At 27.5% G+C, this 64854-nt stretch overlaps 2 protein-coding genes across 2 annotated transcripts; one reads left to right on the forward strand and one right to left on the reverse strand.

Moving 5' to 3' along the window:
- Nucleotides 1–1479: 1479 nt before the first annotated feature.
- Nucleotides 1480–7552, forward strand: LOC136081971 (uncharacterized). Its single transcript, XM_065800441.1, has 5 exons — nt 1480–1594; nt 6403–6433; nt 6549–6692; nt 7026–7265; nt 7369–7552. The coding sequence occupies exons 1-5, from the start codon at nt 1592–1594 to the stop codon at nt 7392–7394; spliced, it is 444 nt and encodes a 147-aa protein (XP_065656513.1). The 5' UTR covers nt 1480–1591; the 3' UTR covers nt 7395–7552.
- A 7511-nt stretch (nt 7553–15063) lies between these two features.
- LOC100215349 (laminin subunit alpha) lies at nt 15064–60322 on the reverse strand. The gene is made up of 24 exons (XM_065800443.1): nt 59414–60322; nt 59060–59315; nt 58537–58633; nt 56599–56758; nt 52730–52847; nt 52487–52644; nt 51865–52134; nt 51348–51453; nt 46804–46970; nt 45654–45836; nt 45204–45458; nt 39339–39666; nt 36762–36896; nt 30699–30907; nt 24664–24922; nt 23832–24170; nt 23240–23391; nt 22749–22970; nt 19707–19830; nt 18757–18899; nt 18468–18677; nt 18180–18311; nt 17764–17907; nt 15064–15701 (listed from the first exon to the last, which is right to left on the reverse strand). The coding sequence occupies exons 1-24, from the start codon at nt 59975–59977 to the stop codon at nt 15375–15377; spliced, it is 5058 nt and encodes a 1685-aa protein (XP_065656515.1). The 5' UTR covers nt 59978–60322; the 3' UTR covers nt 15064–15374.
- Nucleotides 60323–64854: the final 4532 nt, after the last annotated feature.

The following is a 64854-nucleotide window of genomic DNA, read 5'->3' on the forward strand; positions in this document are numbered from 1 at the left end:
CTACATTGAATAAAGAAAAAAAAAATACGGTTAAGATACAAAGCTGATTAAAGAACATATTAATAATTGTAAGCAGGGCCAACGACGCAGTTTCGAAGTGGAGGGGCACAATCGTCAATTTTTTAAAAAAGTCCTCTTTATCTAGAATTTTCTTAAAAAAAAAAAGGTCTCAGAAAAAAATTGAGGAGGGCACGTGAACGTTTTGACTTCAAAATCAAAAGTTCCCAATAAATTAAGCTTAATTCAAAAACACGTTTTAATAATTATAAAACAGTTATAAAAGTTTTTTTTATGTTCAATAAAAAGTATTATAATTTATAAAAATGCAAAATTATGAAAGTACAAAAGCGTCTGTCGTTTCACCTTTCTATTCGAAACTTTTATCCATTTCTAATCGAAAATGAATTTAGAAATCATAAATTATTATTTTACAAGTATTCTAATTTCCTTTTAACATTTTTACATAATAGAATTTTTATTTAAAATATATTTATTTCATTTAAGAAAAGAAACAAATTTATACTAAATCTTTTGAAAAAGTGCCTAAACCCACTATAGATCCTAGTTCTAATCGGTTCTGACTTATATTAACTATAGTTGTCAAAATACAATATCTCTATCAATTTTCAAAAAAATTCTAGAGTTCCGACCAAGAAAGAGCTTATAATTAAGAAAAACTGCCAATAAACGATCGGAGCAGATCGTATTATTAAACTATAATATTCATTTCACTTTAACAATGTATTTATTTAAAATCTTATTCAAATTTGGACAAGCAATTGTGATTTTAAGATGATTCTTTTTTAAATAAAGAATCTTCGGTCTGGGTTTTTTTCGCTACAAAAATTTATATTTTATCATACCGTAAAATTTATCATTTCGTCTTTTCATAATTCACAGACCTGATCTTTTAACCAAAATATGTCGTAGTCAACAAAATATCATACAGACGCTAAAATATTTTAAAATTGCCTTAACTACACCGAGTAGTATAATTAATTTTATTGTAACTTGTTTTATTAAAAAAAAAAATTTGCTAAAAGTGTCTTTGAATCACAATCTACTTTTTTTTTAAGCAAATTCATATTTAAGTAAATGGTAATCTTTGTCCGTATCAGAAACTAAAAAAATATTTCTATTCACATCAAGTCTGATTATTTTATTTTGATCAACCTTAACCAACCCCACTACCACTCCCACGGTCGATCAAATCTTAGTTATTGTTAATATTTATATAAACAACTCTTTTGAGTAAATGATAAATTGTTTTATAAAGTGTTTAATTTGTGATTTTAAAAGAAAATTAACGGGTTTGAATATGTTTATTTATTAATAAACTTCGAGTTCCTTTTTTTTTAAGGTTAAATAAACATCTATTTATTTTTTTTATTATATAAAAAGGAAGAACAGATGGACCTTATAATTAAAAAAAAAGCTCTCACTCTGAGCTAGTATTGTTGATAAACAATAAAATATCTTTTGCAAAGTACAAGAAGGGGGGAGAACAGTTTAAACTAAGAAATCCAAATTTAGCCACTTAAAATCTTTTTTGTGTGCAAAAAAAGCAATAGCACAAGACTACAAGAAAATTATGGTATATTTTATTTTTCTTTAAAAATGGTTTTATATAAATAAGGAATTTATGTCAGGTATAGCTATTTGTAATTGCAAAAAACAAATGGTCACTAGTTGTTTAATAATATATCAATATTACAAATAGTCTAATTATAAGACGTGCAAGGCGTGACGCATATCAATATTGTTTTTATAAAGTATTAGCTTATTCTTTCTATTTCTTTTATAAATGTTTTCGCGCAAAAAACACAAAGTCGAAATAAGATGGTTTTTTTTTGTATTGAAGTTTATTATGTCATCCAGCAAGTTGCCTTACTGACGCCCATCTCATAATATCACAATTAGGTAAACATAAAAGTAAAAAATTATAAAATTGTATAAAAATACTCCAATTAAAAAATATCTCCAAAAGACTTGTGAAATTCAAAAATAATTTGAAACGAAAATACGACAAAAAAAGAATTAAAAAAAAAAAAAATCGTAAAAACGAAATTAAAGCGATGCGAAAAAAAAAAAAAAAATCGAAATCGAAATTAAGAAATATCAGAATAATCAAAATACTTCCGTATATTGACAAACAATTTAAAATTTCTTTGTTAATTTAATTTTAACTAAATTTTTTTGCTCATCTTTATTTTATTAGTTTTGATTTATAATTATTTTTTATGCAGAATGACACCTTAGCCTGTTTTTCACGAGAGCCTTTAGTAGTGTATCCCCGCTTTCGTAGCGTATTTGAACTAAGAAACGTATCGTGAATTAAGGTTTGCTTTTTTCATTAAATTATAAAATCTGATTTTAACGCGTTTTCACATAAACTGATATCATTTAAGAATCCGCAAATATCCATCTATATTGTTATTAAAAAACCGATTAAATGCCATCAAGTATTCTAGTGCTTTTCACAATGAAATTACAATCCACTTTTATACTAAAGGATCATAAAGCAGTATTCAAGGTATCGGGTAGACACGGAAAAATCCGGTCAACTTGATATTTCTCTAATATCATAAATGCTTTTTATTTCAATTTTTTTTTAATATTAAATCTGTTTACATTATATGGGTTTCAACTTAATTTTAAGGGGCTCGATGGGCTGTTTCCCAAAAGATCGAATCTTATAACGGATTGATGCCATCATTTTGTAGATTTTTTCTTTTTTCACCTTATTGGCTGCGTTAATCTGCTTCTTTTGAAGTCTTTTTTACTTTTTGTTACTCCACCTTTCTAACGTAGAACTCCTTTAACTATTAGCCAAAAATCTTCAATCTTTCACTACTCATGACAATTTGTAGGATTTGCATCTTTAGTAACAATTTTCACATTATTATCTTTGCACCACTGTAGAACTTTTTTAGAATAGTAAAAAACAGCAAGATCTGGCTAAAAGAGACATCGGTATTTGTATTTTTTCATTAATAGCTAAAGTCTTTTTTGGAGGCATTCTTTCAAGTAGAGATCGTCAGTCAAGGTCTTTTTAGTGATAAAACAAGAGGACTGCATTCCGCAAATTGCTTGCCACACAAGAAACTTGGACGCAAATTTTTTCGTCGTATGTATTTAAATAGATCATCGACAGGTTTATGTTTTCATAGTAAAATTGTTGACCAGGAAGTTGTGAAAAATCCGCATTGCAATATGTTTCGTCGTCTTCAATTATGCACATACTTTTATCCGCCATTATTTAAACTAACTTCTTTGCGCGTCGAGTTCCTTTTATTTCACCGTTTAAGCTCCTTATAAGTGTATTTTTTTATGAAATGCTTTAATTCCAGCATTTTTATGTACTTTTTTGATATAAGAACGCGAAGTCTTGAATTTTCTTGCTAGATCTCGCTGTGACTGGCTCGGATTTCTCGCTATTAAACTGATAATCAACTTTACCTTTTGAATTTATGGAAAGTTTTCTTTCTTTCACTTCCAGTTTTTTCTTTCGAAGCTTTGAGTAACCTTAAACTTACTTATAGTATCTATGCCTTGTTGATGACTATAGATTTTGGGACATTTTTAGGTTTAGCAATCAAGCGATATGAAGTCGATGGGTTTTTGCAAAAAAAGTTCACAATGTTTTTACGCACCTCAATTTGTTTTCAAAACATTTGGCAAATCATTGGTTTGTTAACAAATGTTTATCAATACAATTAAATATATGGAAGCAACGTTTAATTAAAAAAATAAAAGAAATACAAAACTTTTGTGGTTTCAGAGAAATTTAAATTTAAATTTGACCGAATTTTTCCGTGTCTTCTTCTTAGTAAAGACACGTCTATTTCTTGAGATCTATTTTTTACTTCAATATTCACGTTGTTTGTTTTGGACAAAAAAAGTGAATATTGAATATATGGATTCAATATTTGGATTTTTAATACAATCTTAACGGTTTTCCGTTATCTCACTGAAAATGCCTAAGCATATATCTGTTTTAACATCATGAATATAATCATAACGATTGCGTATCTTTTTTATATATATAGTTATTTAGGTGCTTTCAGAAGTCCTAACAAACTGATCACAGAACTCATTGGAAGAGTATTTAACCAAGAATTTTAGGCCTCCTATCTTCCCAATGTCATTTATTTAGCAGAGTCAGCATTGAAAATCGGAACTCTTCGTTCTAAGCCAAAACTCCAACTATTTCGCCACGACTGCATTTTGTTTCGGGACTAATGTTACGCAGAACACCATTAATTTTATAATTTTTTTGAAACAACTCAAGTTAGTGTATGGTATACAACACTTTGCATTTCATGATTTCAACCAAATTTTATTACCAGTTTGGTCGAAATCAGTTTCAAAAAATGACAGTTTTGTTTATGTTATTTTGTGCCGCAAGATTTTCATTTATCAATTTTGATTCGATTATGATATAATTTGTTCATCGGACTTGGGTCATTTTAGTCGGTTGAAACATTGTACCAATTTACTGCTTCCGGCATTGCCATTTTCAATTTTTCTGTAATTCTTTCAATTGTACATTGGTTTCATACAAACATGGCGGTGTTGAATGATATGGTGAATGAACATGGCTTTGAGGTAGAAACTAAAGAAAGTAAATTTTTTTACAGATTCCCTGACGGTATTCCACTGGGTTTTTCACGCCCTCCTACTGAAAAATCAAGATTGAACTTAAAAGCCATGGTTATAATTTTAACTCAAAGAAGAATAAGTTAACATTAATGTAAAACTTGCTCCTTTGGAAGATATTTTAGTTGACTACATTAATTTGCAACATAAGTTTAAAAATATTGATTGGTGATGAGCGTCTGAATAATTGTATTATTAAGTGGTAGTCAAGGAGACCAAATCAGCTTCCAATATTTTAAGAAAACTTATCAACTTTTTATGAACAGGAACACCATCTGAAGTGTTGCTAGATAAAAGTTCATAAATAAGGCAATGAGGAGTTTCTTAGGTTGTATAGCAGCGTGGATTATATTTTGAGCTGCATATTATCTCAATAAAAACGGAATTGTGAAATGAACATCAAACGTATCTCTTTATTGTCGTGTTAAATCTTCCACCATTTTACCCATTTTAATTATTAGCGAATATGAGAATGATGTTTGTAGAAGCGGGTTATATTGCTTTAGTGAGCTGAACTTTCACATTGGTATGTGGCCTTTTTATAGCAATAAGCCGGAGGAAAATAAACCTCAACACCTTAAAAGTATGTAATATTATACAATGAATCATATTATATACGTAATATAACAGTATTTAATGCAATTCATTACATATATAAGTTAACAATTAATAATATTACTAATAATAATGGGACCAATTCAAAGCGCAAAATATAACGTTTATAAATTGTTAAAATTTGTTTTAACGCTTTATATACGTTTTAAAAGACAAAATCAAAACATATTTCTATGTTTAATAATCCTATAATAGATGTTGAAGATACTCTTGAACCTCAACGTTTAATGGAGGTTTGTTCTAAACGTTATTCATGATTTTATTCTGAACGGATTATCGACCAAAAATAAACGTTTTGTTTAAACGCTGTTTCGACGTTTAATGTATTATTGGATAACATGTGCTAAAACAAATTTCAATTTATATAACTATTTATGGTCTCCATGAACTAAAGTTTAACTCAAAAAATTTTTTACGCACAACAGTCTCTCTCATTGAACCCTAATATAAAACTAAATACGAACAACTTAAAGCTACAAATCGAGCTTTTTATAACTGGAATAAAATCTTAACGAAAAATAGTAATTTAAAACTAATCAGAAAGAATATTTTGGAGTATGCAAGCCTTGTTAATAAAATTTCTTTGGAATTAAAAAGTCAATGCACAAAATAAATAAACTCTATAAGTATTACTAATAATTATCTTCTGTAAGTTATGTGGAGTCAAGAAGTTATGTAGAGTCATGAAGTTATTGTTAAAGTATATCACATCGTTTATTTGCTTGACTTTCTATTTGATAGTTAAAAACTTATTACGCGGCCGTTTCTATTTTCTAACTTTAAAGAAAAATTTGTAACTAATATCTTCTTAAAATAAGTAAGCTATTTTGATTTTCCTAATACTTAATGATTACTTAAACTTTATAACTTGATTACTTATACCTCATAACTTACCTTGATAAAAAATAGTTGTTATTTGGCTCATAAAGCAAATTGGTTAAGACTACGGTTATAAAACATAATAAATTACCAATAACTTAATGAAACAAGTTGGTTAACGTAGAGTCAATGTATTTCATAGTTTATAATGTATTTCATAAAGTTTATGAAATAAATTGTTTTTAAAATCTATAATAAGAATTAAAATAAATGAGATAAAAATTATTAGTTACAATGTTTTAATTATAGGTCATTAAACTTAGCAAGCAAGAAAAAAAAGGTAACCAACTATTATTTTAAAATTTGGAAAATAAATAATAATAAAATGGTTGTTAAATTTTTTATACTTTCAAATACAAATTCTATTTTCAATCTTAAAATTTTCAATTTTTCAGATCTTAAACAGATTTTTGATTCTTTTGATCATGATTCGAGTCAGACAATCAATATTGAAGAGTTGGAAGAAGTTATTAAATGTCTAAACATCGATATTCGTAAAGACGACATGGAGAAGTTGTTTAATGCTGTTGATAAAGATGGTATTCTTTTGCTTCCTTTTTTTTGCGTGAGTTGAAGCTCATTTTGTATCACTTGCAACATAAACTTTGCAACGCCTGGACGTTTTTAAGCAGTAATTTAAAAAATACGATAAAAATGTTAAAAAAAAAAAGGTCATTACGTCACGTTAAATGCTAATTACTCATTGCTACGCAATTTTTTCATATTTATTAAATTGAATTTTAACTTACGCGCGATTTTCTCTTAAGGGATTTCTGGTAAATTTGATTTTTTTTTAAATATGATTATATACTTAAAAGTTGCAACTTTTTACTAAAATAGTAACTATAAATTATTTTAATTTACTGTTTAAGGAAGTGGAACTATTGAATTTGATGAGTTTGTTGATGCGTTTGCAGTTACATTTTGTCCTCCAACTGAAGCTGATCTAGTTGTTTCGTTCAGAGCTTTAGATCGTAATGGAGATGGTTTCCTTAATTATAAAGAAATAAAAAAAGCCATGAAAAATGCCGGTCAGCCAATATCGGATCAATGCATTAAAGAAATGATCGAGTTCGCTGACAAGAATGGTGATGGACTAGTCAATTATGAGGGTAGACTCTTAAAACAAATTTATTTTATTTTTATTTATTAAAAAATTTTATGAGAGCTTTTAAAAGAAAATGTTTTTTTCTAAACAGAAAATATTTTATTTAGAATTTGTTTCGATATTAAAATCTTGAAGCAAAGAAGTGAAAAGCGAAGCAAGGAAAATAATTATCATACAAAAACTTTTAATTTAAAGTTGAGTTTAAATAAAATTAATTTAAAATTGATTTCAAAAATATCTTTTGTACGTTATCGAATTTGCATTAACAATTGAATAATTAATATAGTACAATGATTCTTATATTTATAAACAACGCTACAACCCCCGTTCAAAGCATTATTTTAGGGCCTTCATAATTTTGAAAATTTTAAAATTAATTTTAAAAGTAAATGAAACACTTTTAAATTATATATACAGTGTTGGACAAAACATTTGCAACCAACATCGAACAATGCTAAAAAGTGTTCCTAATTTTACATATCTTAAAAACGAAACGAACTATACTACCACAGCAAACAGTTCAGGAGTCTGGAGTCATAGCATGCCATGACATGAGCAATCATCTGACAGGTGACAGCACACAGGCAGAATTTCGTTGACAAGTGCCATTTTGCAGCGGACAAAACAAGTGCAACTTTTTTGGTTTGTTTCATTTTCTTAAGTCTGGTCCGTGTCAACTTCACGGAAGTTTTTTAATAATTAAAGGAAGTATTCAGAGGTTTCCAGAAGTTTCCAGAAGCATGCAGAAGCTTTCAGAAGTATCAAGAAAAGAAGCATTTGGAAGCATGCAGTAGCACCCAGAAATATCCAGAAATATTCAGAAGCATCCAGACGCATCCAGAAGCTTCCAGAAGCATCAAAAAGAAGCATCTAGAATCTTCCAGAACAGGCTCATACAGGTTCATTTTACTTTATAAGAGACACGTAAACCGACATGTAATTCAGTCAGTATATGGAAGTCAATCAGTCCGTATTATCAAGACAGTTTATCGAAGTGAGTTTTATCAAAGTGTTTTATCGAAGAACATCAATACAAGAAGTGAAATACAACAAGTGTTTCATTACATCAATACAGTCCACATCCAACCAAGACGTTGTGTTCCACAGAGCATTACTGTATCATCACAAGGTAAATGTAACACGGTAAGCCTTGAGAAGCGTGATTATTTATTTTCATTTTTTTTATGCAAAAATGTCCCGACAGTCTTGGATTGAAACTAAGAAAAAAAATTATTGGCGATTACGTAAGTGGAATGTCAAAAAAAAGTATTTGTGATAAATATCGCGTGAAAAAATGGACCATATCAAGACTATGTTCCAAATATTGTTCTACGGGGAAGTTGGCAGCAGATAACAAAGGTGGAAGACCGCATTCCACCACTTCTAGAGAGGATTCTATGATCATCAGATCCGTCAAGAAGGATCCCTGGATATCATCAGTCGAGATACAAAAGCAATTAGAGCTGCCTGTATCGGACCGAACAATCAGACGACGTGCTGTTGAAGCCGGATTGTTTTCTCGACGCCCTGCAAAGAAACCGCTGATTTCACTAAAAAACCAGAAGAAAAGACTCCTGTTTGCTACATCTCATATTGACTGGATTGTGAAGAAATGGCGAACTGTCCTGTTCAGTGATGAATCGAAGAAGTTCAACATCATTGGGAGCGATGGCATTTGCCGTGTACGTCGACCGGCCGGAAAACGCCTCGATTTACGTTACTGCCATAAAACCGTGAAGCATGGTGGAGGCAATGTAATGGTCTGGGGGTGTTTTTTTGCTAACGGTCTAGGTCCAATACATCGAAATGATGGAGTAATGGACCGTTTCATGTATAAAAATATCCTGAAAGATGTTATGTTACCTCATACTGAATGGGATATGCCAATAAAATGGGTTTTTCAGCAAGACAACGATCCGAAACACACTGCAAAAGTAGTCAAGGAGTGGTTTCAAGACAACCACCTATCGGTGATGGATTGGCCGCTTCAATCTCCGGATCTCAACCCTATCGGGAACCTGTGGGAGATCGTCAACCGCAGAATTAATCGTGAAGGTGTTCGTAATTAGGATCAACTGTTTGAACAAATCCAAAAGGCCTGGGCAGCGATTCCACAAAGTTTCATTGATCATCTGATCGAATCTATGCCTCGAAGATGCAAGGCTATGATTGACAACAAAGGATTTGTCACGAAATATTGACAGCGAAATACAGCTTGGTCAACATTTTGTCGAGTTGCACTTGTTTTGTCCAGAAGGGAATCAACTTTTTTTAATACTTTTGATTAATTTATTAATTTTCGTGTACAAATAATGAACTTTGTGATGAATAAAACTTAAAGAACTTTGTCTCTAAACAGTTACATAGTTATTTCTCTAAATTGAAAAAATGCAGCACTTTTATATAAAGAAACTAAATTAGCATTATTTGGTTGCACTCGTTTTGTCCGATACTGTATATATATATATATATATATATATATATATATATATATATATATATATATATATATATATATATATATATATATATATATATATATATATATATATATATATACATATATATACATATATATATATATATATATATATATATATATATATATATATATATATATATATATATATATATATATATATATATATATATATATATATATACACACACACACACATATATATATATATATATATATATATATATATATATATATATATATATATATATATATATATATATATACATATATATATTCAATACAAATGTATTATAGTATATAATTAAATATATAAGAAAAAATAAAGATAACTTTATTTATTCAATTATACAATGCTCTTATGTCCAAAGATAATGTTGCCTTAGCATAGGAACAGCCACAAATGTCGGGAGTTTCATTTCCAATTATAGATCGCCGTGTTATGCATTAAAGCAAATTAACTGTGGTAATCATACCATCTAGTTGTTAGTATTTGAGGCTTACAACATTCAGAGCCGTTTCGTTCTACTGGTTGTAATTTATAAAGTAACTTTTTTTAAAATATTTTTTTTTTAACCTGTAATTTCATTACCTTTAATTTCATTGGGTGGGGAAGAGAAAATAATAAAAAGTTAACATTTGTTTAAAAAAGGTTTAGTTTGAAAAAAGCTTACAAGAAGACAAGTAAGGAGATGTGCAAATTTAGTTTAAAACAACTTTTTATATGAAAAAAATAAGTAGCTTTCTTAAACATTACATATTTTAGCAGGTGCAAAATATCAAAAAACACTCAATAAGTTATGAAACATTTACGGTAAGTTATAGCACAGCATATAGACTTAACTGGTTTGGAAACTTGGTGTTTTGCGTAAAAAAAATTAATCTAAGGTGAAAGCTATGATCACGTGACATAGATCGTGCACAACACAAAAATTTACAATGGTTTCAGAGAAAGAAGACGATGATTAATTGGCGGACATGTAAACGATGCACCCTAACGAAATACTAAGAGTCATGACTATTATTGTCCCAATCTATACGGTCAATTAATAAATGTATGTTTCGTTGAGTCAATCCCTACTGGTAAGTCAAAGCTTGTACATTTAACTGCACCCATTACTTATGATCAATTTATGTAATTACCCTCTAATTAATTTAATTAATTAATTTTACGTGGTCAGTAAAATATCTTTTTCGAAAAAACGTGTTTTAATTTTAAGGGGGTGCACCGTTTACACGTCCGCCGATTATTTTTGTAATAGTAACCTTATAATGCTATTGGAAAGTTTTGAAAAAAATACTGAACTTGAAAATTATGCTGAAGCTATTGTTGAAGATGTGAGTACTTTTTCCTAGTAAGATTAAAAGTGAAAAGTAATTTATTTCAACGTTTTTTACTAAATGATTAAATTAAGTGAAAAATTAATGATTGGGATAGAACTGGAAAATAATTGATTGGATGATTGATTGATTTAGTTTTTAAAATTTGTTTTTAGCTCAGGCCTAGATCCTTCCCATGTAATGTATGTGTCAATGTTTGTAGAAGCAAAGATGGGCTAAAATCTCTAAAAAGCACCCCAACAATGTTATCGTTGATGAGCCAGCTAATAATGCAAATTTTAACACTGAGATTTTGTTCTCACTACTAAAAAAAGTGTCTTGCAAGATTACAGAAAGCTTAATTTATGGTAATAATATGATTGAGGTTATTAAAAAATTTCAGATTGACCAGGTAAAAGACAAGATTCACTTTGACAGTATAATTGAAAGTTGCAGTAAAATTTCTCTAAAAAGTTTGAATGAGTTTTATGCTGATTATTTTGATAAAATAGTAATCAACAGTAAGCAAATTTTTAATTGTTGCGCTGAATATGAAGATGCTGTTACATTATTGTTAAGCAAACTTGCTGATAGCATTGCATCTTATTATAGGGCTAATGTCAGTGATAAAAAAAACATCAAATAGTCAAACAATATGTAAAAGAGTACGGATTACAATATCTTATCCGATAGGATAAGATATTGTAATCCGATCCGGAGGCTACGTTATCCACAAATAAAAAAAAATCAAATATTTTCGAACAAGCAATAGCACTGATATACAACAAACAATGTCAATATTAAAAAGCAGCCAGTGTGAAACGAAAAATATTGCTGAACAAAAGCTTATCAATGCTCTTAACTGTAGAGGACTCACTGGTATATCAATTGAGTTTGAGCAAATGTTAATTATAGAAGAAAAAGTATTTTGTTTTTATACAAAACAGTCAGAATTAACTAAAAGCATAGACATAGATTCATTGACAAGAAAAACATTGCATGATCAAGATATGGATGAATATTACAGGGTTATTCTTGAATGCCGTGAGTTAAAAATTGAAAAAGATATACAAAAAACTACTTTGTGTTCAATGCTTGGTTTATATTTTAAAGTTCGAAGTCATTCGTTTGCCAAAGACATAGTTAATAAGCCCAAAGCAATAAAAAAAACAGTAGAACAATGCAAAAAAGGATTACATACAAACATGAAACAATCATATAAGCAAAAGAAAAATAATAAAGTTTTGAATATAAATTGTTGTTGTAATATAAGTAGTTTGTAAATCATGTTTTTTTCTCTTTCTTTTTGGTATAAGATTTTCAGAGACATTTATCAAAGACTTTTTTTTTACAAAAGAGCTTCTAGTATTTCCAGTATTAAGCGAAACACTTCTTTGGTTGCGTATTGCATTAGCATTGTATCCAAACTGTTTAGCATAAGCGTTATCTGAATGGCGCCCTATGTTTCTTTGAGCACTGCACTGAAATATTCCTCTTTTGGGTCTTGACAATGTCTATTTGTAAGTACATAAGACATGCCCTCTGCTAACAGATATTTTATAACTCCCACAATTTAGTTACATGTCATTGTTAAGCCTTCATGAGTCTGACGTGAAATGAATATCTCTGCTTTAGCTTCATCAGAGTATTGACAACTAGTAGTATTGTCTACTCTTTTATCTACAGATCTTTTCCAATCTTTAAATAATCCAAAAAATCATTTAAAAGGAAATTAAATCAAAAATCATTTTGGTCTGTATATTTTTGAAGGAAATATTTTATATTAATTTTATATTCTTCAAGAACTGTTTACACAATCAAAAAACATGTCTACTGTTTACACAATCAAAAAACATGTCCATTTTTTCACAAAAACTAGCTGTCTCTCTATGTCCTACAGTTTCAAAGGTTTTCAAAACAGATGCTACAGTTTGAATTTGAGTAGCTAGTTTTACATTCATAGCAGAGTAAGAGTAAATGTGTATGTGCTCATTAGTTAACTTAGGCATAAGTTTTAAACCATTGTCTAAATCTTCATAATATAATTGAGTAATGTGCTGCCACAAGAAGTATTTTCCATTGTTCCACAAGTAGCGTGTACATTTTCCCGCGCCAGAGTTTAATAAGCAATTTTTAGCAGTTTTCATCAGGTGTGGTGGGCCTGCTACAAAGTAGATGCATCTATATTTGGCATACAAATTTGTTGTTTAAAAATAATAGGAGTAATCATATCTCCACACATATAACGGCGAAGTTTAATCATTGTTCGGTTTGATGATGCACCATCAGCTACTACAGAAACTAGATAAAGATTGCATCGTTTTTCTAAAATGCATACTGCATCCCAAAATAAAAAAAATAACTGCACTGCTGTGGTAGTGATAGTATGCAAATGAAAACTTAATAGATGTTGCAATGCCACGAACCATAAAAACAAAGGGGAAGAGTTGCAAGTTCACATTTTTGTAATGTAGCAAAGTTCAGGTCTGGGTCTCCCAAATCAACAAACCCAATTAGCTGATGACTATTCTTATCAAAAACCAGATGATATTTCAGGGACATCTCATTAATGAGAAGCACAATATATCTTTCAATTTTTGTATACTGTTTTGTTTGCATACTTAATTCTGCAATAATGCCTTCCTGAAACCCAGCTTTTGGCGTAATACAATTTTTGTAATCTCAAAGTATCCTCAGGTTTGGCAACACAAGAATTTTACTATCTCTTATTTCTTGATATGCAGTGCAGATGGGGATTTTGATGCTATGCATATGCAGTATCTTATGATCATTGGGTAATACCTAACTACAGATAAGGAAATACTAAACTTTTTTTTGTTCTTGCCAAAAAAAATTCATGAAATCACTTATGCTGTGATTAGCATTAGAAATTATACTGAAAGAAGAGCTTAATAACTTGAGTTATTAAGCTCTTCTTTCATTGCTTCAATTCTAGATTGCAATTGTGCACATTTAAGGCGGTGCTGCTGCATTGTTAAGCCTCGATGGGGAAGTCAGAGAGATAGCAGCATTTAGTTTGGCTGGCTCATTGTGACGCTTAACTTTCTTCTTTTTTTTGAATAAATGACTGATTTGTTTGTCAATAAACATTTCTTGATCTGTTTGAGTTTTTAAATAAAATATTGCAGTTAATATTTCTATAATATGACATGATTGAATGGTGATGATTGTGTATTCCAATAATGTGGATTTAATTTAAAAGGTATACAATGGTGTATGGTACTAGCTGTCTTTTCATGAATTGGCACACCTATACATAATTGATAACTTTCAAGCACAGCAATTAAATTTATCACAGTTATACTTTGCATACTTCTTTTGTAGTATGAGTAGGTAGGATGACATTCAGAGACCATCCACCCATATACTGCCAAACTATATCCTAAAATTTCATCTATTTTTATCTCAAATTCTGGAAGAACAAATTGATTTTAAACATTTTTCAAAATGGATATTTTATTTTCTTTCACGTCTGTTATCCAATCACTTAAAAGTTTTAGATTAGAAATTCGAATTGAAATGTCACTAAGTTTATCATAGTACTTAGTTGATTTTTTTAGTCTCAGGTAAAATGACTTTTCCTGGCATTCTTTGATTTGGTAAAGTACTGTTACAGCTATTTATAGACAGCAGTAGAGTCGGTATTACTCCATTTTTCATGATTTTTTTTGTCATTTATCTGAAGATGAAAACATTATATATATTATCTTTATAAAGATTGATCAAGGTTTTGACAAAAAATTCACTTATAAACAATCACTACAGATAGTCTGTGAAATAAATGATTGATCTGTTTACAATATTACTTAGCAATTAACACCGTTAAAAAGTTTGTGTGTACGGCCACGCTTCATCTACGCTCTATTTTTGTGTCAAAAGGTTAAGCAATAGATTTTACGGAGTTTCCAAACCAGTTAAGTCTATAAACTATGGTTATAGATAGAAAGCGATACATCGGTAATTTAAAAGAATACATCGGTAATTTAAAAGAATACATCGGTAATTTAAAAGAATACATCGGTAATTTAAAAGAAGTTTATAAAAGTATAAAAATAACTTTAAAACTATGTTAAAAGTTTTTACACATATTTAATAACTAAATTTAAATATACTTTTTTTATTTTACATTTTCTCATTACCATAAGAAAACTCAGTTACAAGGAAACTTATTTTAATTTTAGTTTAAAATTAGAATCTCATATTTTATGTGTTGTTTTAATAAGCATACAACAGTATACTCTAATCCTTGATGAGATCCTTGTTGATGTCAAAAAGAAACTCTGTTTTTAACGTTTATACGATGATTAGTGTTGAATTGTTTTCAGTATTACTGCAAGTAAAAGCGTTTTCGTAAAGTTCACCTTCATAGGTAAAGCAGTCCCCGGTACAATCTGATAACGATATTTTGCCGTTGCGACAACATGCACAAGGTTTTGGAAAAATACCCATACCGACAATTAATTCAAATGTAAATGCTCTGCAAAATTCTATATTTACGTCACTTATATACTTTAGCCCAACACATGTTTGAAGATATCTGATTGAGATATCAAATGGGTCGATTTTTAAAACATTTTGATTTTTCACATACTCTGTAGTCTGTATACACAATACTCGATCCTAAAAAAAAAAGAGGAAGAAAATTTTAAAGTGGTACCTAATCGGAAAGACGATCAAAAAGGTGAAAAGATTACAAATCTAAAATTTAATAATGTACTATAAATAAATTAAATAAATTAAATTTGAAGAACTTTTAAACAAATCTAAAATTTTCAAGAAATTAAATACAAGTAGTTTATCAAAACAAATAAAGTTATTACGTTAATTTATTCTTATAACATCGTTAAATTATTTGAAAGCTCTTCCCCTTTTTACAAATGAATTCCAGTAATACGTTAGCATCGGCTGCTGCATCGTTCTGATATTTGTAGATGTTTTTCTATGCTTATTAGAGCTTCAATCAGTTGCTCAATGTAAAGCCATTTTTGTACTATTGATTATTTTGCTGTCATACATAAGCTTGTACTTGAAAGTACTTGCTACTTCTTTTATGAATATAATAATAAGTGATGTACCATTTAAAATATCTCTGGAGGTCAAACTCTGGATCTATAGGAACTGCACTGTTCTGAATTCTGCGTAATTATAGTTGTTTATCAGCTAAAACTTTTTGCTTTTTTTTCTCGAGAAGTACTATTTAGAATTATAGCAAATTTAGAAACTTTTTTTTAAGCTCATCGCATTCGTGATGACTAAGCTTAAGTGGTAAGTTTGCAATGTAAAAAAGGCGTTAGAAATAAAATCAGAAAAAGTTTTTTTTCTGTTATTCCATTTCTGTTATAAGTTATTTTTATTTTGAGATAAAAGATTCAGACATCTTTATTCATTGAATACAACTCTTTATTTAAAATTTTGGAGTGAGCTGACTAGCTTAAAACAAAATTTGAGTATTCTTTTTACTATATATTTTTTTATTTATCAAATCCCGTGATGTCTTTGTTAATAGAAAATTTGTCAAAAGAAAAAAATAAAACCCCTTGACGTCTTTGTTAATAGAAAAATCGTCCAAAGAAAAAAATAAAACCCCCTGATGTCTTTGTTAATGTCAATTTCTTGCACATTTCTTTGCCTAAGTTTGAAGCCAAAGCATCGTTTTCATAAAGTAGCATTAAAAAAAATTATACACAACCTACGCTTTCATTTTTAAAAACTTAAACCAGGTTGGGTCCTAACTTGATATGGGTTTTTGAAGATAAAGAAGTAAAAATTAAAGAGAACCAAAGATTGAACCCTTTTTTCAGCAAAATTTCTAAATTCAATTAAGGTATATAGCAGCTGTGTGATCTTTTCACTGAAAAAAAGTCCTGGATCTACTTAAGAAAAGTTGGCTGCAAACAATCAAACTTTTCATAGGTGGGTATTAGAGAATCCTTGAAAACAACTGTCCAGAAAAACCAATTTAAGCCTAAATGCATGGTTAACATTACCGTGTCAATAAAAAAGCTCTCTTTTGGTCCACTGAAAGCAAAACCTAAATTGAGAAGCAACAATCAATATCATGCACCAGAGTTTAAAAAAGCTTGCACAACAATATAAAACCTCATGTTGTAAAAGTTATCCTAAAAAGGTACTTGAACAGAGGAATATAACAAACTATACACCCAGTAAAGGAGTTAAAAAGGTTTGCACCATTTCTTACGACACAAAAAACACTTATCTAACTTTTTTCTTCAACTTGAAGTTTCACCATTGCTGGATCATCAGGAAGAGTCTTCCTGATGATCCAGCAATGGTGAAACTTCAAGTAGAAGAAAAAAGTTAGATAAGTGTTTTTTACTAATTTATTATTGCTCTGTTCTATAAGAATATTGAGCACTCTATTTGTAAAATACACTAACATAATTTACATATATATATACATATATATATGTATATATATATACATGTTTATTTGTGTATATAAATGTACATAAATATTTAAAGATGCGTAGACGTACAATTTCTATATGTGCAAATGTGCAAATTTGTGCAATTCAAATTTCATTAGTCGGATGTGCAATTAGCAGATGTGCATATATTTGTAAATGCATTCGTTATTGAAAAGAATTGTTGTTACAAGAAATAAACATAATTGAAATGTTATGGAAAAGTTATCATAATTATATAAAAGTTAAATAATTACCAGCCAAACTGATGCAAGCCCATGAAAAGTAAATGTAAGACGAAAATGATTTCCACTTAAATAAAATGGCTCAATAAAATCCTCTTGAAAGTAATACAGAGTAGTACGACAACCATATATGCTGGGACAATAAGAAAAATACACCTAAACAATAATTAACTTGTATGAATATATACTTTTTAACTAAAACAAAACAGTGCAATACATGGTGCATTTCAAATAATATATAAACATCACATCAATGAAACATTAATTTTGAATGTTGATCTTTTAAAATTATAATATTTTGTAAGATACATAAATAAATAATAATAAATATAAAAATAAAAATTATTAGTTAATTATGTAAAATAAATTAATTTTGAAAATGATTAGTATATTAAAGCAGGTAAAAATTCAAAAAAAAAAAGGTATACCTTTGATGCTATTGCTCTGCGATCTGTGGACACAACAACCTTTGCATAAAACCCATCTAAATTAGGCTGATAGTAGTGAAGCACTATATAGTAAAAGTTTTGAGAGAGCTTCATAGCCCAACGAAGACTTCGCTATATTGAATATATCTATATATATATATATATATATATATATATATATATATATATATATATATATATATATATATATATATATATATATATATATATATGACAGAGTATAATATATTAAACTACCATCATGTATTATAAATTATAAAAACTTACTTGTTCGTTTGAAAGGAGAATAGCATAAGAATTAACATTTGGTGGAAGACCAAGTGTGAAATTATTTGACAATTTTGGCATTAGTTCAAATGATTTAGCTGGTACAAGGAAACTAGCATTAATGCACTTTGAAGAATAATGTATACAATATAGGCTAGGTCTGATAAAATTTGTACTCCAATATTGAGCTGGAATTAATGAAATGAATTTCTAAAAGAAACTGAATTATATAAAACCTAAACAAAACCAATTACAAACAAAAAACCAAACAAGGCTTATGTTTTCTTACTATGTATATTGGACCCCCAGATAACACTTTAAAACGCAGATTTCTTTTCAAATAACCTCCTTTAAAACTATGCTTTGTAATGTTATTTAGTGCCACTTGCCTACAAGCAAACTCGTATCGACATTCAGGAAGCAAAAAGTGACCTACAATATAAATAATAATTCAAAAAAATTATTTACAAAATTTAAATTTTATTGCTATTATTTATTTTTGCTTCTATTTATTTTAAATATTTTTTATAACAAATTTATTAATTTTGAAACTGTTTACTGTTACTTTTCAGATTATTTTTTGTTAATGTTAGCAAGGACTTCACAATATATATATATAGATATATATATATAGATGTATATATATAATCTAATTATACTAATTTATTTAGAAAATAGGTGTTTATTGGAGGTTTATTAGAGTTTAAACTAAGACTTCTAATTCACAGTTTATAAGCAACTTTTAATAAATGTTTTAGTTTAACTTTTTAATATCAAAACAAAGTTGTCTTAAATCAAAAATCTCAAGTTTGATAGAATGCAATGCATTTTCACATTTGACCTTCGTTAACTTTGCTAACTTTCAATTTGAATTATCAGAACTTGAGAAAATCAATCAAAACCAACCATTTTTATTGAATCCTTCTTATTGAAGCCTTCTTATTGAAGCCTTCTTAACGAAGCCTTCTTAACGAAGCCTTCTTACCGAAGCTTATTTAATCTCTATAATAATCTTTTTTGCATTTTCCAATATAATAATTTGATTAAAAACAAATTTGTTAAATTAAAAACACTTCTGATACATCTTTGTTTCAGAAGTGTAAAAAATCTATAAGAAAATTGTTATAAATAAAAAAGTTGCCTCTTCAATTAAAGTTGCATCCCTGAGCTTTGGGAAAGTAAATATATGAAAAAAAACTTTTATTAAAAAAAAATTCATAATAAGAGTTTGTCAATTACCAATTTCAGTTTCTTCTTCATTACCCACGAATAACTCTACTTCAGTAAATCTTACAAAGCTAAGATATTGTACAACAACATAAAATTCTTTCATTTCTCGAGCTTCAGATGAGATATTCAATGTCTAAACAGAAAACACCCTTTTAACTTATTTTTATTTATTAATTTCTTTAGCATATTATAATAAAACAACAACACACTACTGTCATAAAGCAGTATAAATTTTTTTTTAAATTCTGATTCACTCCCAACAAGTCTGCAAGCAACCACTATTAAGTTGGGAGTTACTAGAAAAAAAAATAGAGTTATAAAGCAAGGAAACAGTTGACAGAAGACTTGAAAAGTTGATTGTTGTGTGAATCAGGGAAACATGAAAATGGGAGAGAGTTTCAAAGGGTTGAAGTACGGGGAAAAAAACTAGATGGATAAAAGTTTTTAGAGAATGCAGGGATAGATACAGTAAATGAGACTTTGCTGAATGACGAGTCAAACAAGAATGAGTTTTAATTGATGGAACTAGAAATGATAGCTACTTTGAGCAACAACTATGATAGTATTTGTAGAAAAGAGAAAGAGATGCAACTTTACGGTGATGGGAAAGAGGCTCAAGCTTGGCATATAGAGCAGGTCCAACTACATTTACAATGCATTTTCGAACCTTGTCAAGAAGAGAAAGAGCATCATTAGAAGAACCATCCCAAATACGACAACAGTATTCCATACTGGGAAAAATAATAGATTTGTAGAGGTAGAGAATGGAATCAGGAGAGAGAAAATGCCAAGCACAGTAAAGAGAAGCAAGCTTAGCAGATTTAGCAATTGATTCTATATACGGTTTTCATGAAAAGTCAGTAGTAAACTATTATCCAAGAAGAGGTAAAGAAGAGGACTCAGTGAGAGGATTGCTATTCATTAATATAGGAATGTTGACAGTGCTGCAACACTGAGCAAGTTTTGTTTGAGTTAAAATTTACAAGCCACTGTGAGCTCCAATCTGTTACAGATGTGAGATCAGAGTCAAGATCAGTTCTAAGCCTGTTCTAAGCAATCAAAAAGAGATAAATAGTATAAAATTGAGTCATCAGCAAAAAAAGCTACTTTAAATGTAAGATTGTTGGGAAGATCATTAATATATACAAAACAGGACCAAGGATAGAGTCATGAGGTACCCCAGAAGTTACAGGAAATAAAGAAAAGTGTTGATCTTTGATGATGACTTTAATAAAGCAGTTAAAAAGAAATGATTTGATAATCTCAAAAACTTTACTAGACACACCATATGAAACAAGCGTATGGAGAAGACCTGCATGACAAACTTTGTTGAAAACCTATAGTTATGTGAAGAGCAATAGCCCTAACCTCTCTGCCTCCATCTAATGCACAATAAAATCTTTCAGTCACAGCAGTTAGCAAATCAGCTGTAGGGCAAGAAAATCGAAAACTGTATTGATTGTCTGACAGTAAGTTATTTGACTCAAAATGGGATGTGAGAAATTTGTTTATCAAGGACTCAAAGACTTTGCTAATAACAGAATGAGGACTGATCGAACAATAATTGGAGGGGTCTGCATGTTCACCAGAGTTTTTGAAATTTGGAACAACAAATGACATCTTCCAGCAGGTAGGAAAACAAGACTCAGTCACTAATTAAAGAGTTTAGAGAGAATTAAAGAGAGTTCTGGAGAACAGTTTTGTAAGACTATGACAGGAATGTTGTCTGGACCACAAGCCATAGAAGAGTTTAATAAATATACACTTTTAGCAGAGGAAGCTGGAGTGATTTGCATGTCTAACAATGGGTTAACCTGAGAGGGAAAAGACATCAGCCCAAGAACCCGTGCTACACCACAGGGGCTGCTTCACCACAGGACTTGCTTCACCACAGAACTTGATTCACCACAGCACTTGCTTCACCACAGAACTTACATATTCACCAAGCTAAGCTACTACTTAAATTTGATGCAGATATTTCTTACTGCTCAGAACATCATTTTTGTGATCAATGACAATTGAATACAAATGTATTCAACAACTGAAGAAGAGAGTGATTCCTAAGTCATAAATTTTTGACATATTGAATGACTTACTGTATTGAATGACATATTGAATGATATAATTGAATGACATATTAGATGACTTAGAAGTGTCTATGAAACAAGCGAAAAGAAAAAAAACAACTGAAACTGATGATGTTGAAGATACGGAAATTATTTGAAAGAACTTCAGGAAAACTTCTTGGTAATACATTCGGTCAGTGGGTGTCTGTTGTATTTCTGGGTGTATTTCAGTTGTTGTCTGTTAAATTTTATTTATGAAAACTAGATTTTATTGTTATGGTTTGTCAAATACCAGCATCTGAATATTTCAATTTGATAAATTTTATTTTTATCATGCTCTTTCAAAAATAAACATTTGTACTAGAATCTTATCTATTATAATAATAAATAACTACATAAAATTGGCCAGTACATAACATTGAAAGTAACATTCTAAGAAATAACCTAAACAAGTGTAAACTTGAATAAATAATTTCATGTTTTGTAATTGAGAAGTAAATGATATAAGGTGTTCCTTTTATGATTTTTTTATTATTAGCTTTAGTCCCTAAAATTTCAAATTTGGGCCTGACTATTATCAATTTTAAACCATTTATTCTAGATCACTCAATGTTATATATCCATAATATCACTCCAATAGTGTATGTTCTAAAGAACAACAGATTTATGTAACAGTATGGCTTGAAAAAAAAAACTCAGGTTTATCAACAGAGGTTTGAAGCTACAGGCATAACAGGGTGTCACACAATAGGATAATTGGGATTTTGCACAATAGATTGCAGAATAGACACAGGATTCTGCACAATAGGATAATTGTGCACACTAAATAGTTAGGAATGGAATATTTAAAAAAAAATTTCAAGCAGCAAATAATAAAAAAAAAAAAAAAACTAGTAAAAAAAAAACCTTTTTAAAAATAAAAGTCAATATAAACATAACCTTTTAATTAAAAATATATAAAAACAATAAAATTAAAAAAACATACATCCTGTAGGACAACAGTTTTATTAAACGCTGAACTATTTTGATAATTCATCAGAGTAAACTCTAAGTTATTGTTCTCTGCATCTATAATTACTATATTGTCTTTAAAAATATCCATGTAAGTATAAAGTGCACAATAACTTTGATTATCATTTATACTGCATGGATTATAATGAGACTGAATTGAAGAATTGTTTAAATATGGTACCAAAGTGATTTGCTTCTAAATAACAAATAAAAAATATAGTTGTACAGTATAGTATGCATATATATAAATAGTATATATATTATGCAACAACTTTCATTTAGAAAGAAAACATTGCACCATCACATTATTATAACACATTAACTTAGCAACTCATTAATAAAGTGTTATATAAATAAAAAAATTAATTATTTTCTAAATGAGTATTTAAAAGTTTAAATAAATATTGATTATAAATTGTTTAAAATGCTTACTAATAAAGAAAACTTTAAACACCACACACTTACCAATACAATGGTGTCATAAAAAATCATTTTTAATTTCCATACACCCTTTGTCAAATTAAGCTTCAAGTACTTCTTTCTTTTCTTTATAATGTCTATTTGTGGTTGAAGATAAGCGGATGGACTCAGGTTATGAGAAGCAGAGAAAGACCTTACTTAAAAAATGTCACAAATATTATTAAAACATAATTATAGGAAAAATAAATGTAAATAGTTTACTAAGGAATATTTATATATATATGTATATGTATATGTATATATATATATATATATATATATATATTTTTGTTATTTCACCTCCCCAAGGCACAGAAGGCCACTACAGATGAGGAGGCTACTTAATTGTGGTTATAACCCTCTCTCAACTCTATAACTCCGAAACTTGAACCTTGACGAACAAGACCGCTGCACGGAGAAACAAGTTGAGCGCGGTACTACCAGGGACGTGGTGGGGATCGAACTCGGAACCTCTCGCTTATGAGGCGAGCGCACTACCACTACACCACTACCGCATCATATATATATAATATATATATATATATATATATATAAAATATACTTCATGCATTGAAAACAATACAAATAAAAAAAAAACCTTTATTTGAAATTTCAAAATCTATTTGTGCAGTTTGATTTTTGAGCAGAGAGTAGTGAATCAAAAGGAAATAAATTCCACTTTTTGTAATATGCATTTGCTGCACATTTGTAGCATAACTCCCATTTACTTTAATGCCTTCTACAATTCCATTATTAATCCACTTTGCTACAGGAACTATTTTACTTCCATTGATGCTTATATGATCAAGAATAGGTAGATAAAACCCAGGTACTGGTTGGTTGCATTTTAATCCATAAAAGTACTTCTTGCACATACATTGACCTGTTTTTTTGTCACACACTTGATTGACTGATCCACTGTTACTGCACAAGCATGCTTAAGCATAAAACTCATTTTTAAAATAACAATGAATACTTTTAAAATATATATAGTTCAGCTTATATAGCTTATATAGTTGTGAAACTTAAAAAAATATATAATTTAACTATATAATAGTTGTGAAACATAAAATCAGAGATGGAGAGTCACAAAAATGAATTCTGAGAATTTTTTACCTAAATTTTTTGATTGGAGCTGGATTTGGTATGAAACTCCAAAAATGCTTAGAAACTTCCAAACTTCATAAAAAAAAGTACAAGATTTAGGGTCTTGAGGTTAAGAAGTTTTTTTTGGGACTTGCCATCCCTCATTAATATGTTACATATTAAAATAAAAAAAGTAAATTTAAATGTTTTTATTAGAAAATGCATCTTAACTATACTCCAAAATAATATACCCCTGTTTAAGAATACATGTTTAAGTTTAGTTTTTATTTAAAACTACAAACATAAAAGCAAATTTTAAATTTTTACAATAAAAAATCTCTTACATTCACAACTAAAAATACCAGTAGCATTAGATTCTTTCCAACCATCAATACATTTATCACAACTTCTACCCTCAACATTAGGCTGACAAATACATTGCCCAGTTGTTTTATCGCAAGACTCTGAACCTCTTATTGTCCCAAATAAAGAACAATTACACTTTTGACAACCTTCTGGGTTTCCTAAAGTCATGTTGAAGTAGTGATCTTTGCATAATCCACAATCATCACCTTCTACATTTTTCTTGCATGTGCAAAGGTCCTATTTATATATATATATATATATATATATATATATATATATATATATATATATATATATATATATATATATATAAAATATATATATATATTTCTTGTGATTTATACTATATATATAAATATATATATACATATACATATATAAGTATATATATACATATGCATATATATATAAATATGTATATATATATATATATATACACATATATATATATATATATGTATATATATATATATATATATATATATATATAAAATATATATATATATTTCTTGTGATTTATACTATATATATAAATATATATATACATATACATATATAAGTATATATATACATATGCATATATATATAAATATGTATATATATATATATATATATATATACACATATATATATATATATATATATATATATATGTATATATATATATATATATATATATATATATATATATATATATATATATATATATATATATATATATATATATATATATATATATATATATATATATATATATATATATATATATATATATATATATATATATATATATATATAAAGCGGTGGCCTAAAATTAAAGAATACTAATTTTTTAGTTGGTTATCAATCTTTAAATTAAAATTAAGAAGATTCTAATTAACATATTAATTATTTTTTTTTAATATCTTGTTAATTAAAACATACGGATTAAAGTGGTATAATTTTTTAAATCTAATTCTAATTAAATAGCGTTTAACTTATTAAAAAACTGATGAGTACTTATAAGTCTTCTTTAAATAAATTGGACAAAATTTAACGACCACTTTCAAATCTTTAATTTGCACTTATTAAAAATAGTAATCCTTTTTTTTTTTTAACTGTCCTAATTGCTTATTACGTTGGCTATAAAATAAAATGTCGAAACTTGAGTTTCGATATCAAATAAACATTTATTTTTTGAATTGCAATAAAGATATAAAAATATTGCAAAAATGCGTGCAAAGATCGAAGAAAAAGACAGATACGCGGCTCTTGTATTAAAAGAAGAAGGCTATAGCATCAGACAAATAGCAGAAAAGCTCGGAAGGTCTCACTCTTGCATTATTAACATAATTCAACGATACAAAGAGACTCAGTCAATTAATGATCGTCATAGGACTGGGTGCAATAAAATTTCAAATGACCGTGATGTTCGCTCGATAGTGAGATTAATGAAAAAAAACAGACAAGCACCATCTACAGACTTGTCAACGAAATGGACACTGTCAAATGGTCTGAAAGCAAGCCATAGAACTGTGCGAAGGGTCCTCCACAATTTAAATTATTTATGGTGTGCTGCTGCAAAAAAACCACCCTTAAATAAAAAACAAAAATTTGCCAGGAAAGAGTGGCGCAAACTACATAAAAATTGGTCAACAGATCAGTGGAGCCGTGTGGTCTTTAGTGATGAAATGAATGTTGAGGTAGACAACAGAAAAGGTTGCGTAATGTTGCGTAGACTTCCAAGCGAACGGTTCGATGAATCATGCATTTTGAAACGAACAAAACAAGGCAGTGGTTCAATAGGCATTTGGGCCTGTATGAGTGCCTGTGGAGTTGGGGTTTTTCATTTATTCGATGGTAGACTTAACAAAAAAAGGTACATCAAAATTTTGGAAAACTCTATTTTCCAGCAAGATAATGTCATAAAGCGCTGTGTCATAAAGCGCATGTTGTTAGCAATTGGTTCAATTCTAATAAAATTCAAGTGCTTCCATGGCCTACCAATAGTCCAGACTTGAATCTAATAGAGAATTTATGGTCATGGCTTGATCACAAGCTTGGTAAAGAACAACTTTACAATTTGGAAGATTTGAAATCTTCTATCTCTCATCATTTGAAAAATGTGCCTGATGAAGTAATCAAAACTTTATTGAATTCAATGCCAGAACGAGTACAAGAGTGCTTGAAAACAAATGGAGGAACAACACGTTTCTAAATTATTTTTTTATTGCTTTTTGAAATATTTTTGAAACTTAAAGTCTTAAAATTTTGTCCAATTTGTTTTCCCATTTATATTTTTTACTGATCAGTTTTTTAATTTTTTAACATTATTTTGTAAAAAAATTATAAATTATTTTATAATAAATATAAAATACAATAAAAATTCTTTCTAAAAATGTTTTTCTTTTTTTGATACCTTTTTCCAAAATAAAATTATACTAAGGTTAAAAATAAATTTTGAAAAAAAAATGAGTGGTCTTTAATTTTTGGCCACCGCTGTATATATATATATATATATAGAACTCTTATATGTTGTTCGAAATATTTTTCCATATTTTGTTGACAAAAAGTAAAAATTAAAATGCAAGACCGGAATTTTTTTTTTTATTAATTGTTAGACTGCCTGCCCCAACCAAACCCTCAGTCGATGTAGCAGCACTCCCTTGCGGGTCAGGCTAAAAGATAGTAGATGTAGCAACACTCCGCGCATGATTTAATTAAAAAAATAAAAATAAAAACATTGTTTATATTGTTAAAAACATTCAGAATGTTTTAAAAACATTCAGAATGTTTTAAAAACATTCAAATGTTTTAAAAACATTCAGAATGTTTTAAAAACATTCAGAATGTTTTAAAAACATTCAGAATGTTTTAAAAACATTCAGAATAGTTTTAAAAACATTCTGGTCAATTAAATTTACGTTTTTGTGGTTTTTTTAAAAAACGATTAATTTGTAATTAAATTAATGGTTTTGACTTTCGTCCAACACGCAAATGTTGGACGAAAGTCAAAAGTAATTAAAAGTGACGTATGTGTTGGCATAAGAATCACTTTTTTCCTTCCGTGCTTCCCAAATGTAACAAACTATATATATATATATATATATATATATATATATATATATATATATATATATATATATATATATATATATATATATATACATATATATATATATATATATATATATATATATACATATATATATATATATATACATATATATATATATATATATATATATATATATATATATATATATTTCTTTTGATTTATACTATATATACAAATGTATATATATATATAGATATTTATATACACATGTATATATATATATATATATATATATATATAAATGTATATATATATATATATATATATTCGACGATGTATTATATATATATATATATATATATATATATATATATATATATATATATATATATATATATATATATATATTTGGCAATGCCAACCTAAAAGTGTTTAAGGTCTGCAAAAAATCGCCGACCTTGTTTTTATGTTTTATGGAAAGATCTTTGTATCAAATTTTATATATATATATATATATATATATATATATATATATATATATATATATATATATATATATATATGTATATATATATATATATATATATATATATATATATATATATATATATATATATATATATATATATATATATATATGAATATATATATATATTTTTTTTATAGATAAGTTAGGCTTGTTTATTTTTATTTTTTAAACTTTTTTAATGTCATCAATTTGTTATGTTTTTTTCATGTTATAAATTTATTTATGCTTATAAGTAAACTTATAATTTTTTTAAGTTTTTATTAACTAATTTTTTACAGTGCAGGGCAGAATTGTAACCTCATGTGTATAGAAATATTGAAAGTTTATTCATCAAATTCTATTTACAAATAATATTTTGAATTAAACAAAATAAAAAAATTAATTCTATTTAAATCTATTTATTCAATTAAATCTATTTATACTTTAACTTAAATTAAAAATTATTTTAAAATCATGGTGCATAATTATAACCTCCCCAACTAAATTAAAACATCAAAGAATTCTGTTTGAAAAATCAATTTGTTCACTTAAATAATAATTTAATGTAGAGCGGGTTGCCAAATTATTAGGGACAGTTTACTTTTTAAGAAATTTTAAAGTATAAACTACTTTAATGAATAAATACATATCTTACAGTTATTTTTTTATTGGTGTTATTGTTAGAGAGCTTTTTTTAGAATGTAAAACAACATAATTACTTATTCAAAGCTATTTATTTTTTTATAAAAAGTTTTAACATAACAAATAAGGTAATAATCTTAATATTTTGTAATGCCACCCTTTGCTACAATAACGGCTTTCAGGCCTTGAGCCATGCTTTCTATGCAGACTTTTGCATTGTGTTGGAGGGGAGGGGAGCACTAGGGTTACTATGCCTCAGTCTTATAAGGGTTTCTATCAATTACTGCTTGGTAGTGATGATTTCTTTGGCAATATCCCGTTTTATGAACTTCCACAGATTTTCTATGGGGTTCATACCAGGTGAATTCCTTGGCCATAGCAAAACACGCACTTTTTTTCCAGTTAGGAATGCTGTAACACTTCTTGCTTTATGGCACGGTGCTGAGTCATGCATGAACATATACTCTTCATTACCAGGGAAACATTCTTGGACCTGGGGCAGGATCCTGTTTTCCAGTACTCGCTTGTACTGGTCCTGTCTCATGGTTCTTTCCACAATGAAAGGCTCAAAAACTTGCAAAAATGGTTCCAAAAATAAATAATTGAAATCAATTTTGAACTTACTCCAGCCATACTTTTCAACAATTGACAGCTAATAGAGTAATAACCTAACTTTTTGACAAATAGGGTAGACTGACACAACTGCCACAGTTTAAAAACAATTATGGTAATATTAGTAACTAAAATACACACAAAAAAATATTTAAAAACAATCTATTTGATCGCGAAAATCATTTAAACTTTAAAATTACTTAAAAAGCAAAGTGTCCCTAATAATTTGGCAACCAACTGTAAGCCAAAAAATAAAAACAACAAAAATTCAACTATACTCTCTGACAAAATAAAAAGCAAGATTGAAGCCTACAGATCATTGCATCAAATAATACAAAATGAAAAATTAACTGCTTGCAAACTGAGATTCTTGCCAAATTTAATCAATAATTTCATAAAAAATCAAGCAAATTATTGCACAAAGTATTGAAGTGTTAAAAGATCAATGCTTGCCAACATCAATAAATTGCGCATGTCTCTTTTTCTTTGGAAATTGTGTATTCTCCACAAAAAAAATACAATCAGCTTTATTAATACAAAATTAAATGCTGAAGGATATAGAAATTTGTTGGATGATCATTTGAATGATATTTCATGAAAATTTGATAACCTAAATTTTTATTTTTCAGCCAGATAAAAAAAAATAATTTAGGTTTCAAATTTTCATGAAATATTATTTAAATGATTCAATTCACAGAGCAAAGTCAAATACTCTATGGTTCACCAGAAAAAAAATTCAATTATTAGTTTAGCCAGCCCTCTCATCTGACTTGAATCCCATTAAAAATATATAGGGCATCTTAGCTGGACGTTTTTATGCAGAAGGGAAACAATATTTAATTAATTGATAAAGGCAATGCCTGGAAAAACATACCTCTTAATGATCTCAGAAAACATTTAAAAAACATACTAAATCAAATAATTGGGTTACAGCAATAAAACAATAAAACAAAGTAACAATTTTTAAATTCAATACATCATCAAATTTTGTTAAATTGAAATGAGATTATAACTTTGCACCATCATTTTACTAAAACTTTTAAATAAATTGATGAAACGAAACCAAACTCTATTACAAATGAATCAAGTAAGATTTTTTTTTGAATAACATAAATATTATAAATTTAGGAAACTGATATATTAAATTTAAGAAACTAATTTAAAATTTATGAAATTTAGAAAGCTAATATAAAATAAAATTTATATGGAATTACTGGATCATTATCATGGCATCCACTTGGATTAGCGTTTGAAACTAATAAGCCAGCAGCATGGCAGTTGCAACTTTTGCATTCTGGAAAGCTGTAGAAACCTACTTGACATTTTTCACATTGTTGACCATCAAAATTTGGAATACATGGACACTGTCCATCATAGCTACGGCAAGCTGATGTATAAGAGCTTCTTTCATCACATGAACAATCTAGAACAAATTTAAAAAACTTTAAAAGGTTATTTGAAGATATATTTTTTATATAATAATCTTTTAGATAATGGTTTTGTTTAAAACACAAATTTTTGAAATTGTGAAGTTTAAAATAATATCTTTGGTAGATTTCATTATGCAAATATAAGTCATAAGTGTAAACTACTATATACTAAAACTGCTAAGAAGCAACACTAGTTATAAATGCAATTTTAAATCACAAGAAAAAACATATATATGTATTTTAGCAGGAACAAATTAAATTTGAAAAAACGTAAATGAATTGGAAAAGAAATCATCAGGAGTGCAAAGGTATAATCTGTTTTGGATGTTGCAACATAAACAAACAATGTATACCCCTAAAAAATTCAGCTCAAATTGCTTTAAAAAATCTAGTAAGGAAGCATATAGATAAAGGTTTTGATGTTAAAGTGAATTTTTTTTCTTCTGGAATGTGTCTGAAGTGCAAATAAGAAATAACTTAGAGATATAAGGGAGTTGACCCCATCTTTTCCCAGGAAAAACAAGTAGCTCAAATTTAAGTTCTTATACTAATGCCTTAATGTGTGAAGATTGTTTTGAATATATAGGAAGAGGTATTAGACACTCCTGCAATAGAAAATCAACTGCTAAAAACTTAGAAAAAATATTATGTTAAAAGATCTTAAATTTTCTGATCATGTAACATCAAAATTTCTAAAAAACAATTATTGGGGATGAAAAACAGAGTAAGGTTAAACTATCAACATGTGGAACATCATTATATCTTCACTTTGGAGAGAGTATCTCTAAAAAAAAGATTAGTTTAGACAGTATTTAATATCAAAAAAATACATGATCTGCCTGAATGTGTTATTAAAAGTATGTTCACTGAAATAAGAAAAGATGTTGGTCAATCAGGATTTGAAACCAATGTGGAGATTGGTGTAAATAGAAAGTCCCATTTGCTAAATCAGTTTTATTACGTTCAGCAGTTGACATTTCAGCAAAATGCTAACCACACGGTTAGCATTTTGCTGAAATGTCAAGAGGTTCAAAAAGATGTAGTATATGTGGAAGATATATCTATGCTTGTTTATGAAATATGCAAACAAAGAGATATTGTTCTCCAAGAATCAATTGAGGATTGGTATTGACAGCGGCCAAGAGTCAATTAAAGTTGTTATTTTTTCAATCAGAAAAACTTGAGGAACAATTAAGAAACCAAAAAGACTCGGGTGTAAACAAAGTTATTTTATTGACAATTGTCCGAAAGAAAGCAGCTACAATTTAGTCCATATTGTCCACCTTCTCAAACTGCATGAATGGAAGTACTTCCTTGCATCAGATCCTAAGCTTATCAACATCATGCTAAGATTATCTGCCTATGGTGGGAAATATGCATGTGCTTATTGTATTGGTACAAAGAACAAGTTAGGAGAATTTAGAACCTTTGGTAGTTTATTCCATCAGTATCAACGACTTGTTGATGTAGAGAAACCACATAAGTTGATGCAGAACTTTTTTAATGTCATCAACCCATGTCTTTTTGATGAGAGCCTGGACAGCCTGGTATTAGATGTTATACCTCCACCAGAGCTGCATTCTCTATGAGCATATTATCACACAGGTGTCAAGAGTACTATTTTCGAACAAGACCTTAACTAAGTTCTTAGAAGAAAAAACAGTTATTCAGCATAACTACAATGGTGGAAGACTAGATGGAACTAATTGTCAAAAAGTTCTAAGGTCATTAGATGAGATGATAACAGTAGCGCCACTGAAGTACCACAAGTGTATTAACACATTAAGAAAAATTCATAACAGGTAAGTATTAGTAAACAAAATATTAATAATATACTTTAAAATCTTAATGAGATGTATCATTTTATTTGCGGTGACTGAGAGTTGTTTTGGAATGACATTAGATCCATCTTATGGTTAAAAAATTAAAGCTTTCATTGACTCCATGGGCTACATGAACAATTATGTTGAAGAAAGGTTTAACATCAGTATATCACTTGGATGGAAGTACCATATCATTATTCACTTGAATGACTATTTGGATTGCCATCAGATCTCTTGGTCTGACCTCAAAACAAACCTTAAAAGCTGTTCACAAAAACATTAATAAGACTATCAAGAGGTTTAGTGTCTTGGAAGTAATCCTTCTCATGGAACAAAACTGAGAAGAATGGCTGAAACATACAGCTCAATGAGAGTATAAAGGTTATGAATTGGATAACAGTCGGTTAAGATGAATAACTTATATAAGCAATTATTGGGGATGAAAAACAGAGTAAGGTTAAACTATCAACATGTGGAACATCATTATATCTTCACTTTGGAGAGTTCTCTAAAAAAAAGATTAGTTTAGACAGTATTTAATATCAAAAAAATACATGATCTGCCTGAATGTGTTATTAAAAGTATGTTCACTGAAATAAGAAAAGATGTTGGTCAATCAGGATTTGAAACCAATGTGGAGATTGGTGTAAATAGAAAGTCCCATTTACTAAATCAGTTTTATTACGTTCAGCAGTTGACATTTCAGCAAAATGCTAACCACACGGTTAGCATTTTGCTTAAATGTCAAGAGGTTCAAAAAGATGTATAAGATATATAACTTTCTCATAAATATTCTTTTAATCTTCTTTTTTTCCTATTTTTTTATATTTGTGTTAGAGATATGAGTAATTTTGATGAGACAACTACAATAGTATACTTTTAAATTATCAAAAATATTTGGACTATTGTTTGGATTTAAATTTATAAAAAATATTTTTTTTCTTGGCATTTTAAATTTAATATCAAAATTTAATTAAAAAATTAAAAAAATAATATATTAATACAAGGGTGGCGAAAGGAAATAATAAGAGGGTGAGGGTGCTAAAAATATTTTTCAAATTTTATTAAACTAATTTTAATTGCCTCAATATTTTCTTAACCCTCTAGGGTAAAATGTTGTTAAATGATAGCATATAACTGTTATTATTTTAAAATAATATTAATTTTGCAGTGGTTTTTTGTTGATTTGGCGTCATTTGCTAATACCAAGATGAAACATTTTGAAATAACAGACTTAAAGTTTGATGAGCAGGAGGGGGGGGGGGAGCTGTAATACCAAAGCATCCTACATTATTTAAAGTTGAAGTCCCTTAAGTTCTGCCTGCCCTACATTTATACATTATCATTATAATTTTAAATTGTAAGATTACTTCTGCTCCATAGGGTCTATTTAAGTTACCTGCAGCACCAAAGACAACAAGTTTATGACTTGAAAAATCATCAAGTTCTTAATTTAGGAGCAAATTTTTGTTTAGCAATAATCTACTAAATCCACCTGATAATTCTGTGAAGAAAAAATCCAGGTACCTTTACCTTCAACCTAAACCTTCTATCTGGGAGCAGTGTCTAGCTACCTTGCAGCAAGGCTGGAAAATAACCTTGTGTCTACCATGGTGTTCAAGGGGTCTGTCACAGCTAATGGTAAGCCTGCCAGGTCACTTCATATGTATAGAAAAAAAAAAGATAAAGAAATATTAAATGTTGGAAGTAAAAGAAAACAGAGCTCCAATAGATAGATTTGTCTCTGTTGATCCAGGAGTGGCTCCTCAAAGTGAGGGAAAAAAAAGTAAAAAGAATTTCTTTTCCCTCCCTTTTTCCCTTACAAGTTTTTCCCTCAGATACAAGTTTTTCAAAAGAAGAAAAGGAGAAAATGAACACCTACTTAGCTCATGTGTGGTTTTCTTTTAATGCTATTGCTAATAAATCTTTTCATGTCCTGTGTATACGTTATCATACAAGCTACTTTTAAAGAAGTAAATGGGAAAAATAGCAAAAAGATTTAGTGAACCATAGGAATGTATGGAATGATACTGGCGCTTCAGTTTGACAGTTGCTTAGACAAATTTATTAAGCAGAAACATGAACTTTATTTACCTTGTTTTTTCGTGCATCAAGGATATTGGAGAGAACAATATTCTTCAAATTGTTACTGGTAATGCTGCAACTGTGCAGTTGCTAAATGTAATCTTGATATATTGGACTTCATCTCTGTATATATTGGACTTCTCATGCTACTAAGTTTACAGCAGTTCACACATAAAAAAGAACTCATCAGAAAAACAAAGTTTGTTGGATAAAGAAGTAAAATTAAGATCGATGTTCACGTCATATTGTAATTTGTAAATTGTCAAAAACTTTGAAGGAAATTTATTCTGCTGTTCTTAAATTCTGTTTTTTCTAATAAAAACTCTTCTTCAATTTTGGAGGCAAGTTACATTTACAGTCAAAACATTTATATCTTTGATGGAGTTACTGACATTTGGTAATAGTAAAAAAAGCCACCAATAGACTTACTTATTGTCAAAATCAATTATTGGAAGTCAAGAAGGAGATAAAAACTTTCAATGGTGCCAGGATTTCTTACAAACCTTTTATAAATAATGTTGATCACTATGTTAATGAAAAGCTTGACAAAACTCATCAAACTTTTATCCAGATCCAGAGACTCAATCTCATATTTCAACCATGATAATAGAATATCAAGGTGCCATTTGATGTTTTGGTAGATCTGGAGATTGAATTCTTAATTTTTAGCTCATCAAGATATGAAAGAAAGAATTCATTTTAAATGCTAATACATTGAATTATTAACTTTTATATGTAGATAATACTCCACAAGCTTAAAAAGCAACAAGATGTTTATCAATCTAAAGCTGTCACTATAGGAGGTTATGTAGCAGTAGTCTAAAAAATTAGTGGACAAGCATTGTAACTAAATAACTTAGAAGAATGCAATACTTTTGTTTCTCTGCCCAAAAGGTCCACCTGCATATATTAACTGGCTTCAAAGAGACATCTAATTTTTTATCGATAACATTAAGTATTTAAAAAATTTTTTGTTTTATATGCTAGCTCTAGTTCTGGCCATTTTGAAAAATATGAAATGAAAGAAATAAAAAGAAATGGTAACAATATTGTGAACAACTATAGTAAAAAATAAATTTTCTTTTCTTTATATTACCTTAAAAACTCCATAATATTTTAAAAACTCTTGTGCATTTACCAACCAATGTCCTGTATGTTTCTTATAACTTTGTGTATTAAAATTTATTTTTATTGTATTTAAATATATTTAAATACAATTAAAAAAAAGAGGAAGAAATTACAGTTGTATATATTTAATTTGTTTTTCTTTTTAATTTTTTGTGAAAATTAAGATTATAAGAAACTAAGATTATTAATAGCAAAAAAAACATTTATGCAGATGTGTTTTGAGATTTACGCAGATGTGTCTTGGGATTTTCTCAAACTTTAAGCATGTCCCCTTCATATCTCATCATTCAAAGTGTGCTTTTTGAATTCTGCATCGAAAAAGCATTCAAATTATTTTCAAATATTTTCTATTCTTATTTCTCATTTTATTGAGAATTTTTTTTCAAAAGTCAAAATTAAAATCGTGGTATTTTAAGAACTGCCCAACATTTTTGGCTGAATTTTTGCTGCTTTTTTTATAAATAAGAGGTGTGTCAAAGTTTGAACAAAAGAAAATTATATGACTCAATGAACTGTGTGATTTGATAAAGAAAATTGGTTTGGTATATTGGTATTCATATGGTAGTTTAAGGTATAGCACATTAGTACACTGGGATATGTTACTTTATCACTAGTATACACATTGGTATGGTTCATTAGTTTGGTACACTAGTAATGATATGGTATAGTTGTGTAAAAAAATAACAGTATAATATTTGGTACTTTAGTCTAAAAAAATTTATTTAATGATAGTCTATATTACTATTTAACTATATAAAATTATTATGTTATAGATATTTCTTAAAACCATACATGAAAAATATTTTTAAACCTTTGCATGAAGGAAATCCCCAATAACCAACTTTGCATTCATTGCATTTTGTCCCACTAAAATTCTGATGACACTTGCAATAACCAAGTCTGTCACATTCGGCATTTAATGATCCCAAAATGAAACAATTGCATGCTAAAAATTTAAATATTTATATCTAATAATATTTATATCTAATATATTATTGTACTTACAACTACTCATTCCTAAATTTTTTGACACAAAGCTTTTAAAACAAACATAAATATCAAAAAAATATTCTGAAGAGAATTTCCATAGAAAGTTTTTATAATTTATTTTATTTTATGCTTTGTTAAATACTGTATTAACCTTATGTTTTTAAACTTTCTAATGTTTTGATTGATTCAACCCTAAACACAATAAGAAAGTTTAACAAATATAATATCTTAAAAAACTTCTGTTTGTCTCTATAAAATCGGTTTACAAATTTACTTAGCAAACTGCTTTAAGTTGGCCAACATTAGCCAACTATGCAATTTATTTGTGTATAACAAACTTAAGTATGTTTTATAATCTAGATCTTCCTATATTTATGAATGGTAATGTACCCAATGAGTCATCTACCTTTCTTGGAAATCATATATAAAATACATTGCAAAATTAGCATATGGTAATTTTGGAATGGATTTGATATATGATTTCTAAGCATCTCTTTATCATACTTGCCACTTTATTACTCCGGATTCTATTCTATATCTATATAAATCTCAAATCCGCCCTTTTATGGAATACTTTTGCCATATCTGGAGCCGATCTTCCCTTTCTCTTTTAGAAAAAGTGCAAAAATGCATTGTAAACATAGTTGAAACCTTCAATAATTGTCAAATTGTTGTAATGATGCTTCTCTTTCTCTTTTCTATAAATACTATAATGGGCATTCCTCTAAAAAGCTAGTGTCTCTTGTGCCACCTACTAAAATTCAATTTTCGTGTTACCTGTCATTCAATTAAGTCTCATCCTTTTACTGTGACTGTTCCTATGTGCTCCAAAAATTCTTATTTGTCTAGTTTTTTTCCTTGAACATCAGTTCTTTGGAATTCACTCCCTTCATCTTGTTTTCCTGATTCATATTACTTGCAATCTTTTAAGTTGTCTGTTAATTGTTATCTTGATTTATAAACTTTATCTTTTTTCTCCCATTTCATTTCTCTTTGAAAAGTTCAAAAATTACACTGAAGTTATATATTAAGATATTATATTATTAAGATAGCACCAATTGAAAAAGTAAGTAATTATAAGTGAAGGCTTTTGTAATTAAAACTTGAATGAAAGAGTTCAATACTTTGAAAACTGTTTTTTTTTTATTATGTAATTCAAACTTAAACAAAATTTTTTTGCCTATTTATAAAAAAAGATTTTATTTAAATTATTAAATGAGTGTATCTATTGTTTTCAATTTGATTAAGTCGTATTTTACGTATTAAGTTAAAAACGTAGCTATAAAAACTCATGTATTTTGAAGTTCTTTTGTTTTTAGAATAAATAGTTTGCTTAGATTAAATTTTATATTTTATTTTTAAAAAGTTTTCAATTGAAAATATAAAACTAAAAATTTAAATAGTTTTTTAAAAACTATTAAAGCTCTATAGTTCTTTTCTATTATATTTATATATATATATATATATATAAATATATATATATATATATATAAATATATAAATATATAAATATATAAATATATATATATATATATATATATATACATATATATATATATATATATATATATATATATATATATATATATATATTTTAAATTTTTTTAATATGCTTTTTAATAAATTCTTATTCTGGTCATTTAAAAAAGTTTATTTAAAAAAAAAATTATGATAAAGCTTTAAAAAAATTAATCAACACAAACTTTTTTACAATAAAGACCGTCACAAAACCGTAATAACGAATAAACATTTTTTTGCTTTTTTTTGTCATTGCAAAACTATGTAGTACTTATTAAAGCAATATTTATTTTAAATTTAAAATAAAGTATTTTAAAATATTTTTAGATGTCTAGCGCATTAAAAATAAAATATTGCATCGACCTATCAACCTAAAAAACAATACTAAACTTAACAAAACATTAAAAAATTTTGATGTTTTAAAAAAAAAAACTGTATTTTGGAAATAAAATTACACTATAATAATATATATAAATACACTTTTAAATTAATGCTAAATTTCATTTAAATTTAAACAACTTTTATTATAAGCAACTTATGAAAAATTAAAATAGGATATTATGTCAATTTGCAAATTTTTGTGCAAATCTATAAATATTAATTGATGTATCAATAACTATTAATTGACTTATTAATAGTTATTGATTTATTATTATTATTATTATTATTATTGATTTATTATTGTTATTTTTATTGTTTTAATTATTTATTATTGTTATTATTATTGATTTGTTATCCAATAGAAATTAAATGTTTTAGGTGTAAAAAAGGGATGTTTAAGATTTATTATCAAATTGATATTTTTTAAACATTAAGCCTAATTTTGTTACAGATAATCACTTATATAACATACCAAAATAAAAATAATTTGTTCACTCACGCTGACATCTTGGGAAACCGTAGAAACCTTTTTTACACTTATTACAAGTTCTGCCAACAACACCTTCTTTACAAGCACACTGACCTCCAATTTTATTACATGAAGAAAACTTTGAACCAAGTTTATCACATTCACATCTGTAAGTTTTTCCAGTAAATTCAGTTGTAAGTGTAAACTGAGCATCTGCGCAGAAAGTGTTTTGGGGTTGAAAGTGAGGAATATTGTTAGAATCAACACACAACTTTTCAAATTTTTCTTGAAATTCAGTTCTTTTTACAACAAGAAGATTATCATCAAAATAAGATTCATGAACAAAAAACATAGAACTCTAAAAAAAAATTAAAACACTCAACTTTTCTTACAAAATTTTTAAAATTATTTATGAAGAAAAAAACCAAAGGGTAAAATTGACACCAACATATTCTTGAACCAGTAGTTATCTAAAATAATCTCCTAACTTAAGTATTAATCTAGTGTTCCTTAAATTTGAAGCAACCTAGCATTCCTTAAATTTGTAATTATCTAGTATTTCTTTAATTCTTATGACCTAGCCTTCCTTAAATTTTGTAATAATCTAGTATTCCTTAATTTGCCAAACTATTGTAATTGAGTTAACAAAAGTGTTTATTAATTTCAATTAACTTTAATTTTCACATAAACTAAACAACTTGGATTTTTAGAAGCTGTAATTAGTATTTTTAAGGAAAACATGTTTTCTTGTTTTTGTATTTTTCATCTTTGCTTCCAACAAGGCTGCAAACAACCACTATAAGAGTTGGAAGTTGCTGGAAGAGAAAAAATGAAGTTTAAGCAAGATAACTAGACTTAATAACAGACGACTTAAAGGATACAAATTATATGAATTAGGAAAGCAAGATGAAGGAAGCAAATTCCAAAAAACTGATGCTCAAGGAAAAAAACTAGACAAATAAGAGTTTTTGGAGCACTCAGGAACAGTCACAGAAAAAGGATAAAACTTAATTGAATGAAGAGTAACACTAGAATAAATTTTAGTAGATGGCACAAGAGACAGTAGCTCTTTAGAGCAGTGCCCATTATAATACATAGAAAAGAGAAAAAGAAGCAATGTTAAGACGATGTGATAATGGTTGGAAGTTGACTGCAAGAGCAGGTCCAACTATGTTTACAATGCATTTTTGCTTACTTAAGAATTAGATGCGTAAATTAGAGAGGCAGAATAAATTCTTATGGATGAACCAGTAAAAAAGAGAAGATTTTTGAACAGCCATAACAATTTAAATTTATCAACACATTTATATGCTGCCATCATTAAAACTTACTTTCTTTACTAAATTATAATATTACTATTATCAAAAAAAATACTAATACTAATAATATGGCGGCATACATCCATAATATAGTTCTAATATGGCGGCATACATCCATAATATAGTTCTAATATGGCGGCATACATCCATAATATAGTTCTAATAGCTTTAAAATTTCATTAATATTGAATAATTCTACAAGTGATTGTTATTTAAGTTAAGTTAATAATTTGATGAGTAACTTGAACTTTATGAAATGATTTTTAAAGTTGGAATATGTTCTGCCTTTACTTATAATTTTTTTATAATTTTATTAAATAAAATTTATTGACAATTTAGATTTGTTACATGAAAAACAACAATTATTTAAATAGTATAGATTAAAATCGTAACTTGTGGATCAAATAAACAATGGTAAAAGCTCTTGTCAACATGTTTAACATTAACAGCATGTATATACATAAGGGCGTCCTGAATTTTTTTAAAAACAACTATTTTGGTTAAAGGCATATAAATGTATAATGTTTAAAAAAAAAACTGATTATGAAAAATTTTATTTGAAATAATTGCTTTAAATGCTCTATTTTATTGACATAAAAATGAATTTTTGATTTGAGCATCGAAAAAACTGTTTTGATACAGTTAAACTTATTTTAACAAACTCAATAACCAAAAGACATTTTTGCTTAAATAATCAATTTTTGTTTCGGTATTTATATTTTCATGTTTTTCTTTTTTATTTCAACTAATACAGTCAAAGTAAATGAAATAATTTCATAGGAGGAGAGTTGAAAATGAAATCAAGTCAAAGAAAATGAAATAATTTCATAGGAGGAGAGGTATAAAAACGAAAAAAAGGCAATATTGCATAGCAACAATTTAATTTAAACAATTGTTGTTAATATAATATCATCTTTTTAAATTTTTATCTATAATGAATTTTTATATTTAAATTTTTATCTATAATCAATTTTGGTATCATTAACATTATTTCTCTAAAAGCAACTAATATATTGTTATGCAGAAAATGCTGCAGATAAATGCAATATATTGTTATGCAGAATAAAGATAAAGAACCTAAAGAAGTAATAAGAATTTTAGATGATTATTTTAAAAACAAGAATGATAGAAAAGAAAAGTTAATTTTGTTTGTTGAAAACTGCTACAGTCAAAATAAAAATAGATATCTTTTTTTTAATTTGGATAATCTTTGTTTAAAAGAAATTTTCAGAGAAATCGTAATAAATTAACCTATTCCAGGTTGCCTATTGATTAAAGTTTATGATATAAAAACTTACTTTTACAACTAAAAATAAGTTTTTATATTAATAAGCAACAACAACAACAACAACAACAATAATGACAACAATAGCAATAATAATAGTATAGCAATAAGATGTTTATTTTCACAGAAAAAGAAGAAATTTATGCTAGCTGAGCTACTATCTCTGTTCTTTGTAAAGCTTTCATTTTCTACTAATAAAAGAGTAAGGAGACAAGGAACTAAAATAAGATAGGCAATATTGGAAGTTGTTAATGAAAACAGCTAACTCAGACTTTGTCTGCAGTAATTTTTTTAGCTAGGCTAATTGACAGAAAGATCAAAAAGTTTATAATGATATTCAGGATATTTACAGGAAATGATTAAGTAAAAAGGAAGAAACATCAACTTTGAATATGAAAGGTCAGCAAGAATTCCCTTGATAGAGTTAGCATTTATTCAATCACAGAAAAAAGTTTACGTTTTTATAGGATCAAAAAATTATATAGAGATTTAAAAAATCTAATAATGAAGAAGGGTGTTAGAAAGTGAATTAGAATTTCTAAAAGTTTCTAAAAGTTAGAATGTTCTAGTTTCACTGAATATATATTATGTTAGATAAAAGTAAAGATTTTAAAGTAAAATGAAATTATATAAAGCTTCAATATACTGCAATAGCTGCAAATAAATATGAAGTTTCAAACACTAATTCTGCTGCAATTACTTCAGGGTTTTAAAAGGTTTGGAACTTTGTAAAGAAAAAGTAAAAGGATTACCTTCAGATCATAAGTATGCCTATAAAATGCGCAACAGTAACTTTAGAAACTCTTACTAAAGGGTTGGCAAAACAAAAAGCAATATGATTCCATATCAAAATGAAGTATAGTTAAATATAGGGGCCGTAAATCCCTTATCAAACTTCACAATAAAAATATACAAAAAGCTATTGAAAAGTATGTAAGATCATCAGCATGGAATCCTTATTCGAAAATCTTATTGCAAACATATTTTTATAGTCAAAATAAAGTTAAAATAAAATTTGCTGTTAATAAAATTCTAGAAATCAGTAAATCAGTAGAATTGTCAAATGGGAAGATCTAGCTCCCAAAACAAACAAGCTTCCTTATGTAAATTTGCATGTATTAAAATTGATTGAGTTTATAACAGGAAATTTCCTATGAAACTCTCTTATGGTAGTTTTATATTTTTCTGTTTACACGCAAGGAGTGGAGGTAGCAGTTAAAGAGGTAAATTAATTGCCCTTTTCCTCAATATGTTATTAAAAAAAATATCTTTATTTTTTTAAAAATATTTTTTAAAACAAGTTGTTTTCTTAGGTAACTGCAGCTTCTGAAACAGTCTTTGGCTTTGAGAGGCCAGTTGGATTTACCTGAGCAAGAGCAGGAAATAGAGTAATAATGGCTCATACCTCATCCAAAGCCTCATTTTAACAGCCTTATAATGTTTCATTTTAACAGCCTAAGACCTTATTTATCTATAATAGAATACATTATGAAGATAGAGAAATAAGTTTTATTTTTTATAACCTTTATGTTGTAGAATAAGGATTTTAAGAACCAAGTGCATATAAGTTAGGTAAAAAAAGGGGTGCTTTTGCATTACTCTATTAAAATTGTTCTTTATTTACTGACATTATTGAAAAAAACTTTTATACTTAAAGACTTTGATCACTTTCTCAATGTTAAATGTTTTCTTATCATAATGCTTTTTTTCTCTAAAAAATTGTTTTAAAACTCAAGTATAAAATGTTAAAAAAAAAAAAAAACAATACTAAAAATAAAGTTAATAATACATAAAAAAAAAAAAAAATAAATTTAAAATCATTCCAATTTTTTATAAAATAATTAAGTAATCTGTAAAAATATCTAAAGACTGCTTCTTTAAAAAATAACAAAATAAATATAAATTGACCACAAACAGCACCAGTCTTTACCACCAGCACCAGTTCATCACCAGTCTATCTTCATATGACAATAATATCATTATCAGAGGAATGAAGAACATTTCTAAAATATGTCTGTCTGACTTCATTGAACGTTTAAATAAAGTAATCAACTTCAAATCTAACTTAAGCATTTTCAAGCATTTTTTCTAGAAAAACAAACAATGTTTTTATCTGCATTCAGTTTTATTGAACTTTGCTCCATGTATTTTTTGTTAAACTTGTTTGATTGGTTGTTTTTTTTAAAAAAAAAGTGTTTATTTGAATGAAAATGGCTATCAAATAATCAAAGTGCTAAGTAAATTTTCCTCTAATCCTTTATAACCAAATATAAATTTGTCAGAGCCAAATGTTTTGATTTTTTTGAAATAACAATTTTCTTTCTGATAATTAGTGGCATCAGATTTGAATAGCTCTTTAGTTTCTTTAATTTCTCCTGCATTACTTAATTTCCAAAGTTTTTTTGGTAGGTTACACATAAAGGACATATTTCTGAGAAGTTAAACATGAAGGATATTTTCTTAATCTTTTTGTGCTTGTCTTCTTATCTTAAACATTTGTAAAAATAAGATTTGATTTGTTCAATATACAACATCAAGAATTAGGAAAAATAAGGTCAGCAATAATTTGCTGACCATAATCTGTATAAAGTCGGCATTAGGTGCATCTGTAATAAAAAAATCAAAGATCATTCTAAGCTCTTTCTTAATTTTAAAATGTTGGAAAGGTTAAAAGTTGCATAAGATAATTATTCTTAAGGAAGTCAAGGATTAATTTTCTCTGATCATTCATCATCAGTCGATGCTTCATCAATGTTGGGTATTACCTTCTCTGCTAATTGCTATTTCTAGGTATTTGCTAATTGCTTTCTAGGTATTTGGTCTGATAAAAACAAAAATCACCCAAAACAAAATACAGACCTTATGATTGCAATGTAATTGCTTAACCAATTGTTTAATATTATTGTTAAGTTATACATTTTAACTTCAGATACAATGTATCGTTGTATCTGAAGTCTTTCATATATATAGACAAATACCACTTCAAGCCTTCAAGCTGTGGCAGTTTTGTTAAAACAGCTGATACCCATTCAATAATGCTACATTCAAGTACAGGATCGAGTCTTGTTTCAATTTGACAATAGTGATAATATGAAGCTTAAACATGCTTAAATTACTGCTTACTTTCTTTGCTGCTTTACAAATCCAGTCAGCAAGTTACAAATTCAGTCAGCAAGCTACAAATCCAGTCAGCAAGTTTTTAATATAAACAAATATATATAACCATAAAGTAAAACATTTTCTTTTTATAATTTTTCTTAAAATTTTATTTATAAGAAAAAAAAAACTTACGATCCAAATTTCCTTGCCATCAGGAATTGAAATTATAAGATTAACAATTCCAGAAAGATTACCCACAGTAACAAAACCTCTACAACCAACTATTGATGAACAAAAAGGAGCATTTGCATTAAAAACAAATGACTTATTTGAGTTATCAATAATAGTTATTGTAACTTCAAATGTTGAAAACTTTTGCGAATATTGAAAAATAAGGAAATAGGTCTCTACAACTTGGCCTAATATTGCAGTTCCAAAAAAATTTACCTAAAAAAATAAAAATCAATTTAACAAATTTAATAATTAACCAAATTTTTGTTATATTTCATTTTTTTAAATAAATATATTTTTTATTTATATATCATAAAACTTGAAGTTTTATAATACAAATATTTCGTTTTATACCATTAAAAATTATATCATTTAAAACATTATAGATGTTTTTTAATAAATTACTCTTACTTTTCCAATCAAATGAAAGGGAAAACTTTGATTTGATTTCCCAGAAGGCTGTATTGTCATTGAGCTTTTCAAATTTTTGAAAGCTACTTTATCTAAGCACTTCCTTTCTTTCATGTAACAGTATTCAGTAGGAACAATGTATTCTGCTGACCATATATCTTTAGGGATTAATGTAACAAAATCCTACGTTTAAAATCAAATTTGAACTTTAAATTATAATGAAATGTAAAGTTATAATGCAAAATGAAAAAAATGTTATTTCAAATGTTATTTGTGTTAATCTGCAATAACCAATTAACTTGCATAAGCTTAAAATTTGCCTTATTGGCATCAGATTTTTTTATCAAGATTTGCTTTATTGGCATCAGAATTTTTTATTAAGATTTGGTTTATAGCGTAGGGTTTTACATAGTTTATTTATATAGTCCCATATCAATCTTATAATGACTTATTAGAAAATTTTCTTTTTTTGTTAGCATATCAATCCCATATACTCTTGCACTACAAAAAAATAATTATACTTTTTGTCATGTAACCTTACTGTCAACTTTTCTTTATAAAAATTAGTGATACCTACTAGATCCCTTACCTATACAAGGTCTGGATCTTACTAAACAAAAACAAAATAAATCCAAACATTATAGTTTAAATCCTGTTCATATCAAAATTTCCTATTTTTGACATTGTAGGCTAATAGAATTTAAACCATCAAATGTTTAAAAAAATTGGTATCAGAAACTTGTTATTTGAAACTGATATTTATGCTGAAATATTTAAGGTGAAAACTAGAAACTGGAACTGAATGGGAACTAATGTAGATTGGAAACTAAATTCTAAACTTGCTAACCAAAATCAAAACTTTAAAAAAAAAAATTCAAAAATCTTAATTTTTGAAAAACTTAATTTTTTGACTGCTTTTAAATAATTTAATCAGCCAATTAACATTCAACAGAACTGGCCATAATAATGTAATTACTACTAAAATATATATTTTTTATTAATACTGTCGTAAGTAAGTGATATAAATTTAAAATAAATATTTATAAATATTTTTATGAACTTTATATTAAAAAAATTAATAACTTAAATTAAAAAAAATGGAAGAAAAAAAAATGGAAGAAAAAAAATGGAAGAAAAAAAAACTGCTTACAATAGCTATGTTGCCACGGAGATTACCCAGAAAAGTTATTTCAACACTTTTATTGGCCGACAATTTTAAAGTTACTGGATATCCGTCAGCATTTAGAACAACAAGACGACATAGAAAAATGTATGAACATGGAACTGCTTCCAAGTAACCTCTAAAGCCAGTATCATCTTAAAAGAAATAGGTAATCATGATATTAGCATGCATCAACTTGTTTAAGCTTCAAAACAATTCTTATATTCTTCTTAGCTAAATTATCAAAACAAATTTCTTCTATTTCATTTAAAATTTTAAACTAAAAGTAGCAATATTTTACAGCATATTAAATGTTTTTTTAATGCGTTGTTTAAAAATACCTAAAATATTTTAAATAGATGCAAAAAAAAACATATCATAGTTCCATTTCTCATTATTAATATAAACTATGATTGATGAATTAAATCATTAAAAAAACTATCAAAGCATTTTAATGTTTTTCAAACTTATGTATAAGAGGATGTATAAATAAGAGGAATATATATATATATATATATATATATATATATATATATATATATATATATAAACAACTCTCGGCATTAGGAAAAATGAGGTCGGCAAAAAATTGTTGACCTAAAACCACTTTAGGTCAGCAAAAAATTTTTTATAGTAAAACTTAAAACAAAATAACAAAATAAATTTATAGCTGTCAAAATCCATATTTCATAAAAAAGCATCTTTGTTGAATGACGGTGACCATTTTTCGTCAGAGAACAAACTAATGTCAATGTTTTCAATCGATTGTTTGTCTTCGGATGAAGTGATATTTTCTAACAATTGTGTTATTGTTTTCTGACTAGAATTGTTTGAAGCACGTTTTTTTGGATACAAATGACCGTCTGGTCAACGAACTTGTTTTCTGATTCCACCATCAGGATACTCTGTTAAATACATTTCTATGGCGCATTTATAGCGGCTTTCAAAAAGTCTCTATCGCATCTGAGCCAAAAAATATCTTCAAAGGTTTGATTAGATAATGATTGGCAAGTTTTAGAAAATACTTTCCATAGAAAAGAGAATACACACTCTGACTCCAGGTTACTTATAGATAACGCAATACAAATTTCAGCTATATGTAAAATGTTTAAAATGCCTCATACTTAGATAAAAATACTGCTTGCCAAAGTTTTGGAGGACTTTTATGAGCTAAAAAACGCCTGATATGCTCATAATATTTCAACTTCACTTGGTAATTTTTTTAAATCACATTTGTTTGCTAACAAGATAGATGTGAATGTAACAACAATAATATTAACAAAGTTAAGAACTTCACCAGACGATTCCGCCAATACGTGTGACTTCGTATCTAGAAAAGATGCTATAGCGTTAAATAACAGATTTTTAGTAACAGATTGAAACCTTTTGCAAAGCGACTTGTCTAATTTTTTCAAAATGCCAGTAAAAAAATTTGCACATTGAAGTAGCGCATCATCTAAAGTCCCTTCCAATAAATAGCCATAATATGAATACTTTGTTTGATTTTTAGTGGAGCAGTCTTTTGCTCTCGTTTTTCGTACTTCAAAATTTATGTCAGGCTGAATTACTACATCTTCCAAAAATTTGTAAAGTGTTGGAAATATGTCTGATTTTTTAAATGCTTTTACTTTTTCGCGAGCTAACAGTTTAGAGAGTTTTTTAATGGTTTTAGCACACAAACATAATGTAGTCAAAAGCTGTGGAACAATTAATTCTGAATCTAGCAGAATTTTATTTACTGGTTCAAGTCTTTTTAAAATATCTATTTTTGTACAAATAAAAATAATCTTTAAGATATTCAAATTATCTTTCAGATAGCCCTGCAGTATACTTTTTGCAGATTTTATTTGTTTGTTATGTGGATTTAAAGTTTGCTGGTTTGCAAAGCCTAAAAATATTGGAAGATTTCTAATTATAGAGTTAAGCGCATTAAGTTGATGCTCAATCCATCTTGCTCCTGTTGGTCTCTTATATCTTACTAAAATAATGTTCATGAATTGTGATTGTTGCTTAAACAAACGCCATTTTAAAATTGCTCGTTTAAAAAAGTAGTAAATTTTTGGGCAATCTTTTTCAATATCGCAATTAATTTGCAATCTTGTAAATGCATCATGCAAGATAAGTTCAATTTTATGGCCAGTTACATTTAAATACGCACGCTGCGTATTTAAATGTAACTTGCGGATTGAGTTTTCTAAAGCTGTTTTAGGCTTTTCTTACAAACAACTCTTTTTCATCCTTTGACTTAGCACTGTTTCTATCGTCACTCATTACCCCATAATAAGATATACAGTTTTCGTTAGGTGGTTTGGTTATATCATTCAGCAAAATACTTTTACTTAAGTATTTTAAAATTTCAAAAATTAGAAAAATTTGCAAAAGTTAGAAACAAACACGGTTTTCATTCTTTCAAAGCACAAAAAGTGCCCAAACCGTTCTGAGACACAACAAAAAAGTGCAAAAACACGTGGCAGAAAGTTGTATGACAATTTTATTTCTAAAAATTTATGTATTATTGAAGATGATAAAACTTATATTAAATACAATCATCAACAAATTCCTGGTGCTGTTTATTATATTGCCAAATATAGAGGAAAAACAGATAAGAAATTTAAATACACAAAACATGACAAGTTCGCTAAAAAAGCTTTGATTTGGCAAGCTATTTGCAGTTGTGGCAAAAAATCAGCACCTTATATTTCTCAGTCCACACTTTCTGGTCAAATATATGTTAAAGAATGTTTACAAAAACGCCTTTTACCTTTCATTAATTCACACAATAGCAGACCTGTGCTCTGGCCTGATTTAGCTTCAATTCATTATTGTAAACTAGTTTCTGAGTTAAAAGTTATTGAAAAGTAAGCTATTATTATTAAAAGAAAAATGAAAAAATTTTTTGTAAATAATATATATACATACATATTTATTATATATTAAAATATATAATATTATATTATTTATATATTAAAATTATTAAAAGAAAAATGAAAAAAACAAAAAAACTTTGCAGAAACATTAAAAATATTAAAATATCATTTAAAAAAGCATCAAATAGTTTTGATTCTTATTCTGTGCGCAAGCTTATGGGTACCACTAAAGCAAAAGCTCAAAATTTTATTATATTCCCACAGGAATAATTAATTTTTTTTTAATGTTTGATCTTATATTATTGTATTAAAATTATTACTTAGTTCAAAATAAAAATTGAGGAGTACTTTTTTTTAGTTGTTTTTCTACTTTCACATTTATTTCGTGTACACGCTTTATTTGCTATTTTTTTGTGAAAATTACTTAAAATATAAATTATTAATTTATTTTCATACATATTTATTTACTAATTAACACCTAACATGAATAAAGCTAGAAAAATTTTTCTTCTAATTAAAAAAGTGGTTGCACAAACCAATATTTTTTTTTTTTTAGTTGTACTTTTTTGTAAATAATATATATATATATATATATATATATATATATATAAATATATATATATATATATATATATATATATATTATTTACAAAAAGGTATATATATATATATATATATATATATATATATATATATATATATATATATATATATATATATATATGTATATTATTTACAAAAAGGTAAAACTTAAAAAAAATATTTTATATAATGAGGAATCATGTTTTCCATCTTTTTTACGAGTTTTGGCGCCTCTGGTGCCTTCGTGGCCTTGTGCACTGCACAACCTTGCACATATGGACGGCGCAGGTCTGTACATTCATGCACCTATCCAATTAAATTTAAAAAAATAATAACTTATAACAAATAATAACATAACTTTAATAAACAACAGTAATAGGTAATACGCACAAAACTACAAAAAAACTTTAAAACAAAAATTCAAAAATAAATTTCTGAAAATACTATTCAAACCTGCGCTGCTTCCTTCACGAAACATCATAGCATTTTTAGTGCTACGCTAACTAATTTTACAGTGTAACTTTTTCAAATGAAAATTAAATTTTCACTAAAAACGAGCTATGCGTATTTTGTCTTTGGTGTTTCACTAATAACAAGCTACGTGACTTTTAATGAAAATTTAAATCTTGTTTATTCTAGCTTTATTACAAACTTATTAAAACCTTATCAATTAAATCAAAAATAATTTAAGAAAAGTTATATACTCATAACAATAACATAAAAAAACGGTCGGCAATAAAATGCTGATCTTAGACATGGTCAGGTCAGCAGTTAGGTTGACATTGCCGAATGCCAACCCTAACTCCGAGGGTTGTGTATATATATATATATATATATATACATATATATATATATATATATATATATATATATATATATATATATATATATATATATATATATATATATATATATATATATATACATATATATATCTACATATACATATAATCATATATATATATATATCATAATGATTATATACATTTATAATCATTCTGAATTTAGATTCTAAAATAAAGAAGGAGATAATGTTTTTAAGATTATAATTTTAAAATTTTTTGACAGAGATTTTCTAATTACCTTCATAGACATCTACAAAATGAGTATGTTCATCTGTGTTGAAGTAGGTCACAACCAAAAAATATTCACCTGTCTTTTGCACAGCAATGTTCATTGTTAATGTTATCTATTTAGAATAAATAAGAAGAAAAAAAAATGAAAATATATAAAAACAAAAAAGGTGTTTGGAAAAAAAAATGAAATCAGATTTTTTTTTGATCAAACAAGCAATGACCAAAAGCAAACATAAAACCAAAAAAAAAACATCCAACAACTCAAAATGTCACATCCTTAATACTTAAATCTGTCAATACTGTGCTACTTTATCTAGAAAAAAAAAGTCTCAAAATAGAAAAAAATATTGACCATCCCAGGTTAATGGGTCCCAGGTTATCTATTTAGGCAATTTACAATAACTTTTATTTCAACTAAAAAGTTATGTTTCTTTTTAAACATTTAGTTTAAGAAAATTGTAAATGGTGAGATCAAACGACTGCAAGATTTTATGTGAAATTGTTACAATATGATATGCTATTACCTGCTTGCGACTTATAACAGCCATATCGCCCATTGATAAAAGGTGAAATAAAGTGCTAGAATTATTCAATGTTTCTGTTTTTGATAAATATGTATTTCCAATCTTTTTAACATAACCATTTTCAGCTTGAAAGTGTTGAAGTTCTAAATCTAAGTATTTGTACATCATGCATTCTTTTGAAAGGTGCATTTTTATTGAACACGGTAACGCTGCATCTGGTTGCATATCACCCCCTGTGTAATAATCTTCAGGAATAATTACTAAATGATCCTAAACAATAAAAATATTATTTTAAACTTGCTATTAATTATAAATTTATGTTGTAAATTTAAGTAAGTTTTGTAAAATATTTGTAATGATATAAAATATACTATATATTATAAAATTAATATTATATAAAAAATATAAATCAAAATTATGTTAAAATCTAAATTAAAATCTAAATTAAAATATAGTGTACAAAAAAAGTAAATAAAAAGACTGCATAAAAAAATTTCTACATATTATATAGATATGTTAAAAATGACGAATCTTCAAAAACTTAGTTTTTTTCTAAAATTTGTATTAAAATGTAATAAACAGCTGTTTTTATTTATATATAATTCATACAAATTCTACTCACTACAAGAACTGTTTTAAAAAAACTAAAATCCATGTCAATAACCCATGTGCCAGCTGTCAAAAAAAAAAACTTTGTTTGATTACTATTCCACAGTGAGGCAAAGGTTGGCTCAGTACTTGAATGAAAATTGACTGTGGCACCAAATGATATTGGGTTTTCTAAAAAAATGTCTTTAACTAAAATATCTATTTTGACGTTTATAAAAATTAAAAATTTTTATAAAAAATCACAAATAAAAAATACCTTTTCTTGTAATATTGATGAACAATATTGCTGAGTCACTATAATTAAGTTTGTATTGAACAAGTATTTGATATTCTTTGGAAACTGGTACAGCAATATGAAGTCTTATTGTATGTATCTAAGAAAGATAAAAAGAATTTTTTATTCATTTTTTTTTACTTAAATTTTACTATGGGATCAACTCATTAAAATTATTGTACAAACATAACCACTTGAATATAAATCAACTTTTTCATCAAGTTTAGATCATCAACTATTAAATATCTGCGGTGCAAAAAGTTATTTTATGATTAAGATGTACTTTTATCTTTTTAGATAGTAATTCTATTTTTACAAATAGTAATTTTAAATTTTTAGATGTTACCTAATATTTTAGATTGTTATAATAAATATGATAAGTCGTGATAAACAAATATTCATTCAAATTTTAAAGATTGAAAACAATATAAAAGAATGAATTGAAAAGAATTGCCCTTATAAATAAGAACATCATTTTATGTATATTCAGATAGGTAAATGCTTTTCTTCTTTAACTCTAATTTATTATAAAAATATTAGGAAACATTAAAAATTATTAAAAAGATTTAAATCAAAAAAATGTCATAATTAAAATGATGATTGAATAAATCATTCAGTTGCAGGAATTTACTTCAATAAATAAATTGTCTTTTTTTAGCAATAAGATTTAATAATTTGCTTGATAATCTATCAATAATTTAGTGAAACCTTGGTTTTTGCTTAAATGATAATTATTAGTAATAATTATAAACAAACAAAAAACATTTTATTTGGTTTTAGTGGTATGTCCTTCAGTGGTTGGCCACACTGAATGATATGTATGATATGTGCTCCTTGGAAAGAATAACCAATTATTAGTTTCTATGTGGTTTGACTTTCACAAAGCCACATCTCTTTAAAAACTTGTAAAGCAATACTTTTATAGCAATAGGAACATTTAGGGTCTATGAAATACTTTCATAGCAAAGGGGACATTTTGAGTCAAATATCTGTAGATATAATCAACAGTACAGTTATTTATTAGTCTGATTCAGATCCAGTTACTCAAATTACTTTAATATTCTTTATTTGCTGTATTTTTTATTGCTATTTTTTTAAATCATTACTGAAGGTATTTAGCTAAATTTTTTTGTGTATGTAAATTATGAACTGAACTCCTTCTAATTTAACCTTACTTTATTTTTTTTAGCCTTTATTTAACCTAACAAACAGCAACCAATAATTACTAATAAACTTTATTAGTAGTTTATAACTGACAAATTTGTATATAAAATAAAAACTAATATAATCTTTCCAATTAAAAAATATAAAAATTACAAAAAGCAAAATCTTTTAAATTCAAAAATAGCTAGAACAAAATTAAATTCTCTACAAGAAGAGATCAAATCCATGGAAGGCAACTTCATTGCAATTAACCAATCAAAGCAATCAAAGTTTTTTTCCCCAGCCATTGAAAGGTCACGGAAAAACAAGAGTTATAAACAACTTAAAAAAATGCAAATTGTATCACTCGAGAAAACATAAAGATAAAAAAGAATTTAATGTCAACAATGTTCAAGAAAAAACTAGAAGAATGTTCAAAATGTTTTTCGAAATAATGGAACAGTAAAAGATAACAGTAAATAAATACAAAATTATTGACAAGTCTTGACAAGTCATACAAGAGGTAGAGAACAGAAGTTGGAGTGAGAAAATGGCAAGCACAATAAAGAGAGATAACTTAAATGATTAATGACTTTGCCACAAGTTATAAATACATATTTTTCATAAGAAGCTAGCAGTGAATAATTATGATAAAAAAATAATAGAAAGTGTTTTTTCTCGTCAACATAGGAATATAACAATATTGCAATAATTAGGAACAGTAAACAACTGAGTATTGCTTGGGTTGAAATTACCAATGCAAGATTCAAAACCTGTTCTGCCTTGTTTGCCAACCAAAATGTGATGATATTTTGTGAAGACTGGAGTATACAGTTTTGTCATTAGCAAACAGAGTCATTATCATCAGCAAACAGAGCCATTGTCATCAGCAAACAGAGCCGTGAGATAAGATTATAAGTAAGATCAATCTTATAAACAACACACAACCATAAATGGAACAATGTGGTACCCCGGAGAATACTGAAAATGTTGTTAATCAAGGACAATTTCAATAATGTGGTTAGAAAGAAATGATTTAAAAACCTTTCTAGAAACACCATATAAAGCAAACCTGTAAATATGACCGGCATGTCAGACTATATCAAAAATCTTTGAAGTATAAAAAGCAATAGCTTCAACACTTTTATTTAATGCATTACAACGAAAAATTTTCATTTATAACTGTTAACAGTAGTATTAGATTGAAATCCACATTGATTTTCAGAGAGTAAGTTGCTAGACTCAAGATAAGATATAAGAAGTTTATTAATTAAAGATTTAATAGTAAGAAGCCTGATTGGGAGATGAACTCGGAGCAATTTCCAAATTTTAAAAAATTGAAACCAAAAATGAGATTTTCCAACAGAAAAGAAAACAAAATTCAGGTAATCATGTGTTAAATAGTTTAAAGAATAGTGAGAAGAAGAACTTTTTCAAACTGACAGTTGTCAGGACCACAAGTAGAGTTAAATAAAAAATAAATAAACAAAAGAACAACAGAAGCAGAGTAAGTAGAGGTAAAGAATAGAATCAAGAGCTTACTCTTGATTCTATTCTCAACCTCTGAAAATGGCAAGCACAGTAAAGAAAAGCAACCTTCGTAATGCTATCTCAGCAATTGATTGTGTATATAATTTCCATGAGAGGTCAGTAATAAACAGTAATCCAAGAAGATGTGAAAAAGAGAACAGAGTGAGAGGGTAGTCATTTATGAATATAGTAATGTCAACAATATTGCAATAGCTGTTTGCAGTAAATAACTGAGTTTGTTGGAGTTAAAATTTACAAGCCACTTGCATTGCAACCTCATGCAACAATTGCAAACCTCAATCTGTTACAAAAGTGAGATCAGATTCAAGATCATCTACCTATTCTAAGCAATTAAAAAGCAAAGACTTTTTTTCAAGACAGGAGTACAAAGTTGAGTCATCACCAAGTAAAGCCACTTTAGATGTAAGGTTATCAGGAAGATCATTAATGTAGATAAGAAACAAAACAAGACCAAGGATAGAACCTTAAGGTACTGCAGAAGTTCTTGTGGGGTCGGAATGGATTTTAAAATTGGAACCATAGATGCCATTTTCCAGCAGGTAATAAAAAAAAATTCAGTTAAACACTTATTAAGTACTTTGAAGAGAACTGAAGAATCTACCTAATTTTGTAATGACCTGTTCAAAACCAGAATGTTGAACCAGAATTATGTTATTCTAAAATTTGGATTAATTCTACACATAATTGTTAAAGAGTTCTCTTACATCAACAATAACTTGACAACTGTAGTAACATGTTTACTGTAGTAACTTGACTATTGAAGGGTTCAAATAAAAGTACATTTTTTTAAATGGGATTTACATAATTGCCTACAGATCTATTGATCTCAATTCAAATAACATTAGTTAGTATGAAACTATGATCATCATGACCCAGTTGGCCCAACTGCAATGGGTAGCTGGGCTAGGAAGCTTCTTTTTTTTTACCAAAAAGATAAAAACAATAAATTTATAAATGTTTTACTATTACATAATTGAAGCATGATTAATATATTAATTTGAAGCATATTGTAATATAAATAAAAAAATTTTGTTGTTAATACATTTTATTAGTGGTTCTTAGCCAAGTAAAAAGTAGAAACTTCTTTTTCACATGGTCATGAATCATGGCTAAAAATATACCAATTAAACTTCATAATTATTAAAAAAATATTAAACCTTTTCTTTTCCTAACTCCACATATCCTTTTCCTGTAAAATTCACAAACTCATCATCACTATATTGAAATTGAAGTTTACTTCCATTTAAAGTATCAGCATCCTCTATTTCAAATATGTTGTGGAAATAACTGAGAATATAAAAATCACCAGTCTTTAGCCTGAAATAAAAACAAATCATTATATTACTTTTGTTATATATGAACTTTTGCTGTTCATTTATACAAAACCATTTATAAATTTTTGCTATTTATCAATACAACATTACTGCAATAAACATGGATCATGAATTTTAATGCAACAACAGATTTTTGTTGCATTAAAATTCATGATCCACCTTAATAATGCAGAAAGATTCATAATTTTTAGAAGCTTTTTTAAATACACTATATAAACAGAGTTTATTACAGGTATATAAAACATGATAATTTCCTTTCCAGCTGTTACACTTAAAATATATGTATTTAATAGTAAATCTCTATTGCAATGTGATACATACAACTTTATTTCGTCACTATTACCCTTAGTCTATATTACTCTATTACCTTTACATTTATATATTACCCTTATTATATTCAATGAATGTTAATAAAACCTCTTCATCATCAGTCTATAATGTCTTCAATGTCAGATCAGGTTATCCTGCTACTGGTAACATGTAAACCAGTACAATCTGCTTCATGTCCTGCTGCCTTGTAGGATACATCTTTTTAGGCAAAGGCTAGGAGATGCTAACTCCGACTTAAAACACCCCCTGCCTTGGGGCTCTTGGTTGAGTTAAGGCTAGAGATGGTGTTTCGATAAAAATAATCATCTTGGGCAGATATAAAATGCATCCGGCTACTGTCTTGTAGAAGGCCTCCTAGGCAAAGACTTAAGGGGTAAACAGATTCTATCTGTTGACCAGTGTCGCACCCCTTCTTCATCTATTAGACTGGCGCAGATGTATTTTTAATACATTGTTACCAGTTTAGGATGTTGAATGCTGGATCTTCTTGACTCAATGCATGGGTTTTGCTTGTGTCTCTGTTTTTATGACTAGGCAACTCATTCTATTATCTCCTAATGAGGGTACAGCTCTAAAACTCAGTTTTATGGTTCTGAGGCCGGCTGGTAGTCGAGTTTCCCGAACTCTGCGGTAGCTCTCAGAGAGGCTGATTCCATCAACAGCAGAAAAATATCAAAGTATTAACAGTGCCATGTTGCGCATGGATGGTGTCCCTGTTTGTACTTTTGGTGTGCATTGCGGAGGCCGCATTTGGAGCCCTTTGTTACGGATTAGGGTTTATTAGTAGTAATGAGCCATTTGCTTGGGCTATTAAGCAGTGTTCTGAGGACTATCTATGCTTTAAGTCAAGTTCTTCAATCAAATTTAAAAATGAATAAAGTACCAAAAACTAAAAAAAATAAAAAACCATCATCATCACAAAGTTCTCTAAACAAATCTTTCACTAATATTCGTGGTCTTCGAAGTAACTTTTCTTCTGTTGAGTCTTATCTCTTGCAAAGTTCACCAGACCAACTTGCATTTAGCACCACTTCACTCTATTGCCCTTCTTTTTGTTCTATATCGCTCTCCTTCATCTCAAGACTGCACTCTTTTTGATGTTATTTCTGATCATATTGACCAAGTCCTCTCTCTATATCCATCAGCTAATATAGTTGTTGTCGGTGACTTTAATGCTCACCACTCTGAATAACTTGGCTCTAGTGACAGTGATTCTGCAGGCATTAAAGCCCACAACTTTTATATATATATATATATATATATATATATATACATATACATATATATATATATATATATATATATATATATATATATATATATATATATATATATATATATATATATATATATATATATATATATATATATATATATATATATAGAAAGAGAAAGATATTTGAAAATGAAAACACTGAAATAAAAACTGACTTATCACAATGAGCACCTTCAACATTTGGCTTGCATTTACAGAACCCATTTTCTGAACATGTTTTACTGACAGAACCACCAACATTACAATTGCAAGCTGAAAAAAAAAAATATAGCTGCACAGAAACATTACTAAATATAATCAAAACTGCATAAAACTGTATGTTATACTATAAAATACTATACTATTATATATATATATATATATATATATATATATATATATATATATATATATATATATATATATATATATATATATATATATATATATATATATATATAAATTAGTAAAAAACGTCTAACTTTTATCTACTTATATATAAAAGATGCTATACTATTACTATAGTATGTTAATATAATCAAAACTGCAAACAAGCTATACTTTTTATGCAGTATACAAAATATAATATACATATATATTTTATCTGTATATATACATGACCTATATATACTTTTGAAAATATTTTAACTAAAATAAAATTTAGACAGTTGCAATGTAAAAACATTTTTAAATACTTACGAGTACAACTAAAATAGTTTCGCCTGTCTAAACTTCTATAACCTGGTTTGCATTTATTACATGTTCGCCCAGTAACAAAAGGTCTACAAAGACACTGTCCTGTCTCATCACATAATTTTATATTTCCAATTGTTCCAGCACTTAAACAACCACATTTTGAGCATCCACCATAAATATTGTTTGTCAAGTTAAAATAAGTGTTCTTACATTTAGAACAATCATTTCCAGTTACATATTCTTTGCAGATACATGAATCCTGTAAATACATTTCTTTTAATAAAAAACATGTTGTAACAAAATAGTAAAATTTATATAATGTACGTTAAAGAAAAATCTATGAAATAGCAAAGTTACCACTGTGCAAGGGCCATATTTCTCATAGCTTATTAATGTTCCATCAATATTGCATTTACATTTATCTGATGAATAACATTTGGGATAAGACATACTACTAATGACACATTCATCACAGGTTTTACCTTTAAAACCTTGCCTACACTGACATTGTCCGGTTAAAGGATTACAAATATTATTGATTGAACCATCTTTGCTACATTTACATTTAATTGATGATTGACAGTCTGGAAATAATGCATTACCTATAGCACATTCATTACACTTTTTCCCTATAAACCCTTGTCTACAAAGACACTGTTTAGTTGATGGATGGCAGCTATTGCTTAGTGAACCAACCTTATCACAATTACATTTAACTGATAAAAGACAGTCTGGAAATGATGCACTGCTCATGACACACTCATTGCAATTTATGCCTTTAAAGCCTTGTCGACATTGACACTGTCCTGTAGTAAGATTGCATCTATTTGTGATTGAGCCTTGCTCTGAACATTCACAATTTAAAACCATATCTACCCCACAGATTATTGAAAAAACTATGATTATTATTTGTCCTTTCATTGCTGTAAAAATAATACTGCGCTTACAAATTTTTTAAATTATATTTAGCATATTTACAATATCTAAATAAATAAAAATAAAAAAAGTGCAGCTCGTATCTTGAATTCCATAAAGTCTACTTCTTTGAGGCGTAAAAATACTAGATCTTTATTTGGTTTCAAAATGTGAAAATATTTATCTATATCAACATTTTAGGTAAAATTTATTATAAAATACTTATCTTTTTTTATTTTCATAAAGAAAACGTTTATTTATTATGCTACTTTAAAATCCTTTAAACACTGAAAAAAAAATTAAAAGAGAAAAGACTCGTAAAATTTAGAACTGTTTTAAAATTTACTCCTTATAAAAGAAATTTTGTGTATTATTTTAAACGTGTGGTTGTGTTTACAAAAACAGTATACATCAACAGTTATGTTTTTACAATGAAGTCATCGGAATACAGTCACCTTTTTAAAATCTTTTGGTAAACTGATTAACTATTGACAAAAGTATATTTGATTTATAAAGTAAATCTTTAACAAACATAAACAAGGTAAAAAATAATAATGTTTAAAATCGACTTAAAAATTAAAGCACGTGTTTAACATGTGTTTTTTTTTTTTGTTTTTTTTTAGTTGCCTCGTAAGTTGGGGAGTGTGATCTGTCGCGCGAAATTACTATCGTTGTTACGTTTTCTTGTTACGAATTTAGTCGCATTATTTTGAAGACAAACAAAATACGAAAAATCAAAACGTAATAATTGTTATTATTACGTTTTGATTTTTGTTATACCGCACAGAGAGTGCGGGTCATTTTCCCCAGAGCAACATGTTTATGAGACAAAATCATTGGATCAGTGGACAAAAAATTCCAGAAGTATTTTATTATTCTTATTATTTTTATTTTGGTGGAGGTAGAGTGGTGGCATCTAATAAATTTTTAATTATCTACCCCGGGCATCACGAAGTCTCTGTGCGCCCCTGACTGCTTTATCATAGATTTTTATTATATGTTACAACGATTAAGTATAAAAAAACATTTTAATAGGTTATATATCAATGATAAATTTTAATAGATTATATATCAATGATAAATTTTAATAGGTTATATATCTATGATAAAACTTTAATAGGTTATATATCAATGATAAATTTTAATAGGTTATATATCAATGAAAAATTTTAATAGGTTATATATCAATGATAAATTTTAATAGGTTATATATCAATGATAAAATTTTATTTAGAGAGTTGTCTTTATTGATATGAACTATTGGTTTTGTATTGATTGAAATATTAATTTAAAGTATTTATTTCTACTATGCTATCATACTTGCAAGACAGTTATTGATCTGCGTATTGGAAATGCTGTTTAAAACATACACCTATTTAAATTGTAGTGTAGTACTGAAATTACAAAAACTAACACTTTTCCACGCGTTTTCAGTAATGCAAAATCGTCAATAATTTCATCAAAGTTGATTTTGGTAGTCTTTTCATGTTCAATATGTAAAATGATCAGCGTTTTTCGTTGAGCGTAAATGGGTTTTTTACGGTATAAGCTTTGAGAAGCTTCTTTTACAACTAGCTACTGATACAGTTATCGTTAAAAAATTTATGATAGCCACAAAAGGTTAGGTATACTTTCTTGCAAGTTTTATTTTAGAATCCGAGACAAGACTTTTAAAGCACTTCAATTCTTTAACTCTTGCGGATCTTACTTGGTATTTGTTGAAACACTATCTATATGGCGTTGAAAGCGGTTCACTTTAATTTAAGGTCAAAGAATCACGTATAGTAGGGGCTCAAAAAAGAATCAAAAAAGAAGAAATAAATATTGGCGGGGCAAGAAGAAGACTTATTTTGCCTTATCACTTTTCCGCTTTGCCGAAGAATGGTTGTAAAATGAGCCTTGATGTTGATTGCCAAGATTCTTTTTTGAGCCCCAATTATATGTCCAGCCATTGTAGCTGCATTGTCATAGCTTTAACCATAACAGTTTTCTATTTCTAGCCGAGTCGTAATCTCTTCCGTTGTTCTTCTTAAACCAATAAAATTAATGAAAGACTCTAATACTGTCACTTAATTATTTTCCATATAAACATATCTGATAACTTGAGACAACTAGTCAATGTGGAATATATCGGGTGTGCTTTCAAACAAAATAGCGCAATAATTTGTCTTCTTAATATCATTTAGAATAAACATCGTAACGTGATCTTCAAGCAGGCTTATAAACTCATTCTGCATTTTAGAAGAAAGATAAGGCATTATGTTTGATAATGCGTGACTCTTTGACCTTAATAACATGTTGACCTATTACTGCAAAAAACTACTAAAAGTAAAATCTTCTCCAAAGGTAAATTTATTTATTTATTTTTTCAGTTTACAATGTTAGTCGTGTTACATTATTCGTAATACATAAACATAAGTCGTAATACAATTATGCAAATGATACAATTCAGCGTACTAACAATATAAAGCTAGGTTTCCGAAAGAAGATCATATGGATCTTATCATCGGAACCTTAAAAAGTGAAAATATTTATTTATAACATATATATATTAAAAATATAGCGTATTTACATTATGCAACGATACAACACATTTTAATATATAAAAAGCTAAAGATTTAACAAACACATTTTACATATATTTTTAGTAGAACTTTAGAATGTTGTCCATAGAATGAATTTTTTTAACTTAATTTTAAAAACAGGAAGAGTAATAGAAGGATCAAAATTTGATAATACTATTTTATTTTAAAGATGGGGTGCACGATATGAAATACCAAATTGATTGAACTTAGTTCTACAAAAAGGTTCATTTAAAAAACTATTATTTCTTAATGTGTACTTATTTATTGGTGTTAAAGAAAAAAGGTCATTAAAAACAAATAAAGATAAATCTTTTTTCCATATAAAAGTAAAACATAAGACATTAAATATGTTCAGTTTATAAACATCTAGGACCTTCATATAATCAAAAAAATATTTTGAGTTTGAAAAGCGATCTGCATTATTAACTACGCGGATTGCATGTTTCCGACGGCGATAAAGATATTGTAATTAACTTTTATCCGTACTTCCCCAGGCGATGATTGCATAATTTATATAATTATGTATAAATGAATAATAGAGTTGGTTTAGATTTTTTTTGTTTAGATAATTTCGGGCTTTATGTAAAATGCCAATATTTTTAGAAACTTTTGTGCTTACATGATCAATATGTTTTCTCCAAGTAATATTCTCATCAAGATAAACACCTAAGAATTTTATAACAGTATCTCTTTTTATTATCGTTTCATCAATATAAAATTGAGGCATATTACTTGGTAAAAAACGTTTTTTGGCGCAGGAGTGAAAGATAATCCATTTTGTTTTGTTTATATTTAAAGTTAATTTATTAGCTTTGAACCAATTAGAAATGTGATTGAGTTCGTTATTTGTAGTTGAGAAGAGTTCATAAATATCAGTATGGGATAAGAAAAGATTAGAATCATCAGCGAACATTATACTTTTCAATTTGGAAGCTTTGTTTAAGTCGTTTACATAGATTAAAAATAGAAATGGTTCAAGCATAGAACCTTGTGGGACACCACAGGTTATGCTCAGGGGTTCACTTTGCTGACCATCATTACTATACACAAGTTGTTTTCGATTTGTTAAATAGCTTTCAAACCATTTTAAGATTCTATTGTTTAAACCGTAATGTTTAATTTTTTGGATTAAAACGTGATGATCGACCGTATCAAAGGCTTTTGATAGGTCAATAAAAACACCTAGCGTATATTGAGATTTTTCAAAAGATTCAGAGATGTTATTCATAAATTGAATAATGGCATGTTCAGTTGAACTCCCTTTTCTGAAACCATACTGATTGTCATGAAGTAAGTTGTTGTAATTAAAATAATTGTATGCTCTGTTGAAGATAATTCTTTCTAAAATTTTAGAAAGTATAGAAAGAACAGAGATGGGACAATATTTACTGATATTGGATCTGTCGCCTTCTTTATGGATAGGGGTAATCCTGGAAAGTTTTAAACGTTCAGGAAAAATACCTTGATGAATAGATGCTCTAAAAATTTTAAAAATAATACTTTTTAATTGTTCGTAGCAATCTATAACAATATTTCCGTTTATTCCATCTACACCAGGTGCTTTATTTTTTTTTTTAAAGATTTGAAAGCTATTTCAAACTCATCAAATGATAGTTTGGCAGATAATTCTTCAGAGCAAACATCTTTATCAATAGGTATTAAAAAATCATGAAATGAGAGTTGGGTTTTTTGTATTTTACTTGACAGAGTTGATCCCATTTCAGTGAAATATTTATTGAATTCATGAGCTATTATTTGTGGTTCATACAAGCTATTGTTATCGACTTTAAGCATTTGTGGCAAAGAGCTTGAGCATATTTTTTGTTTTCCCGTAATTTCTTTCAATACTTGCCAAGTGCTTTTTGAATCATTTTTAACCTTATTTATTAATTTTGAATAGTAAGTTTTTTTTTAGTTTTTTCGGATTTTTTTGAAAAGATTTTTGTAATCTTTGTAAATTTATTCGCTAACTGGTGTTTTTGTTTTCAATTATTTTATGTATAGCTTTTGTTGAGTTTTGTATCATTTTTTGAATCCTTTGGTAATCCAGGGATTATTAAGGTGTTTTTTTTTTAATGTAATTGTAACAATTGGTTAATTTGGTTCGTATACAGAGGTGAATGTTTCAAAGAACTTTTCATAAAGGTTATTTGCATTTTCATTAAAATTTAAGTGTTTCCAATGTAATAATGAGAGCTGATTTTTGAAAGACTCAATATTTGATGGTTTAAAAAAACGTTTTTTTATAACTTTATTTAATTTTTGTTAAGGCGGTTGGTCAGCGTTTATGGTTAGAAA

The sequence above is a fragment of the Hydra vulgaris genome, chromosome 06, assembly GCF_038396675.1.
Source record: "Hydra vulgaris chromosome 06, alternate assembly HydraT2T_AEP".
NCBI lineage: Eukaryota > Metazoa > Cnidaria > Hydrozoa > Anthoathecata > Hydridae > Hydra > Hydra vulgaris.

What these genes read in the sequence shown, in the direction of transcription:
- LOC136081971 (XM_065800441.1), top strand. An exon ending in TAGCAAGCAAGAAAAAAAAG is followed by an intron (nt 6,434 to 6,548) that starts GTAACCAACTAT and finishes TCAATTTTTCAG; the next exon opens with ATCTTAAACAGATTTTTGAT. An exon ending in TAATGCTGTTGATAAAGATG is followed by an intron (nt 6,693 to 7,025) that starts GTATTCTTTTGC and finishes TTACTGTTTAAG; the next exon opens with GAAGTGGAACTATTGAATTT.
- LOC100215349 (XM_065800443.1), bottom strand. Translation starts at nt 59,977, where the DNA reads ATGAAAGGACAAATAATAATCATAGTTTTTTCAATAATCTGTGGGGTA. An exon ending in CTGTTATAAGTCGCAAGCAG is followed by an intron (nt 51,454 to 51,864) that starts GTAATAGCATAT and finishes TATTCTAAATAG; the next exon opens with ATAACATTAACAATGAACAT. An exon ending in CCTTTCATTTGATTGGAAAA is followed by an intron (nt 45,459 to 45,653) that starts GTAAGAGTAATT and finishes TTATTTTTTTAG; the next exon opens with GTAAATTTTTTTGGAACTGC.